This window comes from Stegodyphus dumicola, chromosome 2 (assembly GCF_044657685.1).
Source record: "Stegodyphus dumicola isolate Sdum_Otavi_A_Nest chromosome 2, ASM4465768v1".
Taxonomy (NCBI): domain Eukaryota; kingdom Metazoa; phylum Arthropoda; class Arachnida; order Araneae; family Eresidae; genus Stegodyphus; species Stegodyphus dumicola.
The window spans coordinates 195,818,041-195,890,129 of NC_140769.1; the positions used below are offsets into that span (position 1 = coordinate 195,818,041).

General features: G+C 32.9%; 1 protein-coding gene and 1 long non-coding RNA gene across 2 annotated transcripts; one reads left to right on the plus strand and one right to left on the minus strand.

Annotated features, from left to right (window-relative positions):
- Nucleotides 1–474: 474 nt before the first annotated feature.
- LOC146998781 (uncharacterized) lies at nt 475–2,597 on the minus strand. Its single transcript, XM_085810341.1, has one exon. It carries the CDS (start codon nt 2,467–2,469, stop codon nt 586–588), a length of 1,884 nt encoding a protein of 627 aa, XP_085666467.1. The 5' UTR covers nt 2,470–2,597; the 3' UTR covers nt 475–585.
- A 24,773-nt stretch (nt 2,598–27,370) lies between these two features.
- Nucleotides 27,371–36,230, plus strand: LOC146998782 (uncharacterized). Its single transcript, XR_015039700.1, has 2 exons — nt 27,371–27,543; nt 35,815–36,230. It is a non-coding gene; the product is annotated as an uncharacterized LOC146998782 (long non-coding RNA).
- Nucleotides 36,231–72,089: the final 35,859 nt, after the last annotated feature.

Consider the following 72,089-nt stretch of genomic DNA (forward strand, 5'->3'; position numbering starts at 1 on the left):
CAAAACAACAATCCCACCTTTTTCAATCAAGGTCGGAATAAGTAGTCTTTAAGGAGTCTTTAAGGTAGGATATATAAGCAAATATAGCTTCAAGTCAGCATTAGTTAAAAATGCAATTGAGATAAAACTAGCATAAACGTAGTTTTTTGCTTTTTAAAAAAAATAATTAGATTATGATTTATTTATATCAAATGACAATTCAAAAACCTGTCCACAGCATCAGCAGCACCCAGTGTACCTTTAAATCTAAAACTCTGCCACTAAATGGCTCTTTTATTACCAAGAATTTTCCCATCAATTAATACTGACAACTGTAATGTTTCAAACTGACTTCATCATAAAAAATAAAAAAAAAAAAGATTTCTTCGCTGTGTACACAAATCTTTACTACATTGATAAATAAAATGTTCATACTAATTTCACATCTCCTCAAAAGCCAGAAGGCTTTTCTTGTGATTAGATCAACGTATATTTTTTCGAATTATTCTGCTGTCCAAATGAATACTTCTACGCACGACAGATTTCCCTCTTCTGTTGATATGCATATCTTAATAATCCTTTATTAAAAATGAATTTATCCATACTTTATACACAAGTCTTCTCTCCTGAGTGAATACGTATATGAGTGTTTAAACTACTCTTCTGATTAAATGACTTCATACCTACTTCACACACAAAAGGTTTCTCTCCTGTGTGACTAAGCATATGCTTCTTTAAATCACCATTTTGTTTAAATGACTTCGTGCATACTTCACACACATTAGGTTTTTCAGTTGTGTGAATAAGTATATGGCTGCTTAGATGAGACTTCTGACTAAAGGACTTTTTACATACTTCGCATACATGAGGTTTCTCTCCCGTGTGACTAAGCATATGCCTGTTTATGTGACTCTTTTGTTTAAATGATTTCTTACATACCTCACACACATGAGGTTTCTTTCCTGTGTGAATAAGTATATGGCTGCTTAGATGAGACTTCTGACTAAAGGACTTTTTACATACTTCGCATACATGAGGTTTCTCTCCTGTGTGAATAAGCATATGCTTGTTTAATTCATCCTTTCGTTTAAATGACTTCTTACATACTTCACACACATTAGGTTTCTCTCCTGTGTGACTAAGCATATGGCTGCTTAGATAAGACTTCAGACTAAAGGACTTTTTACATACTTCACACACATGAGGCTTCTCTCCCGTGTGACTAAGCATATGCCTGTTTATGTGACTCTTTTGTTTAAATGATTTCTTACATACCTCACACACATGAGGTTTCTTTCCTGTGTGAATAAGTATATGGCTGCTTAGATGAGACTTCTGACTAAAGGACTTTTTACATACTTCGCATACATGAGGTTTCTCTCCTGTGTGAATAAGCATATGCTTGTTTAATTCATCCTTTCGTTTAAATGACTTCTTGCATACTTCACACATATGAGGTTTCTCTCCTGTGTGAATAAGCATATGGCTGCTTAAATATGACTTCTGACTAAAGGACTTCTTACATACTTCACATACATGAGGTTTCTCTCCTGTGTGAATAAGTGCATGAGTTTTTAAAGTAGACTTCCGACTAAATGACTTCATACATACTTCACACACATAAGGTTTCTCTCCTGTGTGACTAAGCATATGCTTCTTTAAATCACCATTTTGTTTAAATGACTTCGTGCATACTTCACACACATTAGGTTTTTCGGTTGTGTGAATATGTGAATGAGTGTTTAAATTACTCTTCAGACTAAAGGACTTTTTACATACTTCACACACATGAGGTTTCTCTCCCGTGTGACTAAGCATATGCCTGTTTATGTGACTCTTTTGTTTAAATGATTTCTTACATACCTCACACACATGAGGTTTTTCGGTTGTGTGAATATGTGCATGAGTGTTTAAATTACGCTTCAGACTAAAGGACTTTTTACATACTTTACACACATGAGGTTTCTCTCCTGTGTGACTAAGCATATGCTTGTTTAATTGATCCTTTCGTTTAAATGACTTCTTGCATACTTCACAAATATGAGGTTTCTCTCCTGTGTGAATAAGCATATGGCTGCTTAAATATGACTTCTGACTAAACGACTTCTTACATACTTCACACACATAAGGTTTCTCTCCTGTGTGAATAAGCATATGGGTGTTTAAAGTAGACATCTGACTAAATGACTTCATACATACTTGACACACATGAGGTGTCTCTCCTGTGTGAATAAGCATATGGGTGTTTAAAGTAGACTTCTGACTAAATGACTTCATACATACTTGACACACATGAGGTTTCTCTCCTGTGTGAATAAGCATATGGGTGTTTAAATTAGACTTCTGACTAAATGACTTCATACATACTTCACACACATGAGGTTTCTCTCCTGTGTGACTAAGCATATGCTTGTTTAAATCATCCTTTCGTTTAAATGACTTCTTACATACTTCACACATACGAGGTTTCTCTCCTGTGTGAATAAGCATATGGCTGCTTAGATGTGACTTCTATCATTAAAAAAACTATAACTGCGGTAATTATTCAAATAATAAAATCAGTTTCAACGAAAACAAACCCCATTACCACGTAAGACAACAATTACTATGCCCTAACTTCTTGAAACTGGAATATCTATTATTATTGCCAAGCACTAATTACTAAACTTTACTAGCAAAATCAAAGTGTGGCTTGCTCATGAGCCAGGAAAATTAAAATACAAAATAATAAACATTAAAATAAATAATGTATTATTAACATCCTCCCAATTTCTGATTACAAATTATAATCAAAAGTAGCGATTTTGCGTTTTGTTTATAATTATTTGTTACATTATTATTATATATGTTTGATTACAAACGTTGTATTTGATGATAAGTTTTAAAAATTTTGGTTTTGATAATAAATTATAATGGGACACCTGTCAAGATCGATGTGGAAAAACCAGTCGGGGTACTGTTTTCACTCGATAGCAAACGGGAAAGCGAGTCTGACCGTGACCTTCGAGAAACAAGGGGTGAACCCGCCGGGAACTGAAGAAATTTAACCAATCAGAGAGGACCGTTGCGCCAGGAACTTTTGGCATCATTTCTCTTTCGCCAAACGCAATTTTAGTGTAAAACTGGTATACCAGAATGTGCTTGTTAATGTTATGGTAACTTGTTCGTTTTTCTTTCGTAGTAGATAGATCATTTGTTTCGCTTATTATTTTGAGGAAGCTGATGTGATTTAATATTTAATTTACCGTAGAGGCGAGAAGTAATGTACAATATTTATTGGGATTAATTTAAATTTCAATTTCTAAAACAAATACAACTGTAAATTCTACTCAACTTGCTATCCCGATACCGAATAACTTTTCGATTTTCTAATACCCTTTTAAATAAAGTAATAATTGACAAACATTACTGTATTGTAAAATTTCTTGGCTGTTTGTGTTTTTGGAAATGTTTGGTGATATTTAGGTTTCTTATTATTTCATGTATTGTATGTACATAAAATTCGATAAAGAAAATATTTTAAGAATGTGTTTTATTTAAACAACCTGATCTTAGAAATCTCTCTTTTGTGTATTTTTCTGTAAGCAAAACTATATTAACAAAAGCGCTTACTGAAACATATAAAATGGAGTGATTATTCAGAGAATCTACATATTAAAAGGGTATGGGATAGCTCATAAAATTTCAGCTGACCCAGTAATTCCCAAAAGAAAAAAAAATAATAGATTATGCATTATTCTGTATCTAAATAATTCTGTTTCATTTCATTGTGTTATATAAAGATGTAATTTTTTACGTCTTGCAAAAATGCAGCATTAGCACATTCAAGTAAGTTTTATTCATGATAAATCTGTGGATAATTTTACACTATATGTGTTAGTATGTACATTATTTTCTTTTATTGTCAGGACTTTTCTGAATAATATGCCTTAATTTATCACCTTAAGTAGTCTTCAGAGTTTGTAATTATACATATTTGGAAATCACAGAATATTTAATCTGCAATTTTAATTTCATTTACTTATGATTGCTGTAAATGATTATGATTTCGGATGTCATATAGTAATCCCTAGCACAAATTCTAAACAAATTTTCTTGAAATCCCATGCATTTTCTTTTTCTGTATAAATAAAATATTCCAATAAAACCTACCACCATTGGATGACTCTAATTTTTTTTTTTTTTTTTGTAAGCAGCAAGAAATTTTATACTATAGCTTACACATCTATTGCCTATAATTTGCTATCATTTCTGATCGTGGAAATGTGGTAAATTTTCATAATTATGTAGTTTTTCAGTATAAATATAAATAAGAAAAACTAAATTTGTTGTTTTTTGATAAATAAATTTTTTTGTTCTCTTAAACCAGAACATGCATAAAAATATTTATGTTGATAAGAGATCGTACAATTCCCCCCCCCCGGAGTTCTATACGGATGGTAGAAAATGAGAATGTTTTCTTATTTGCTTAACTGATTTTTGCAAATCATGAAAACAGTATCTTTTTGAGCGAAGAAGACTTTCACGAAGTATATTACAAGAAAACGACTTCTGTTTCATGTGACACACAAGAAATATCCTAAAAAGCTAGCCTGTCTACCAGCGTTCAAACTGCCAGTGCACCTTAGTCTTATCCACTCGAATGAATACTAATCATGTGAATGAATACTAATCATGAAAGATGATAATAATTTTACTTGTAAGAATTTTATGTTCATTTTATAGAAGGTTTCTCAGTTTACTCTGCTGTAGAATCTTCGGATGAAGTTACCATTACATGATGTATCATCATTGTTTTTTCTTCATATCAAAACTGATTTAGAAACTGCACTTTTTTTTTTCATTTTTAATAATAATTTTTAATAATTAGCAGAATAACTATATAAAAAGTGTTTATAATTGTTATTTTCCAAGCAAATTTAATAGCTTAACATCATTCAATTTATTATACCATTGTTATATAAGAGTAAAAAATGGCTTATGTGCATTTAATTACATAATTAAATTGTTTTACAATGGTTTAAACTAATGTTATGTTTTCATAATATCTAATATATTAAACAGCAAGTCTATTTTGCTTGGTTTAATATTGGTTTCCTAGGGACCAATGCAATATTTAATGTGTTAAGAAATTACTGATGAAATGTTAAATGGATAAAAACAACGCATTTGTATATAGAAAACAAAAAATTGAAATATTCCAACTTCAAGTTATATTTTGTAACTATGCATATGATCCATGTGCAAAAAATATATTTGAATGCAGTACTAAAAAACTTAATATTTACAGATTTTAAGAATTTATAAAAATATTCATGTTATGCAACATAATCTGATGTTTTTGGCAATATATATTAAATTGTAATTTATCAACCTAAATAAAATTTTGATTAAATATTAGCTACCAAAATATTAACAAAGAGCTCGCGCTTTATTCCATAAAACAAAATACCAAATTATAATTAAATGTTTTAATTTTTACAAACACAGAAAACAAATAACTGTGCATGAAAAAAAAAAAAAAAAAAAAAAAAAAAAACGAAATAAAGAATATTGTAGAAATTATCTTAAATATTGAATAAATTTCATTACATGCAAAATTTATGCCAGAAATTGCCACACGCTATTTTGTTCTCTCACCTCAGTTGATCATTCGAAAAGTTTTAAGAAGGAAGCTCAGATTTTTCAAAAAGTTTTTACATTCTGCTAAATGTTTCCCCATTTACAATTGTCTTTAAATTTAAAATTTATTGCGAATGTTAAGGATCTTACTGTGGAAATACTATTCATCAAGCTTAAAGCCTGTTTAACTTCACCTATAAGCAATAATCTCCTTAATGACTGTAGCTTCCTTTACACAATTAGGAATTTCATTATGCAGTTTCCATGCTAAAGCCATTAATTTTTTAAACTATGGGTTGTATCAAAATAGAGTATTTTGAAAGTAGATTTATGCAAAATAAGTATGTTTCACAGAAGATTCATAAGTATGACAGAAATATAATTTCTAATCATATTATCAGTCTATAACTTTAAAAGACATACCTATAAATGTTTGGTTATATGATATCTACCCTCATACTGCTTCATAATCTAGCTGATCTATTTGTATAATATCTACAACACCATATAACAGTTTCACTGGTATGTCAGTCTCCACAGTCACAGTAATCTTATTTTGCAGATCAGGTATTATATTGGGTACAAATACTACATTTTTCATTTAATATTTTACAGAAAATGTCAGACCAGATAAGCTGTGCTAAATGTGTCCAAAAGCATATTTTATAAACCTAACTATCAGTATCCAACAGTCTTACCACTCACGGGCCTCTTTTTCGAATGATTATAAACTGCATATGTATAATACATTATAAAGAAAATCTTCACATTTTACATTCCTCATGTTATGCTACTGACATTTTTTCTAAAAATCTATTTGTTATGTGAATTAATCCTTCACACACGTAAAGTCTGTAAAAGTATTGCAACTAATCTTCTGTGAGAAAATACTATTGCAGAAATCAAATACTTTAATTGAACTGAGATTTACATATACAAATTGGAAGACTTTCCTAATATATTATTTAGTGTTGATATTGGCAGAGAATTCCAAATTTTATTAGATAAATAAAACAATTTAAAAATTATATATTAAGCTTTTCAAAAATACAGCATATTTGAGAATTTTACTATCAATTTATACAATATATTACATTTCTTGAAAAACAAACATCACACAAAAATGCAATACATTTTAGAAAACGTTCAAATTATAATTTGTTAGTATTTAGAAACTTTCTGAAAAAAAAAAGTATAAGCTTGTGGCTTTGTGAGCTAAATTTAGTACCCAGTATTGAAAGGAAAAAAAAAAAAAAGCAACATATCTTTTGCGCACGAAAACGTGAGAAAGCCTTTTTTTGTGTGTATTTTTTACTTGGTGATAAAAAAAAATGCTGTCTGTAATTTTCAGCGCTAAAAATGAAGCGGAAAGTTCTATACGGCAAATAATTTTTGTGATATACCACCTTAAAAAAGACACAGCTGATTCACTAACACACTGTTTTCGCTAGAAATTTTATTACACATTTCACATGAGAATCCACCGAATTTTCCACTCCGTTGCCTTTTATAAAAATAAAAGTTACAAATCTAAACAAAAAACATATCATCAAAAGATACGAAAAATAGAATATGAGGAGGAAATGAGTCCAAAGCAAACTCTTCAATTATTGGCATAAAAATTGGCGGCCAAAAGCAGTCTCCAACGGTGGCTTATTCTGATTGGTTGAATTTCTTCAGTTCCTGGCGGGTTTTAGCCGCCCGTGAGACTAAATTTCAACTTGGCAGGAAATTTTGATTGGTTGGCTTTGGTGACGTCATTTTGACGTATTTAAACTCCACCTCTCATGTGGTTTACAATCAAAAGTCATTATGCGCAATGTTTGGACATGACCAAAGATGGGTTCTTCTCAAGGAGGTTAGAATAGAAGGAGGGAAGGTTCAACTCAAACGGTGAAGCTTAGCGGCCATGTTACTGTTATCACTGTGACGTGTGCAAGGAAGTCTGTAATGGTAACATTTTTTTTTTCCTTTTCTTTTTGAAGCATGTCTGCTTATATTGCATATGGATGCACAGATAGATTTTCGAAAAATATTCCTGGGATTACTATTCACTCGTAAGTATTTTCTTTTCTTTTTTTTTTTTTATGTAATTTCATAAATATGTTAAAAAAATGTCACAATGTCATGTTGTTTTCTTTCCAGAAGTGACAAAAAAAGACTTCATAATAATCGAAACATGTTAAATACAATACATTTTAATGCTTTTGCTTACAGCTGGTATCTTCGTTCTTTAACATACAATGATATATGCTAGGATTATATGCTTGCTGTATAATTTGAACGCTTAGATAATTCGTTTTATAATTTTCACGAAAAGTAAGAAATCAATTGTTACTATTTTTATGAATTGTAAAGGTGTTAAATAAAGCAACGCTTTTCTTTATGTATTAATTATTATTCATTCTTAAGTTTTGTGAACTGTTACGAATATAATTTGTGCATTTGATCAAGATAAACTGTTCTGTTGTTAAAATGTTTTTGCATAAGCTTACAAATTTCTGGGCAGTATAGCGATAAACGTAAGTAAAATATTTACACAACTGAACATGTGAAAAGATATATCCAAAAATTTATATAGGTATATTTCTGTAATTCAGCTTAATTCAAGGTAATTTCTTTGAGATTCATAAATATGAAACGCGCATAAACTGAAATCATTGAATTCACATAAATCTGTTTTATTTTATTAATATTTATTTTCTTGTTGATATAAGGTTGTTGATTGTGAAAAGAATCTATCTAAAACTTTCATTTAAAAAAAAAAGCAACATGTTACCATTTTTTTAGATAATTATCTGCTATTAATTTCAGGTAAAAATGATTCTTTAATAAATTATAATAATATTGCGAATAAATCAGAAATATCACTTCTTAAAGAAACAATTGGAAAGTATACCAGAGAAGTTGCTAATAAAACCTAAACAAATTCTAGAAATTATGCAGAAACATAATTTGTAAAGGCTTTAATGTTATGCACATGCATTTAGATTTCGAAATATTTCTTAATGATTTTCTGTACTTAGTAAATTACAGATATCATCTTTATAACTTTAAAACAAAAAACTAACAATAGCGAAGCATTTCATTATACATTTAACATATTTTTACTGGAAAATTCATGCATAGAACAGCTTACAAACACGTACGTTTCACTACCGTATTGCAATGTTTTGAAGTAACAAACATGGACGCCGCTTGTTCCGTGGAGTTTCGTTCCCCGATAGTGGAGGAAACTGCGAACCCTCCCTCCTTCTATTCTAACCTCCTTGGTTTTTCTCTTGCTTTACCAAGATATCCATATAGCCAGGGCTTAAATTGCGTCGGAGCCCACCGGAGGCTGGCTCCGGTACTTCTTAGTTTTAGGAAAAATTCATAATTTTAGCCGGAGCCCTAAATAAGAAGGCTTTGGCACTTCTTTTATGTAACTGAACAATAATTTCAGTAGAAATCTGGTCTTGGAAACTTTATTTTTAATAATAAAATTATATTAAAAATTGCTTATTAAATTCTAATTTATCACTTTGCATTTTATTAAATTTTAATTATTTAATTACTTTAACCATTAATTTTTTTAATAATGAATTATTTAATTTTTTAATTGTTAATGATTTTATTAGTCATCTTATTCTCTTATTTATTCTTGTTCCTCTTTCCTGAAGGTCTTCTATAGGGCTCTGGTACTTCTAATTTTTGAAATTAAACCCTGCGTATAGCTGACCGTTTTGTTTTTCTAATATGCTTCCTTAGGGATTATGACAGCCATATACTGGTAAAAGGCCTTAGACCATTTACCAAAGCAAAGATCCGAAATGGTTTATATGGTAAATAAGAGAGTCGTAAGGAAGGTTATATTGTAAGAATTTCGTTTGGTATGAAAACTTGAGTTTTCATAAAGGAAATGGATAAAATGCAGATATTTTTTCCCCATGAGAGAAAAGTTCTAAAACTACTTCAACTGTTTTATTTTGTAAATGAAGATAAAATAGCACCTGATATGTGTATGTACTAAAGAGGACTTTAATTATTTAGTGAAATAAATAAAGACAAAATACAAAATTTGAAATTGTAGTTTAAAAATAGGTTTTTATTTGATTAAAGCACTCGAGAGATAACTGCCTACAGGAAAGAATGCCTTCCTGGAGAACTTTCTAAGGGAAACTGGCTCATATACACGTTACACATGAGGAAAAACACAAAAACGCCTATGCAGCCAGCCCAAATCATGTTTAGAATAATTAATTTGTTATTTATTATCATTTGCAATTATTAGTGGTAAATATGTATTGAAATCCATTTAGAGCAAGATCTGCAAAGAAATGAATGCGGAAAAATCTAAATTCTCAGAAGAGATATGAAATTATCTGATTATAATCAGTAGAATTTGCTTTGAGTTAATCCATATTATGTTACGTTATCAAGTGGCTAAAAGTATAAAACACTGGTAATTAATTCTCCTTTCCTTGATTTATAGTAGTTGAATGAAATGATCATAAGGTAATTTCATGACAAAGAAGCACTTAAAAGTCTATCATGCCTGAATCCTGCTTGAATGTTGAGTCATAAGGGTACAAGATCTCAAAATATATGTTAGAATGTGTCCGCGGTCAAAAAAGGGTTGGAGTAACTCCTATACATTTTGTGTTCATTAAATAATCTTGTACAAATGATTAGGTAAAGTTTTTTAAGTCTTTTGCCATTAGTTGATACATTAGCATACTAATATAGTCTAACTTCATGCTTATTTTTACCCTATGTATCAATGATTTCTTATTATATACAGATAATATTAAGTTTTGGTCATTATTCATACTGTCAATAAATCAATATGAAGAATACATTTGTGATTTAAATTGAAAACGATTAGTTCAGTGTTTACAGATTCATGTGATGTAATGAAAGTTTATAATAAAATTAAGAATATTCTGTGGTTTATTTTCTTAAATGAAACTTTGTTTTTCCTCTGGAAAAAAATCCAAATAGCTTTATGTAAGAATCATTAAAGAGATCTTCATCAATAACAATGTGTTAATTAATGGAAACTATATACTTGTGTCTATATCAATAATATTTTCCTTTGAAATCTCTGTTCAAGCCTTAGTAATCTCAAGGTGTGAGATTTATAATGTTGTAATATTCTGAAAAGTCACTTGACTTTAATATGTATGCAAGTTTCATGAAAAATTAAAAGCTGTATAATTTGCATCCATACATAAAAGCAAGAACTATGTATACATAAATTCTACAGTTTTACTGTGTGGAGCAAATCAACAAAAGCATTATCAAAGCATCACTATCAACAGTTTCATCACAAAACAACTACATTGCAGAGCATGTTTCCAAAGTATATCAATTTTTAAAGTACTGATTCTACTGAAAATGTGTTGTTTACAAGATAAATAAATAGCTCTTGCATGCTTCACCACTTTATAAAATTTTTAAAGATTTTATTTTTATTTCTGTTATTGGTTGTCATATATCTGCATACTTTTGCAGCCCAATGATTTATTTACTGTATGAAATTTATTAATCAATTCTCTTGGAATAATTTAAGTTTTCACTATTCATAAATTGTTATTGTAATCACTAGCGATTCAAAAATGCTCAATAACAAAATACAGTAGCATTTTCAAAATCACTAAGATTTACACTTATATGAATTTAAGAATTTTAAAGCACTTATTATATTTTTGTGGCATTTTTAATCATTTATTTAGAGAAATACCAGCACACTCTGATTTGTCAGCAGATACTGAATTATGATTTTCCTTTGTAATAATCAAGTGCGATTGTTATTCCTATTATGTTCTCTATCTGTATATGATGTTACTATCTATATTTAACTGAATCTGTAACTGCATATTTCATGCTGAAACTTTTAGTTCTTTTGCACATATTGTTGTGATACGTCCTAATAAACACATTATATGTCGATGTTTTGTAAAATGATGTTGCTAACTGTACTGTACGTGTACCATCAACTGGAGAACTTTACACTAACAATTTAGTAGTGAAATACTGCGACAGACTATGCAGATCAAAAACTGATTAATAAATTACTTGTGTAACTAGCAAGGATGAAGTAGTGACAAGATTAAGAGCATTTTAAATTTATATACTGTTTTTAATTCATCATATTTTAATTTATAAACTATTTAGAGATTATTTTATATACAATATATTTACACGATGAGATATCAATATGCATGATCAAAAGAATCATGAATTATAAGAGTTTCATTATTTCCAATGGCATCTATAGCAGCTTTCTTGTATGAAGTTGTTGCAATATTTTCAGTACTGCATGGACTTTTTCTTTTCTTTCTCGTAGAAAAGAAATTCTTTTGTTTCTCTGCTTTTTTATTTGTAGGTTCATAGTTCACCATTTTCAATTTCGGCTTTTCGTTCTTTTAATTTTGTAATCACTTTATTCAGTGTGTTTTCAATATCTCCAAAAGTTATATTATTTACTGTTGTTGATGTTACAAGTTTTGATATGATACTCAGTTGATCTATAATATGGTGCTTGGTTCCTGATTTTTTAAATTTTTGTGCTGATAGTTCAAGAAAGGGTTTTACATCATTTGATTCTTTAGTTTTAGCTGGCTGTTCTCTATTAGGTAATCTTGTCTTTAAAATTATTGTATGTATATGTTTACAGACACTTCCTTTAATCGTGGCATCTGTGCATGTGCATACAAATGCATCGTTACAAATTTTGCACCATTTACAAACAATGTTACAATTAATGCATTGTGTATGTATTTGAGTAACAGTATATTCAAGGGATACTACATTTAAAAATTTCAAAACTTCCTTTCGCTTTGAGGGGATAATTGAATTTGCTGCTTGCAGCCATGCCTTTTTAACGTGCCAGGTGCATAGAATCCTAAATTTGGCATCACACATTACTGATGTCCATGCAGTATAATATACTGGTGCATCATCACTCGTAAAGCGGTTTACAGACAGCAGTCCAACTTTGTCCCTAATACACTGAAAAAATTTTTGCATTGAACCTAAATTTACTCTATTGCTTAGGCAAAAAGCAGCAGGAAATCCTGAATTAAACTCGTCTATGACTAAAACTGTCGATAATTGAAAATCGTAAGCATTAGTCCCATGTGTGCTATCGATGCATATGCTATCGGATCCAAACTTTAAAAGCATATGCTTTTGAACATTTGTCATTAAGATGATGCAGAAGTCACTAATTTCCAAGTGCTGATCTGCTGCTTCTCCTTGGAATTTTACAAAAAGAACTGGATTATCATCTAAACATTTCATTTTTTCTATCCAGATCCTTAAACTGACAGCATCAGTTGGATGATATTGTTCATCATTACCAATACAGTAAGAATTAGAAATGTTATGTATGTCTTTTTTTGTCAATAAATGCTCCCTGCAAATGTCTTCTTTAATACTATTCCTTGTGGAATCTAATATTTTCTGTGGTGGAATGCCTTCATTTAGCTTACCTGAAAATATTGCATTTATATGATAATGTTGTATAATAATGTCTGTTTTATATTGAATTTCACAATCAAGTTCATAAAGAAACTTACCTGCAATCACTTCTCGCAAATCTTTTGTTAATGGCAAATGTTCTAGATCTACTGTGTGTTTGGAAATATAAAATCTTAATAATGCCATTACTGGTAACTTCAATAGTAGATGGACAGTGCCCCTCTATTTTGCAGGTACCTTGTGATTTTATAGCTCTTACACCTTTACTTTTAGAATTATAAAATCCAGATCGATTACAAAGGAAGTAACTCTTTTTCCCACCTTCTTTAAGAGTTATTGTACTTCTCAAAAAGTAAGAAATTTTTTCCCTTCGTTCTTCCTCACTTTTCCATTGTAAGAAATCTAAATTTGAAGGGTAAACATTAGCCTACATACAATATAAAAGCCCATTATAATTGTGAACTAGTGAATCTTTAAAACAAAATTACTAATTTAAAACTAACCAAAATCTTATTTTGGCACTGATTGTAAATAGATACTGGTCACTTTAGCAGAATTTTTTTTCTCTTCAAGAAGAGGGACCTGTGTCTAATTGCTCTCAAAACCGATAGTTTTATTTAAAATCTACACTGAAATAAAGTTGCCTAATTTTAAGTCAGGGGCGTAGCAAGAGGAGGGCATCTGTCCCCGGGCGCAGAATCCAAGGGGCGCCAAACTGATGTTACGACATTTTAGAATTAAATGTTTTCCATCCTTGGTAAGCAGTAGAGGGTGCGAAACCTTCAGTTGTCCCTGAGCGATGAAAACCCTAGCTACGACTCTGTTTTAATTTGTACATTGGCATATTTTTCTTCCTATTTGACAGTTACTAGTACTCGTGTTCCAGCTAAACAAGACTTAAAACATATTCCTCAAAGTTGTATAATAATGCAAGAAATTTATTCTTAAGAGACAAATTGTCATCAGACATTTTCCATAACATGAGTGTCATCTGGCCTATGTCTAAAGTAAAAAAACATTGTAGCCTGTTTCTTGATAACTGATACAATGTGTATAGGTTATTAAAATTTTAAGACATCGAATAAATTTCTTTAAGTAGTTTTAAAATAACATATAATAAATTTTAAGCCTCATTTACATATAATAAAATAAGTGTCTATCATTATGATACTAAACTTACGATTGAAGGTTGCCACTTTAATAAAGATTTTAACAATTTTTTATTAGGTCCACATTATTTTTGATATCTTCATCATACATATGCATTAAGAGATCCGTTTGTGTAATAACAGGATAGTCTTTTTTTAATGAAGCACTGAATTACATGTATAAATAATTATGTAGCAGTACATCTCTATATATGTTTTTATTATTTAGAAAATGTTTACTTCATATTTCAAATATTTGAGGAAGAGAAATATTACTTTGAAATATTTTTACTGAAGAATAATGGGGGTTTATCAGGCTAACAGAAAAAAGCAAGATGCTAAGGAAATTATTCTGTTATCAATTATACTCACAAAAATAGATGTATTTTATTCCCCAGCTTGATGAATGAATTTGCAAAAATAGTAATTTGTACTCAGTTTGGGGCTATTCAAATTAAAAACATTTATCGCAGAAAATGCAAATTTCTAATATCTTACCTTCATATGTATTAAATGTCATTTCAACGGAGTTAAGAGTGTATCCATGTTGATCTCTTGCGTGATTTCTTAACTCTTCAAACGTTCTACATGAAAAATTGCAGGCATTAATAGGACATTTCAAATTTCCTTCAGCCACAACAGGTACTTTATGTACTTCCGGAATGTGTTCATATAAAACCTTTTTCTGTTTGTACTTTTTGCAGCAGTACATACATTCAAATACTGCTATCTTTTCATATTCCATTGTTATAACAAAAAGTTATGTACTACAATAGAAAATAAAAAACTTATTTTGTCATCAGAAATATTAAAAAATGAATAAAAACTGGTAGCATATGATATTAAAATATTTAATGTTTGACACAAAAAAATGGTAGCATATGATATTAAAATATCTAATGTTTGACTGAAACTAACACGGCTTGCTATTCTGAAACATTTTTCATTTTCCTTTCTTCAACAAAGGAAATTTCCGCTAAATTTATCTGTTCTCAAAAGGCAATATATGAATAATAAATAGATTACAAAAAGTTTGTCTCAAAAATAAATCCTTTACAATAATTTGTAATCACGTGTTTAATTACAAGCAAACAATACCTAAATTACCAATTAAAATATTTTATCAAAAAATTCTTTTAGCTCGCCAAAAAATATCACTGCAGAGCTCAGAAAACAAGCAACCGAAAATGGCAGGTAATCCTGTGGGGTAAATCTAAAACACCCGCTTTTGACGTCACATGTGACATGTACCGTTGACCAATCAAATTTTCCTGCCGAGTTGAAATATAGTCGCTCCCAGAAACAAAGCCGTCCAGCCAAAACCGACTCTATTTTGGTAGAGGTAGTAGAGTCGGTGTTAGTCCAGCTCTCTCGTGACGTCACGATGAGGAGTGCATGGACCTTATAAGAAATAGACTAATCCAAACAGGTTTTCTCCCTCGTCTGAGGCGTTGCCAACTGTTACCTTGATCAGATCCGGAGGAGTAGGGACGACTTGCAGAAATTTAACATTGGTTGCCTATTGCAGCGTGTTTAATTGTCAAGAAAAAGCTCGTTGTAGCGCCTCATTCCACAAATTAGAATTTCTACATAGTTTTATTTTTGAAATTGAGATTGATTTTTAAAAATTTAGCATATTTATCAAGCATAATTAGCATTCCAAATAATTATAAAGCTATTGCATGCTTTCAGGACTGGATATTTTTTTAGCCATGCTGTAAGGAAATTTGTAACTACTTCTTTTAGAAAATAATATTTTAAATCTGAACTAATAGAAAATTTCAAACAAGCAATTTTTATGCTTTTTATTGGTGTAAATAAGTAAAAATTACTAAAATATTTAAAAACGAATTTTTGAAAGTTTTGTTTAAAATTCTAAATTGGGCTGCTTTTTTTAAAATTATAGATGAGTATCATAGCACAATTTCTATAAAGGAATTTTATTTCAATTATATTTCATAATACACCATAGTGATAAACACTTTTGAATCCTTAAAAATGTTTATACATTTAATTCTAATATTAAAATTGTATTAATCGTAATAATTAATATTGCTTGTATTTTCTAGTGATTATTTTTTAATTTATTTTTAGTTTTGCATAAGATTTTTTTATTGACTGTTAATTTACTTTATTAGCCTAAATCGGCGGTAGCCTAGAAAGGCTCTGTTTCGTAGCGGCTTTTTGCGCTGTTTTACTATAAAAGCCCGTGTCTGCTTGCAAATTGTAGTTACCAAATATTATCGCCCTGTATTATTAAATAATGAAGAATCTGCATGAATAAATGTAAGTTTTTCGCACTGTGACAAAAACGACAGTATCTAGAGGCATAATATTTTGAATAATGTTATCCTCCACCCGAACATGGGCATCTGGACGGCCGAATTTCGAATTTGTTTCAATCTATTTCATATTTTGTAAAACTTTAACGAATTTTCGATTAACAAACTCAACGAGTTCAGAGCGAGCACTGTACGGAAAATAACAGTTTTATCTCCAGTCGGAAATTCTAAAGCTATGATGTTTTCAAATGTATGTGGTTTACGGGCGAAGAACATGATATTCAATAAATATAGGTAACACACAATACTTTAAAAAAAGGTTCCTTTTGTCCGTAATATAAAATCTGAGTGCTTCTAGATTTTATTTTATCATTTTTTCTCCCTTCATTACGCTCAGGAAATTTTATGCTCCGAAATTTACGAGTTATTAAAATAACTAATCCACTTTAATGTTAATAGTTTAATGATCATATAATCAAATAAATATGATAATTTCGTAATGTTATTATAGTTTGGAAAATCACTGCCTGAAAATGTTCATTAAATTTTTTTAAAAAATTATCAGATCTCGTTTAATTTTACCTTATTTATTTCAAAGCATCACGTACTATCAATCTTATTTAATTTTACTTTATTTTTACGCAAAATTAAGTTCATAAATTTTGTGCGTAGAGTTTTTACCGTTTTACCAAATTAACGGTGTTTGTACAAGAATTACGCGTGAAAAAATGCGCGAAATGCAGTAAAAAGGGCTTTCATGAGATACTATATTAAATCTTATTTTAAAAAAACTGTGGCTTTCATAATCTCATCACTAAACAACGTATCACATTTAATAATTAAAAAAGAGTTATGTGATACAAACGCCATATGTTTCAGTGTTAAAGTAAACCAGATCGTCCCTACTCTTTCATGCCGACATGTCGGTGACGCGCTCCCCGCCCACTGGGTTAGTCTTTCTCTTATAAGGTCCATGGAGGAGTGCGAAGAAATCTCTCTCCTGCATTCGAAGCGAGTGAACCTACAGCGCGCTAATTTATCAGATAAGCTAATTTTATGTTACTCTGATGTAAAATAAATAGGAGATTTTTAAATAAATGATACTATCTTAACATTTATTATATATCATGCTTTAAGACTTCGGCTCAGGCAAACTCGATGAGTTATCGCAAAATGGGTGCCCGCGTGACAACGCTATCCCGGGATAATATGTGCGACTTTCGATTCAGTGAGACTTCGAACAATTGGCATGTAGATCCGAACACAATGAAAGTTCATACACGAACCGATGAAAGAGTCCAGAAGAAACGACCAGTGAACTGATAAGCCTTTTGACGAAGGTAAGTGGCAATGGCATGAAAAGAAATTCCCTATTGATAGTCCGAACAAGCGTCCGTGTGACCACTCATAATATCACAAATGGGTAATTCATAATAACACACGTAGATACAATATAAACCATAGATACTTAAATAATACATAGTAAAGAAAACATATATAAAATATAAAAATAGGAAATCTGTACATTATTTACAAGAATATAGAGCCAGGCAGCAGTACAAAACTATTCATAAGATCAGACAAAACAAAAAAGCAAAACTGAAGTAGGGGAGGGTGTTTACATAATTGGTTACCAGAAAGAGGGGTTAATTTAAATGTCTGAGAATCGCAAGCGGGCGCTTGCTATTAGCAGCAAGTGTATGATCATATTGGGGTGCAGTAATAGTATTGTTGTTTACCTTAGGAATATTTACATAAAATTTTTCAGCGAGAAGTGCAAAATAAGTTGGGATTGTTGGAATTTCCAACTCCTCATGGATTGCCGTGTTTCGAATGAACCATCGGCTTCTGGAGATTTGCCGAAGGGTGACATTCTGCAAAACTTGCAGTTTGTTAATATTAGTGTTGCTGGTATATCCCCAAACAGGGCAGGCATAAGAAAGTATGGGACGCAAAAGGGTCTTGTAAATGAGCAACTTATTATCAATAGAGAGAACGGAGTTCCGGCTAATTAAGGGGGTAAGTGTTCGTTTACGAGCACGGAACTTGGCAATAAGTTGTGTAATGTGTGGGGTCCATGTGAGCCGCCTATCTAAAGTGATGCCTAGGTATCGGGCTTGCCTAGTCCACTGAATAGGGGTATTATACATGAGGATGTCCTCCAAGTCGATATGTACTTTTTTTGTAAACCAGATCGCCTCCGACTTGTCTACGTTGATTTTAAATTTCCAGGCAGTAAGCCAGGACTCGAGTGTGTGGATGTGAGATTGAAGTGCTTGTATAACTGGACCAGTAGATGCATTTTTTGAGAGTATTGCCGTATCATCAGCATACATAGCCAGGGTGGTGTGTGGTGTTTGTGGGATATCGTTCGTGTAAATATTGTAGTAAATGGGCCCAAGGAGGCTCCCTTGTGGGACCCCAGCCCTGATAGCCCGTGTGGTTGAGTATGTGTTGTTAACACGAACGACAAAGTGTCTATCCTTAAGATAGGAGTAGGTGATGGCTGTGATGTAGTCTGGGAAACCCAGAGTGATGACCTCCAGCCAAACACGATCGAAGGCCTTAACTACATCAAGGAAGATGGCACCTGTGGTCTGCCGCTCCTGCAGTCCTTTGGAGATGTAGTCTGTCACCCGGTACAGCTGGTGGACAGAGGAATGATTCTTCCTGAAGCTATGTTGCTGAGGGATAATTAGATTTTTAATATCCATGTAGGCTTGGATTCTCGTCAGTATGATATGCTCTGCCACCTTGCTGAGCGAGGACAGAAGACTGATTGGTCTGTAGGAGGCTGGTTCAGTAGGAGTCTTCCCAGGCTTAAGGATTGGTACGATAATTGCAATCTTCCATGGCATTGGGTAGTGTCCAAGTCTTAGGATGGAATTGATGATAGAAGTAAGCTTCAGTATCATGAGTGTTCCCATGTTCTTGATCATTTTGTTAGAGATCTTGTCAATGCCAGGGCTTTTCTTGGTGATCAGTTTTTCAATGTAGCCATAGACCTCCGAGGGTCTGACGGGAGTGATGTTGTCCGTGCGTGGTTTTGAAAGGAATTCTGTGAGTGTGGTGTTAACAAGGTGTTCTGTTTGAGGGTGAGAAATGTTGTTTGTGCAGAATTGAGAAGCATAGTGATCAGCTAGTGACTCAGCTTTCCCAATATCTGTGAGGGCAATATTTTGTTGGCCGTTTAGGGGCGGAATGTTTGTGCAGCATCTCTTGAGTTTAGCAGTCGCCTTCCAGACAGAGCTAGGATCCGCTGAGAGGGACGTGAGATAATTGGTCCAGTCGCGTTGTGTATGGTTGTAGGTTCGAGTCCTGACCAGATGATTCAGTCTATTGAGAGTGGTTTTATCTGCCGGGAATCGATGCCTTTGCCAGATCTTTCTGGCAGCGTTTCTTTCTTGTATGAGTTTCTTGAGCTCCGGATCAGTTGCTTTGTGCCGGTGAGTAACTGGTATGCTGTTTGCATCCAAGGCAGTTGTCAAGTTTGAAGTAAAATCTTGGACTAAAGCATCTAACTCATCACCCGTGGTGGCTGTTGGAATGTGTAATGTGGTGTTGTTTAAGGCTTTGGCATATCCTGCCCAGTTAGTAATAAAGGCCTTTTTGTGTGGTGTGCTACAAACAGCAGTTCCCACCTGTATCATGACCGGATTATGGTCAGAGGATAACTCGGTGAGGGTCTGAATGGATCTGTGAAAACAACCTTTTAGAAGGAAGAAATCCAGAACATTCGCTGATCTGGCACTGTAGCGTGTTGGTGTGTCTGGAGCTGCAATGGTAACACCGGCCTTAGTGGCAAATCGGTGAAGTACAGAGCCTAGGTAGTTTGAACTACTGCAGTTCCATGCGCGGTGGTGTGCGTTGAAGTCTCCGCCTATGATAGTTTTCCTGTTAAGTTGGAATAACGCTTCAAAGTCCTGCGCAATATTTGCTTGTGATCTTTTGTTGCTGGGTATATAGGCAGAGATAACAGTGAGTGGATGTGAGGTGAGTGTAGTGACTATAATAGCTATGGCTTCAAGGCCTAAAAGCTGTGGCAGTGTTGTGTGATGATGGGTGATGGAGCGCTTGATGAGGATTAGAAGTTCACCTCCTGGGTGGCTGTTGGTCCTTTCCCGGTCGAGCCTGTAAACACAGTAGTTGGCGATCTGGACTTTCGTGTGTGGACTAAGCTTGTGTTTCTGTAGGAGTAAAATATCAGGACAGTGCTCATTTACAAAAATGCGTAATTCATCTAATTTATGGTACAATCCGTTTGCGTTCCATGTTACAATTATAAGGTCATTATTCATAATCACTCATTTTGTGCGAGCCCGTGAATTTCCTCAAGCATAATATGCAGGACCTGGATCTTATCCAGAATATGCTCACATTTCCTTAGTTCAGGCAGTTTACTTTTGTATACATTAATAATTTTACTTAAGTTACATCCAAAGATATTTTCGATTTCCTTCATTATGTTCATGAGTTCAAAAATATCATTTGAACCATGACTAAAATTTTTCTTATCATTGCTTATAAATTCAGAATTAGATTTAAGAGCATTTTCTTGCCTGGGACTTGGTTTGCTTACATAATTGGGTAAATCAGTCTTGTTAGGGTGTAACATTTTTGCCTGACCCACATCCGCAGAGACACTTGTGGCAGAGGCATTGCTGACTTTGTTATTATTTTTGATTGCCTGAGCGTAACTGACTCCTGGCCTAGTATTGTTTGTTTTATTAGTTTTTTTGTATGTAGGGAACCTGGGGCACCCTCTATACGAAGCCACGTGGGGCCCAAGGCAATTTACACAAACAGGATTTTCAATTTTTCCTGGCTTATCACAGTTTCCGGTTTTATGAAAACCCGCACATTTAACGCACCTAGGTGCAACATGGCAATTGTCTGAAGAGTGATGCCATTTCTGACAGTTATGGCATTGCGGGACCTGATTTTTGCTAATATATTTTTCAACAGCAATGTTAAAATACATCAGATGCTTAATTTTGTAAATATCATCCAAGTTTTTATCTGGAAAAATTTGTACCTGATATAGCGGCATGGGTGCCTTGGTGCGATACTTCGTTAATTGCACTACTTTGTTAATATTGAAGTTTAACTCACGCAGTGCCTCTGCAATAATGTTTACATCTGCGTCGATAGGGAGGCCTCTAATAAGGACCTTGACTGGTTTTTTGCTTTTTGGATTTACTACGTAATGCTCAATCTTATGAGCCAGAAAGAATTCACTTAGAGTCCGATGATCATCGGCAGTAGTAGGAAGTACTTTTAGAAATTCGCCAGTGACCCGGCCAAAGAACTTGCAGTCTGGTAGTTCTGTAGCTACCTCTTTCAGAAACTCATAATATTTGGTGCCGACTTTCGGCCTAACCATGATAGGAGGGGGGCTTGCAGGTCATACTGCGGGTGCGGGTTTCCTGTCTGAGGATTTACATCACCAGCTTGATTTACATAATTTACATTATCAACATTATTATCAGGAGAACCATTATTACATGCAACATCAGAATTTTTAACAACATTTTCAATACAAGAATTAACATGTTCGTCTACTAAATCATGACAAATTTCAGTATTGGGATTTTGCACCGATAAGTTAGCAAATTTGTTTTGCAAAGGCAGGATAGCCTGAGGCTGAGTGAGCCGAACTCCTTTTGCAGTTTTTGATGGTTTCTGAAAGCCATCGTTATCATTAATTTTGGCATGTTTAGCCGAATTTTTCCTTTTATTTTTAACAATTTTGGTGCCATTAGAATTACTTACATTTACATTACAGTCTACATCTAAAACAAGTTTGGCAGAGTCGTACAGATTATAACATAACCATGCACACTTACCTTGCAGGTCCACGGAGTATTCTTGATACAATTTCACATTTTGTTTGATTTCACTAATTATGTGATCAGCTAAAAACACTGGCGTATCCAAAAGCGCACAATCTCGTTGGATAGCAGCTTGTAATTTTTCTAGGCACACCCCGTAGAACTTGATAACTGCATCCGCGTGAGCCTGATCTAACTTTTTAACAACTTGCACGTTAATTGAAACACATTTCTTAATGATGTTAATATTTGTGGGATTTAGCCGATTAACATTTCGCAGAAATTCCAATGATTCCTTTTCAGATGATCCGTTATCCATCGAGTCCGTTTCAGTATCCATAGTATCGTTGTTTTCCATCACATCGGACCACGAGGTAGGCTTAGCTTCCTCGCCGGTAGCAACCGAAGTATCACGAAGAGGGGGAAAATTTTCCTCCGTGGGAGAAATATTCGCCGCACTATTCGCCGTTTCCATGGTGATTCAAGCGCCGAAACACTAAAGACAGCACAAAAAGACGCACCTTAGAAAAGCAAGAAGTAATCCGAGGAGAAGCGCACAGAAGCAGCAGTTTCTTCAGCCATCTCGCACACAGTTTTGCAGAGAAATGCTTTAAGACTTCAGATATTTGAGCTTAATCTTCTTAATACTTGATAAAAATTTTCACCTGGATGATCAAAAATTATTATTTATATTATTCTCATTTTTTTTTTTTTTTTTTTTTTTTTTTGCAACACTTCATATAAACTTTCCAACACTTCATAACGCGAAAATGTTAAGCTTTCGAACTGCAAACGAAACATTGCATATTATTTTTCATTCATATGTAAACATGAGAAATATGAATAAAAAAGAGCGTTTTACAAGAACCAACCTTTTTCTTACAGACTTTTTTAAATAATATTTAATTTTCTTCAGTAAGGCAATAAAATGAAAGAACTAGCATTTTAAATTATTACATTAATTTTATTACATTTAAGTAAATTTTAGTGTAGAAGATCTTTTATAATAAACTAAATATTAAGAAGGAATATTTCATCATTTATTTATCGATATAAATGTATTAAAACTTATTTTAAATGAAAATTTTTAATGTCAACATTGTTTTAAACTGTCAAATGGTGCTATTGTTATTATTAAAATAATTATTAAACTTGCAGTGATCCGGATTCTTACAGAATAAAAACCAAAGACCTATTTTTAATCTGTCACAGAAAATCATTTTACTTTAATTTTGCCGACTGTCTTTATTAAACACTTTTTTAATTGCGATATGAATTCTTACTATTCTGTATTACTCTTTAGCGAAACTTGATATGTTCACGTTAGAGTTTATGATCATAATAGTTAATTTCGTAGCTCTCTAGATCGAAATTTATGCCCGCAACTATGTGTGAGTTTTGATCTTTTGGATCACTTATGCGTATCGTTAAGGAATTGTAAAGGGGAAAAAATAATAATTCTCTGAAAATTTAATAGACAACATTTTGAAAGGAACACACTGCGGAATTATGTTTTAAATTTTAAAATATGCAAGGCAGTTAGCCGAGGTTCCCACATCTCGTTTCTGAAGCGAGCGCTATATTAGATCAGGAAAGTGCAATGATACTATAGGATACCGGACGTCCCTTGCAAAAGCTATTCATTCTCCCAGTATATTTAATCTTTTTTAATTATTTAGTCTATTGTATCCATTTAAAATATCATATATTCTATAGCTTTTCCAAAGTGTAGCATTTTGCTAATGTATGAAGTTTAATTTAAAAAACGTAACAGCAAAATTTTAGGGTAAAAAAATTCTAAGCTTTATAAGCAACGGGTGCAACAATATTGTTTTCAAGTTTTGTTTATATGTTTTTAAAAATATAATTTTAATTACAATTTTCACAATAATTTTGAAAAATGACCAAAAAAAGTATACAAAAAGGGTAATGTGGAAAACACAAATTTGAATTTTTAAATGAAAAACATCATTACTTTAAAATCTTTAAATGTATAATGACAAGAACATTAAAAATAAAACTGAAATAAATTAGATATTACATATCATTTAATACTATATGGTTAATATATAATCATAATGCACAGCGTTTCAGCAATATATGAAACAAAATTTACTATACATTAAATAGACCTGTAGTATTATGGACTTAATTAATTTATTGTTTACTTTTATATTTTACACTAGTTTTTCAGTAGAAATCATTTTAGCTCTGAAAACAAACTCATTAACCCTCAGCCTTTCGAGTGATTTTCTGCGAATCCCTTTAAAACTGTCGCTAGTTTTGGACAGAACTTCCCGTAAAATGTCGCGAAAATAACCTAAACCTCTGAAAATTGTCAAGCAGTTCTTTTGTTATTTCCCATCCCTCCCAGAATTTTACTTCAATGATTCCGCTGAGATTGATTACACTGGATATTGTTCGGTAGATGTGAGCTCTCAAGAGAATTGCAAAAGGCTAGACTCTCCGCGTCTTAAGGGTCAGGGTACAGCTGCGAAACTTAAAAGTGTCCTTCCCTTAAACAATCTTATCTCTACATATCTTCTCTACATATAATAAAAGAAAGAGTCTGTCTGTGTGTGTGCCTTTCGTTCGCGCTGCGCGTAAGCTAATAGAACCACGGCTACGAAATTTGCTACATAGGTACATCTATCTACACAAGAGCCAGTGCACTTCGAAGCGATTTTTTCGAAATTCGAATTCGAATTTTTTTAATTTCATGTTTTGTGACGAAATCGTGTCATTTTGAAACATAATGGGCTATAGGAAAGCGAGATTTTACCCTACACACTCCATTTTTACATCGTCATGAAACGTAGGCACTTAGCTATTTTACGAACTTAAAATAAATTTCGTGTTTCAATAAATCGATTAAATACGAATTTATTTAACAAAGGAAGCTTAACACTTTTCCAATGGGATTTTTTCTAAAAAAGTTTATTTTTAAAAATGTACAGTTTAATTTTCTTTGATTTTTGAGACACGTTAAACTTTCATCCTTGCGAATGCTTTTACAAAAAGAATTTTGGAAAAATGATAATATTTTGTATTTTTAAAAGATTTTTTAAATGAAGCTTCTGAGTACACTTCTCACATCTCACATCTTTAAAAATGTGATTTTGGCAACAATTTTCCTGTCTTACTGTTGTTGATAGATTTTTGATGAAATCGCATCATTTTGAATAGTTTCATTCTTTTAGAAATATGGGTTTGGCAACAATTTTTCATCGTATTTCTTATGTCACTGTTTTTAAGATAATTTAAGATAATTTGATAGTAAAAATAATAATGGCGAATTATTTATTCATTTTGGAACAATATTCGTGGCTTATACTGGTTTGATGAAATTCTGTTCAAATTCATTTCAAATATTCCAAATCTTTTTATGTACATTAATTTCAATGCGATTTTTATTAGAAAAAAATTCAATGAGTTTGATTTTCTTACATAATTGTAATAACATTGTTCAACGCAAAATAACTACAAGCAGAAAGGCAAAGGTGTGTTAAAATTTCTGTATTTTGCTATATAAATTATTAAAATAACCAACCTACAGCCTAACAACTGAATGTCCGAAATATAACCCGCAACTTTTCTAAAAGTAACAAATTTCAGTTAAAAAAAACCGCAGTAAATAAATAAAACGAAATACTATGAAGAAAAGAAGCAAGAAAATTTACTTTTTTATGTTTGCTTACTTTACTCGTATTTTTAGTCCAAAGGGGCAATTTGCCCTGAAGGACTTTTAATTTCGCTTTGGAATTTTTCATTGAAAACTATAAACGGCGTATCATATTTCAAATTGTTGCCACTAAATATTATCGCTCTGTATTATACTTAAAGAAATTAAGGGGTCTAGTCTGGACATCTGGAGATCGATATCGGAAAACCAGTCGGGATTCTCTTTCCGCTCGACAGTAAACGGTAGAGCGAGTCTGACCCCTTCTAATTCCGTTGGCGGAAAATGAAGTGGAAATTCCGTCCGGAAGTGACGTTTATTGCATAGCAACCAGTCTCTCTCACTTCTACATCGCTCGAGGCGCAGGCAAAGGAAGTAGTTTGTTGTGAAAAAAGGCTGTTTCGCACGTGCTTCACAGAAAATGGCAGCAGCGAAAAAAACAACTACCAACCAATTCGAATTAATGGTGTCATTTTTCGAAAAATATCCGCAGCTGTTAAGGGGAAAAATTGACAGCACATTGAATAAAGAGAATAGGAAAAAAAATGGGAAGACTTAATGGATATTTTAAATGCCGAAGGAACTGGCCCTTCCAAAACTGCAGATATGTGGAGGAAAGTAAGTATAATTTTATATATGATCTTTTGCAAAATGGAAATATTTGAAAAGTTTACATCTTTGTAAACTATTTGTTAACAGGAACTTTATGTTAAAAATATTTGTTTTTTGTCTTAAAAGGTTATTCAACAATGTCATAAATCAAATAATTGAGGTATAGCATCGTGTACCCGTGGTTAATATTCCTATTGAATTAGAATTTTTAGCAACTGATGATTATATCAATGATTTTATTTATTCATAAATTGTACCAATAACGTAACTACAGGTAAACTATGTATTTTAGATGTTATTAACTATTTTTTTTTTCTGAATGTTGTGTCAGAAATGTTAAAAAACATAATATATTTACATCTTTGCATAGATTTCCAGGTCTTTTCAGAGCCAAACTTTTATCTGTATTTACTTCTCCAGAAGAAAATCTTATTGAATTCTCTTACTGACAATAATTCTCATTCTGACAATAAATTAAAGACAAAATTCAACAATAAGGAACGAAGTCATTTTCTGATATTATTAAAAAAAGGAACAATCTGAACATGACTCCATATTTGTGCTAGCCAAATTCTCAGTTGTTTTCTATGATTCTAAGATTTTCAAAATGTGTTCTATGGAAAGGGGTTTATTCTCTCCACTAATTACAGTTCATTTAGTCAATGATATAATTGTTCAAAATATTTAGAACATTTGTATAAATTGTTTCTTAATATAAAATATAAGTCTTAATAATACTTATTTTCAAAGCTCTTTTTTATTTGTATAATATTTCTTAATAGTCAATATTGTCAGTCATCAATCTTCACAACTACTTTTATTTCAGGAAAATGTTTCTCCTGAAAATATATCAGAAGGAAACATTCCACTGTGTGATGTCGACTTCAACTCATCATATGAGGTTATAGCCAGTGCTTCAAATGGTGGGTCAACTTTTATAAAAATCATTTTAAGAATTAATGTTCTAACTAAAATGTTCATGGTTTCCTTTGTAAGGATCTTAAGTTTTACTAACGTTTATTTTATTTTAAATCTTTACTATCACTTCTTATTTTCTACTTCCGGCCAGAATTATAAGCGTGAAGGAGTTTATGCAAAGTTGTCTGGCGAACGCCAAGTATTTAAGTGTGGCCTTTTTGCCAAGCAGAAGAGAGGAAGCCGTGAGTTCGAAGCAGGCCGCTTACCTTAGAAGTTACGCAGTTGCTACTTTGCCTTCCAGGCCAGAGGTTTTAATCCTCTTGATAAATTAAACGTATTGTAGTGTTCACAGTCTCTGTGCTACATACGCTTCCTGTTATTATAAGGCCAATCTTATTCTAAAGTTAAATTAGAGTTTAGTTTTATTTTGATATCTTTTAAGTTAGACCCCGAGTGGAGGGTCATTGTATTCCGAAGTACGGAAGTCATTGTATATAAAGAAAAAAAATAAAGGGTTTTGTATACCCTTCGCCTGTATCCTGTCTACTTACTACAATTAGTGAACATAGCTTTAGTAAGCTCTCTGTTCTAGTCAGGTCATTGTATGTTTCCGAAGAAGGTTAGAAGAAACATTGAACCTGATAGTGGCGCCCGACGAAGAATAACCATGGCCGAGTTTCAAGAAGAACCTGTGCTGCCTGCAGAAACAGCTCAGAATCCAAAAATGCCAGCTGCCACCCTGGAAGGATTTGGGTACATTGTCCAGACCATGCGCGCTTCGATGAAACCAGAAGCAACGTTTAATGGAAACTCACAGGTAACCAGTTTTTTGGAAAAATTGGATGACCACTTCATGCTCTACCCCGTGCACGAGTTTCAAAAAGTTACCTTAGCTACCAGCGCTTTGAGGGGCCAAGCGCTTAACTGGTTCAAATGTATCGGCAGAAGTCTCTTGGGTCAAGCAGGAAGTCCCACCTATACCTACGAAAATTTCAAGACTGCCCTACTAAAAGCCTTCCCTGTTGTAAGGGATCGTGCGAAATTAGAAACAGAACTTTTCAGTATATATCAACAAAGAATGGAAAACCTCTCGAGTTTTATTTTAAGAAAAATTCACGTTTTCAAGCTCTTGTATGGAAACCGTCCGGATCCTGAAATAATTCAAGTGATTTTGCCGAGGTTACTACCCCAAGTGCAAGACTTTATTGAATTGAGAAATCCGACTACACTGGAAAAATTATTTGAGCTAGCAATCCAGTTTGAAAGTAGAAGAACGGCGGACGTCGAAAGAAGACGCCAATATCAACAGCGAAACCAATTTGGTACGCCAAGACTACAGCAAACTCAAGCACATGGCTACGGAGAAAAAGCGAATCAGTGGGCAAGGAAACCCGAGCATTCAAAAACAGCCGGCGAACGTCGACAGTTCAATAGCAACCCAGGAAAAAAGTTTCAAGGCCAGTGGAGAAAGAAGGAAAGCACCGAAAGAAAAAATAATTTAAACTAAAACGGATTTCTGCTGACGAGAGGGTGCGGAAATCCGAAGGCCACGAAAACCCCTCTTCCTACAAGTTAAATAGAGTAATGGTGAAAAATTTAACTCTTCCGAAGATTGAAGTCTTGGTAAATAATATCCCGGCCACCGCACTCCTGGATACCGGCGCGCAGTGTTCCTGTGTGGCAGAAGTCTTTTTTAGAAAGTATTTTCGCAAATACCGCATATATAATGCGGATAATACAACAGTATTAGCGGCGCAAGGAGAACAATGTAAGTGCGTAGGTAAAGTACCTTTGTACATCCGTATCAAGGACGAACAAGTAAAGGTGATGTTTTTTATAGTAAAGAATTTGCAAGCACACTTAATACTAGGAATAGACATTCTTTCAGACGCACAAGCTACACTGGATTTTAATGAAGCGTCTCTTAAGCTGACGATGAAACCAGTGCGTGTAGAAAAGATTGAACCGCCGAGGTTAAATCTTGACCACCTGCCTAATGACGAGCAAGATAGAATCCGACAAGTGGTAAGTGAATTTGCTTCCTTATTTAGTGATATTCCAGGATTTACCCAGGTTACTAACCATAGTATTGACACCGGAGATGCATTGCCGGTTCGTCAAAAACCATACCGGTATGATAAGAATAAGGAAAAAATTATAGAATGGCATATTACCGATATGCTACGTAAAAAGATCGTAACGCCTATCTCAAGTAGTTATGCTAGTCCGGTGGTTTTATGTAAGAAAAATAATGATTATCCTTTGGAGCATCCAAAAAGGTGGAGATTCGCTATTGATTACCGTAAATTAAATTCCATAACGAAATATCCGGTATATCTGTTACCGATTATAGAAGAAATTTTAAGGAACATAAAATCAACCAAATTTATGACAACTTTAGACTTAACGAATGGTTATTTTCAAATAGGGATCAGGCCTGAGGACGTGCCTAAGACTGCTTTTATAACCAAGTCTGGCACTTATGCATTTTTGCGAATGCCGTTTGGCCTTTCAGGCGCCCCAGCAACATTTCAGCGATGCATGGACATTGTGTTAAGACCTGTTCTCGGAAAGTCCACATTTATCTATTTAGACGATATCATTATTACTAGTGATAATCTAGACCAACATGTACAGGATTTAAGACAGGTGTTTTCTTTATTAAATGAGGCCGGTCTAGAAGTTAATGTCGAAAAATGCAAATTTGCAGCCCCTGAATTAAAATATTTAGGTTACAAAATATCGCAAAAAGGGATCGAGACAGATGAATCAAAAATAATCGCTGTACAAAAGTATCCGACTCCAAACACGGCAAAGAAGCTCTCTTCTTTTCTAGGACTTTGTTCATATTATAGGTCCTTTATAAAAGATTTTGCGGCTATCGCAGAGCCATTGCTAAAATTAAAAAGGAAAAAGGCAAGATTCTCGTGGACGGCCGAAGCCAATAGTGCTTTCGAAAAATTAAAACAAGCATTAACGCAAGCCCCTGTGTTGAAATTTCCTGAAAAGGATGAAAATTTAGAAATTTCAGCGGATGCTTCGGATTATGCGGTAGGAGCGGTACTTTCGCAAAATCAGCAGCCAGTGGCATTTTTTAGCCGAACTTTAAATCAAACACAAAGAAACTATTCCGCGACCGAGAGAGAGGCACTTGCAGTTCTGTTAGCAGTGCAAAAGTTCCGAGTCTATTTTGGAAAGGCGCCGATAACAGTATATTCTGATCATGCGGCGGTAACTAGATTGTACTCTGGGAAAAATTTATCCCCAAGGTTAATAAGATGGGCACTCAAGCTGCAAGAATATAATCTGGTAATCAAGCATACCCCCGGAAAGGAAAATATCGTAGCAGATGCCCTATCACGAATTAAATGAGACGAACAGGGTAATACCGTAAAAGTTGCAATGCTGACAGCGTGTACAATAAATTCCCGAGAAACTGTAATAACCGAACTGGGTAAGGATCCTGAGTTTGGAAGTATTTATGAGTATTTGAAGGATCCTGAAAATTTTAGCCACCAAGATATTGTGGCGATAAGAAATAGGGCGGCCCATTACGAACTAATAGATGGTCTATTATTTTATACAAAAACTACGAATTCCAACAACGAATTTCGACCTGTTATCCCAGCTAGTCTTAGATTAAATATCCTGCAAGAGCTCCATGACAGCCCTTTAGCTTCTCATGCTGGTATTCGAAAAACTACTCAACGCGTACGCGAGGCAGTCTACTTTCCCGAACTGCAAAAGTTAACAAGGGCGTATGTCCAGTCCTGCCCAACATGTCAAGCCGTTAATTATATTAATTTCCGCCCGGCCGGGTTTCTAAATAGTATTAAATCCGAATTTCCAAATGAAATAATCGGCATCGATTTATTGGGCCCTTTCCCAAAAAGTCAGTTAAACAAAAGTCGCTATCTCCTTGTTATAGTTGATCATTTTAGTAAATGGACCGAAATTGTTCCCTTAAAACGAGCCTCCGCGAAATTAGTTACCGATTCTATTTTAAATAAATATATTTTAAAATACGGGGCGCCCCTAAAAGTTATATCGGATAATGGTCCTCAATTTGTAAGTAATATATTTGAAGACATGTGCCAAAAACTGGGCATACGTCATTTAAAAATGGTCCCGTATCGGCCGCAATCAAATATAGCGGAACGGGTCAACAGAAATATAGTGAAAATTATCCGTAGTTATGTTAAAAATTTTCATAAAAGCTGGGATAACTATGTCAATGAATTTGCTTTCGCCCTTAGGACCGCAAAACATGATACAACGGGCAAAACTCCTGCTGAGTTATTTCTAGGCAGAAAGGTTATAACACCGTTAGATAAACTATTTTATGTGCAACAAAGAGCCCCAGAATTTAAAATGGGTGATATAGAAAAACTAATAAAAGAAGCAAAAAAGAATACGGAAGTAGCACAAAGAAAACAAAAATTGTATTATGACTTGAAACGACGGGGAGTAACTTATAAAGTAGGGGATGAAGTACTAAAAATTAAGCATTCACTTTCTTCAGCACCAGAAGATAAAACTGCCAAATTTTTTCCACGCTTTGAAGGACCATATGTTATAGAAAAAATAACTCACGCTGTTGTAGTGTTAAAGGCAAGAAATGGTGAAACCTGTTCCGCAAATATGGATCAAATCAAGCCCTACTTCGATCGAAATAAAATGCAAATCTTTTCAGATCTTTTGCAGGATCCGGTACGGCAGACACCGCAGGTACAAGTTCCAGAGGTGGGAAAACGACAAGTACAAGGGCAAGCCAATGAGAGACAGAAGCAAGTGAAAAGAAAATTGCCCCGCGGAAAAATTGAAGGTACTAAGAAAAAGAAGCCGTTCCACCGTCCAAAAAACAGAGTTCACGAACACCCCCAGAATGAAGAAGGGAGAAGGACGACGTATGTGGAAAAGACCGGGAGAAAGGACGGCAACTATAACCCGGCTGTGAAACGGAAGATTGACTCATCCGACAGAACTCTCCGCAGCAAAAGTCGCCGAACTGCGGAAGGGCCATCAGCGGCGGAGGAAAAAGTACAAGAAAAATTTGAACGGCCAACAACGAGGTCCAAGCAGGATCACGACAGAAGTTTCCCGGTTCCACCAAGACCAGCTGCCTTCAAACGGCCAAGACCACAAGCAGAGGACAGAAGGAAGATGTTCAAGGGTGGCCGTAGTGGTGAAAAACGGAAGCTTCCAGAGGAAAGCACTGAAGGGCGAGCCCGTACAAGAAGGAGGATCAACCAAGCTACGGTCTGCAGCACCTTTAAAGACTGGGCCCAGAAAAGGATGTCTGAATATTACAAAGATAAGTAAAATTTTATGTTACTTTACAAACTTAAGTTAATCTTTCATTCTTACTGCAAGTGGCAGATTTCAAGAAGTTTTACCTCATGCGAGGTCTACCTTTATCGCCAAAAGGGCGAGAAATGAGTTGTGACCGATTTTCTTATTATGTTTTTCAATTACTCGCGCGTAAAACTAAAGTTGATGTATAATAGCGTTGTATAAAGACTTAAATATTGTAAAAAGTTATTGTATAAATTTTATTTAAAACATTCTAACAAGAAAGAAGTTTTAGTCTGAAAGACTTTTTGAAATGTAGTATTATTTCAATGTAGAAAGAATTGGCACTTGCTTTGAAAAGAATAGAAGTTAACAATGTACTACTAATGTATGTTTTCAAATGTGTAAAATTAACGGCATCTTGATATGTTCTTGTATACATGTGAACTGTTATTTTGAATGTTTAGAAATACCGTGATATGGTAAAAGTGAAAGTAATGTTAAAAAATTTGTTATTCGTGTGACTGTAAAGATTAAATCATGGTGAATATGTGTTAAAGGTTGAATGATGTAGTTAGGCTCTCTGACGCTACACTTTAGAGTTAGCCACTTTCAGAATAGTACCTCAGGGTCTAGAGTTGAAATTAGGGTGTGTTAAGAGGTCTCGTATGTTGAATTTTAACACGTTAGTGTTTTGATTGTAGGAGGAAGTGTTGAACACATAGACAGAAACACATTCGTGTTTGGTGTTTTTACAACACATGTCAGAGAGCACGGGGAGAGATAATTAAAATAGTCATGAATGAAATAAGAATGTTAAGAAAAGTATATTCTATATGTTATTTGCAATGTCATTCTGTAACATTTCATTAAACTAGTTTTCCTTCCAGATCTCTGGAAGGGACCAGAATTGAATAAAGCTCCTGTTTAGATGCAGTACAGATGAAAAAGAAAAAAGATTGTTGTATATTCCGGGAGCTGCTATTGTAACAAATTTCTTTCTTTTAAAATTTTCTAGTTTCTAGCTAAGTTATGATTGTAAAAGGTTGGCCTCGCGTTAGTTTCTAGAGCTAAAAGTTTTCAACAAGGTCGTTTTAGACCTCAGTTTCAAACTAATTAACTCTGGCGGGAAGTATGTAAGGATCTTAAGTTTTACTAACGTTTATTTTATTTTAAATCTTTACTATCACTTCTTATTTTCTACTTCCGGCCAGAATTATAAGCGTGAAGGAGTTTATGCAAAGTTGTCTGGCGAACGCCAAGTATTTAAGTGTGGCCTTTTTGCCAAGCAGAAGAGAGGAAGCCGTGAGTTCGAAGCAGGCCGCTTACCTTAGAAGTTACGCAGTTGCTACTTTGCCTTCCAGGCCAGAGGTTTTAATCCTCTTGATAAATTAAACGTATTGTAGTGTTCACAGTCTCTGTGCTACATACGCTTCCTGTTATTATAAGGCCAATCTTATTCTAAAGTTAAATTAGAGTTTAGTTTTATTTTGATATCTTTTAAGTTAGACCCCGAGTGGAGGGTCATTGTATTCCGAAGTACGGAAGTCATTGTATATAAAGAAAAAAAATAAAGGGTTTTGTATACCCTTCGCCTGTATCCTGTCTACTTACTACAATTAGTGAACATAGCTTTAGTAAGCTCTCTGTTCTAGTCAGGTCATTGTATGTTTCCGAAGAAGGTTAGAAGAAACATTGAACCTGATACCTTTTTATAAAATGCAAACTGTTTTATTTTCAAATCATTATTTAAAACTTAACCATTAATCCTCTAAAGCAGTCCTTATCTATTGTCTATCAATCTTACTTTCAGAACAAAAATGTTAAAATATACATCATATAGCAACAAAATGTTGAAGTGTATAATAAAAAATCCACAATTATGATTACACTGTTTAAAAATGTCATGCAATCTAAAATATCAATTAGTTCAATATTTGAACATTACACTGGTATGCAAAATTTAACGATAAGATGGTTTTGCAAATGTAACATTACACAGAAGTGTTCCACGTTGACCCAGATCATGCGATGTGTACGTTGTGCAAATGATTCAAAATTGGTGAAATGTGGAGTGTACTAATTTTTTATTTTACAATCATAATCACATGCAAGCCATCTTTCCAAGTGATGTCTTACTCATGTAACCAAAAAAAAAAAAAAAAAAAAAAAAAAAAAAAAAATGAAAGCTTTCAGATTTTACATTACATCCAAAGGGGTGTTTTTTTTTTTTTTTTTTTTAACATTTTGTGTGCTACCTTTATTTATTAACTATCACGTTCTTTCCACTTAAACCATAAAATTCAGTTCAACAGCAATATTGCAAAATAATTTTTAAATGAGCATATCTTTAGAATTTCCGATACACAGTCTCGCGCGCTGGAGATATATTTTTTTTTCTTCCCCCCGTACAGTGTTGCTATTTCTCGCTTTGAAATCATTGAGTGCTTTAATCAAAAAATTTCTTACTGTTACAAAATAAGAAATCGTTAATAAAACAAATTCCAAATTAGGGCTTCTAGATGTCCATATACAGTGGAAGATTACATTATTGAAAATTTGATGTTTTTAGGTACCGTAGTTTTTTCTCAATGCGAGAATTTATCATAATTTGGATTAAAAAAACTGAGCGAGCCTTGCAGGTTTGCTATAATGACAATACGCGCCATGCAAGGTGCCAAAAAGAGAGAAAAGGCATGAAGTAATTTTAAAGCTAAACTGTTCTAATGACTGAACAATTCCCAAGATGGAGAAATATAGGACAAGTGAGCAAAACCATCCAAACAAAAATTCAAAAGGATGAAAATGCTCTCCAGAGGCTTGTGAAAGGATGCTGTGTGCTTGTCCTTAATTTTTGCACATCAACCTATTAAATATTGGAGATTATATTAAGGATTATTGTTTACTATAATTAAAATATAAAATATTTTTCAGATAATTTTTTATTTATTCTGACATGTCTGAATTTCAATTACTATTTTCAGATTCTAAAAGGAAACGAAAGCCTACGGCAGCACAGATAGCTGACAGGCTTCTTCAGAGTCACAACAGCACTGCACAACATCAGTTGCATATAGCTGAGTGCAAAGAAAAGGAAATCAAACTACTAGAATTGCAGCTAGAGCTGCATAAACAGAAGCTGGAGTTTTATGCAATAAAAGCAGCTCCAGCAGAAAGAAGAGCTGTTGCAATGGAGAGACTAGCTTTGGCAGCTGAGAGGCAAGCAATGGCTGCAGAAAAGCAGTGTGCGTGGACAGAAAATATTTTCCATTTAAAAAATAAAAAAGTTAAGACTGATAATCAAAAAATAAATTTTCAAATGAGAAAAGAAAATCTAAAATATCTGTAATGTGTATTTTTGTAATAAAATTGATTTAATAATAACTAAAAAAAAGATAAATATTTTGGATATGTATTATTTGTGCTTCTATAACTTCAAAATCTAAATCAAATACATATTATTCAATTAAAATATTTATTATCATTAGTTTTAAAAACGAGTTAAAATTAAATTATCTCTGATTTTAAGAGCAGCAGCTCTTAATGATGGTTCAAAAACTGTTGGTGGAATTGGTTCTTCTCTGCAATCATTTTCAATATCAGGTAATTTGTAATGCCTGCAAATATTATGCAACACTGCACAGGCATTTACAATTTTCCCAGCAGTTGTTGGTTCATAATTTAATTCTCTTGCATGCAGTAGACAGCGAAATCTTGATTTCAAAACCCCAATACATCTTTCAATGCAGTTTCTGGCTGTTGCATGCTTCTTGTTATATCTTTCATTAGCAGATCCTACAGTTGGGGAAGGCACAACCATGGTTCCAAAGGATAGCCTGCATCACCTGAAGTATTAAAATATATTTTTCACACTTGTGAAAAGTAATTTATTTTTAAGTACTTTGCAATTAAAGTCTTAAGTACTAAATACTTAATATATATTAACCAGAGAGATATATACCACATGAAAAACAATGAAACTTTACATAAATTACTGACACAAAAGTAAAAAATTACTTTCCTAAAAGCCAAGAGCCAGTTTCATGATGCCTGGAAAGTGCATGCCGAACTCCTGAAGATCGCCACACAAATGAATCATGTGAACTACCAGGAAATTTCGCATTGACGTTGATGATCATCAAATCAGAATCGCAAATCTGAAATAAAACGAGGTCACATGAAATCTTCATACTGCTTTAATATTATTTTTGACCACTAGACACAAGATGTCAGAAATATACCAATCAAATTATCGTCAATCTAAACTAGAGATGTGTGTGTCGTGTACCCAATGGCTACCAAAACAATCACACCAGGTGAAGGGCATCTATATTATGGTTTGGTTTGGTTTATTAGATTACGGCAAAGCACTCGAGGGCTATCTACCTTAAAGGAGGGATGCCTTCGTGGAGGACGTTTTAAGGGAAACTGGCTCATATACACCCGTGCAGCCAGCCCGTTCGCGGGATTTGAGCCTCGGACCGAACTACCAGTGTTTAGCGACGTTACCGCTCGGCCGCTGGTGGGCTTGGGCATCTGTGGTGACACTGAATGCAAGCAAGTGACGTGCAGTCTCCTTGAAGCCTCCAGACATGCAGATCAGAATACTGTATGCAGAACCGGGACACGCAGATGACACTGTGCCACTCCTGTATCCAGCTTTATTGTCCAATGCACCAAAGTAGTCATCTCTCTATATGCTGCATTATCAAGGGAAGTTGAAGAAATGATTGCCGTGCTGTTAGTCCACGCTGCTGCAAAGTCGACGCTCTGTATGAACGGATACTGGGCATGCTGCAAACATGCCCATTTCCTGACTAATGATTTGTGATATAGTTATATGGTTTTTCAGGGATGACCTCATAATATATCTGTCCTCTCGGGCGTTGACATGCTGCATGCTATTCAGTATGACACTCAGCAACCCATTGATTCCCTATTCACATGACTATGGTTGGATGTCGACCAGTGCGACGGGCGATTTCACGGAATGATAATCCACACTCTTGATAGAAAATGGAGTATTTTGCGGTTTCGCAGCTGAGTATGGTGGTTCGGTAAAAACTATCGAAACTAGTCCTGCTAAAATTCTGAAAATATAACGCTGATTTTAGTGTTTTGCAGCTGAGGATGGTGGTTTGGTAAAAACCATCGAAACTAGTCCTGCGAAAATTCTGAAAATACAACACTGATTTTTGTTGTTTGTCTTCTGAATTAATGTTCTACTGTATTTATTTATGAGGGTTGGAACTTTAATAGTGGCAACACAGCTGAAAAAAGGCTATGCAAAAACCAAAGAATATCACGTATACCACACGTGAACTACATACCTACCTTACCTCTCATCAAAAAGACTCGTCTTGTCTACGTAATGCGCATGCGGAGTGACGCGAAGAACGGATCCTTGTATTAGCTCGCGGTCTAAAGTAAGTGTTGTCAGGATGTTTTCAGAACAAGAACAACGATATTGGATAAAAATTGAATGTGCCAGAGGTCGTACAGCACGACAGGGTCATCAAGGGCTTCAAGAGGCTTGCAGGGAATCTGCATTGCCTTACAGAACCGTAGCATGATGGGTGAAAGCATTCAATGAAGGACGCCAAAACATGGCAGACGTGCTGCGGCCAGGTCATCCGAGTGTCAGCGATGCAGACGTGCAAGCTGTTGCCGCACTAATGGACAGTGATCGCCGCCAAACGATTCGTCAGCTGGCCGGACAAACGAGATTAGCGCATACGACTCCGCTGCACATTCTGATGGAACGCCATGAGAAAACATAATTTCCATGAGAAAAATTGCTTCACGATGGGTTCCACATCAATTGACGGAAATGCAGAAATGGCTACGATACGATCCTGCCCGAATCCACCTGGAGCGCTATGAGCGCGAAGGAGATGCTTTTTTACGCCGTATCATTACGCTGGATGAGACTTGGGCCCGATCGTACCAGCCAGAACTGAAACGCCAATCAAACGAATGGCGTCATCACGGGTCATCACGACGTTCGAAATTTCGTCAGAACCCCAGCAATGTGAAAGTTATGGTGATTCTCGTTTATGAATGTGATGGTGTCATCCTAACGCATACCGTTTCCCCACAGCAGACCGTCACTGCGCAGTATTACTGCTCATTTTTGGAGCACAATCTCCGACCAGCTTTGAGAAAAAAACGGCGACACTTTCTGCAGAACACTCTTCTCATTTTGCATGACAATGCTCGGCCGCATGCAGCTCAAGCTGTGACTGATTTGTTCAAGCAATGGGGCTGGGAAGTGGTTTACCATCCACCATACTTCCCAGATCTAAGCCCTTGTGACTATGACTTAATTCCTAAGATGAAGGAACCACTTCGTGGCACTCGCTTCCAAACTGTTCCTGAGACTCTTGCGGCAGTAGACCGGTCCATTCAAACTATCAACAAAACAGGCGCTGCTACAGGTATTCTGCGACTTCCACATCGTTGGAAACGGGTTGTACACAATGCTGGCGACTATATTGAAGGACTGTAAAACATGGTGACATGAATCACTTTTGTATTCCTTGTAAATAAATAGTTACCACTATTAAAGTTCCAACCCTCGTATTTTCAGTTAAATTTTTTTATGTAATCTTCAAGTGTTTGTTTCATATGTATGTTTTTTCATTTATGTTTATGTATATTATACATTATTATTGGAATTCAAATGGATCACTCAGTGGTCTACAGGTTGTCAAGATTAGAACAATTAATATCGTAAAGTTTGCATTAAAGTAAACAGTAAGTCAAAGTTATTAGTACTGAAATTGCAACCACAGAAAGCCCATGCATACACTGATACAGCCAAATCATTCCATTTCAACAAAACAATTGCAGTATTTATGGCTTTGACCACTCGTTTTAATTTTTGAGAGTGATAAGCATTTTGCCTGAATTTAATAGGTGAAATACTACATTATTATTTTATGCAAACAATGTAATATTTTGCATCATCACATACACTACTTGAGTAACAGAAAACACGCCCTGCATTTTCAGGGAGTAGGAAAAAAATCTCATTATTGAGATTTTTCAAATATTCAGACAGATGTTAGTTTTACTTACTTTCATCATCAGCACTGCCAGGACAGCCCAGAATTTTCTTTTCAAAGATCGCCTAGGCTCTTTCTTCCCTCAGAGTTCACGTCTCTGAAGAATAGGTTAAGACTTTTTTTTTTTTTTTTTTTTTTTTTTTGCATAATAAAATACTGCTGTATTTAAGGTACAATTTTCACTTTTCTGCAGTATGAAGGTAACTTGTTATGATGTGTAATTAGGTAAATCAATCATAATATGCAATAACATGTCTATGTAATTTTAATAGGATATAAAACCTCAACCAAACAGTTACACACACTATTTGACAAATTTATGTGTATGAATAAAATTTAGGGTGTGACTTGATGAAGCTGGTTAATAAAAATATATAACGCTTTGACTTGAGAATTAATTCTTGCACTTTCATGTGTAATTTTTCTTTCAGCATAATCCATAGAATATTAAGCACAATGAAGTACATAACACAATGAAGTTTAAGAATTTCAACACATTTTATATATTTATAACAGTACAGTTGTCAATAAGGAGATAAAAATAACCACGTTTTAATTGAACAAGTGGGAGAAGAACAAAATAGTGATAACTGGTACTTGCATTAAAAATGATGGAGTTCTAAATAGGAAGATATAGTATCACTTCATTATTACTCTTTTATAAAGTTTTGATTTTAATACTACTGAGAAAAACAGTTCACATTTATTACCTTGTTAGTATGTGTGCCAGCAGCATTATGTATGAATCATATGATAACAATTTTTGAATGATCCATTAAAGAGCGATTTACTAGTGAATAAAGTATAAGAAATTTTCAACAAAAGTAATGGAAAGGAAAATAATAATAATAAAAAAAAAAATGATATAACTGAAGTTAAATCACAAAATATATCCTCTTGCATATAAATGCACACACACATATATATTATGTAAAATGGAAGGAAAAGTTACATACCAACTGCACATTCAGTGAATGGAATGATTTTCTGTTTATATAAATGAACCCTTGGCATTCTTCCGTGTCTTTCGGTGCAATTATAGCTAGATGGGTGCCATCTACAGCACCGATGACACCAGGAAATCAAAACTTTTGATTAAATCCTAATTTAATTTTGTTTTGTTGGAAACTATTTATTGAAAATTTAATCCATTTGTTGAAAAGGCCAGAACAAATAGCATTTGTGACGTCTCGAATACACCGGCTGACAGATTTCTGGCTCAGCCCAATATATCGGTCATTACCTACGTATCTCTGGTAACTTCCTGACGCATAAAAGTTTAAGGCACACAAAACCTGTTTTAAATAAATATATAAATAAATAAATATATGCATAAAACTAATGTAAATATTTTAACATATGCAGTGAAAGAAACTGCAACACATTTTTCTCTTTATACCCTTTTTAAATCTAAATAAAAAAAATACACAAAACTGATATAATATCTAAAAGTAGAATCTGGTAATTAATTATAAAATCTGGTAACTAATAAATCAAGCATTCAAATATTTACAAGAATGTAATTTAACTAAAATTGTACAGGAATTTAACTTGAATTATATACAAGAGAATCTGAAAACTAGTGGAAATTGACATTCATATTGGTACAATTAAAATTACTTAAATAAATTTTTTTAACTCAAAGCAATTTAACATGAAAGTTGAATTTAGGATGTGCTTAATTTTGAATATATACTGTGTATTCTTTAATGTATTACATTTTTATACACTACAAATTGAAATAAAAGTGGAGAGAAACAAATTATAATTTAAAACATAAAATTTCAAAATTTATAAATTATTCATCAAAAGATAAAAATTAAGTACATTAATATAGACTAGTTTAAAAATTACATTTTAAGTATGCACTCCTACTCTGTATGTGAAACAGAAAAATACCAAATATTTTCACTAAAATTAAATTAAGGAATTGCTTTTTTTATAAATCAATAGAGAAATATGAAAACTAGCGAATTATTCCTTACCTTTAATTCAGGAGTTATTGCTGTCTTTGACGTCGATGTACCGGTAAAGCAGGGCTTTAATTCATTTATAAGGCCCATGCTATAGGTTTTGTAACTCGAAATAATGCAATGAAAGTGGAATCATCAGCATCAAAAGCATTATTTCTATCACGAAATACCCGAGTTCTTCGCAAATCTTGAGAAATCAACAAATCGGTTAAACACACTTCCAAAAAAGTATCCGTGAGCTCCGCCATCTTGAATTTAGCTCTAAAACGACAGTCAGAAAGTTAAACGGCAGCTAGGCAGCTGTCGGAAAAATTTCCGACGCGTCGATCTCTGTAATGATCGAGACGATGACACCAAACTCGCTCTCTGTCGAGTAGATCGCAAAAAACGACCCGTTCCTCCATCTCGACAGTGTCCAGACTAGGGCCCCAAGTTTGAATGACGTAATCCTCCTACGAATATGGGCATGTGGAAGACCAAATTTGAAATTTGGAATTTGTTTTATTATCTATTTCATATTTCGTGAAACTTTAACGAATTTTTGTGTAACAAACTCAAAGCCAACCAGCGGCCGAGCGGTAAAGTCGCTAAACACTGGTAGTTCGGTCCGAGGTTCGAATCCCGCGAACGGGCTGGCTGCATGGGCGTTTTCGTGGTTTTCCCCATGTGTAACGTGTATACGAGCCAGTTTCCCTTAGAAAGTCCTCCACGAAGGCATCCCTCCCCTTAGGCAGATAGCCCTCGAGGCTTTGCCATAATCACACACACACACATGTAACAAACTCAAAGATTTCAAAGCAAGCAATAGCAACACTCTACGGGGGTGGAAATAACCTTTTTATCTCTAGCGCGCGGAATTGTGTACCGGAAATTCTAAATATATACGCATTTTAAAATTAATTATCGACATTGCTATTGAACTGAATTTTATGGTGTAAGTGCAAAGAACATGATATTTAATAAATAAAGGTAGCACACAAAACGTTAAAGAAATGTCCTTTTGGACGTATTTTTTTAAAAAATTTTTATTGTTTTTTGAATATATGTTGGCGAATGACGCAGTAGTCGTGTATAATCTGAATATATAATAATTATTTGTGCTATTTTTTATTTGAAATGCATAAAATTCTCTAAAATAGTAGCATTCTTAGATTAAATATTGTCTAAGCAGGTGCAATGACATTTTAACTTCATTACCATATCAAATACAGTTTCTTTTTAATTTAAAAACTTCGGTCTGAAGCACCTTTTTGAATCATAGTATGAGTTTTAATAAAATTTGTAGTAGTCCGAATTTTTAAAAGTATTTAGAATTACTGAAATAAAAAAAAGCTAACTTTTTTAGAATTTCTTTATCAAAGTATTACATCTTAGGCCAGCAAGACTTGATTAGTAAAATCTGGGAAAGGATCTATGATTGTTTAGTAAGAAGTAAAAAAATAGTACTCTAGGTCTAAGCAGTAAAAAAAAGCTTGTCCCTCTATAGAAAACTGTCACGTATGTTAGAAAAGATTTTGCAAGACATTAATATTTTAGATCAAACATGATTTTTTTAAAATTTAGTCTCTTGTTTTGGAGATGGTGTTCAAGCATTTTACCATAATTTTATTTTCACATGTGCAGAATTTTTATATTTTTTTATTGATCGCTGTATTTTTAACTTCCATAGCATAAATTAAAGAAATACACATAGCAACTTCAGCCATAAACAGATGACTTAAGAGAAATTTGTTTTGACATATTATGTGAAAGACTAAATAAATATTAAATGCTTTTGCATTTATGTTACATGACAGTAATTAGAAAACAATAAGTGTAGATGCGCAAAAAACCTGTACTTATAAACCTTATGCATTTTTAAAGAAAGTACAAAATAGTTCAGAATAGCAGATGGCTTTCAGATCATTCAGTAATGTCATCGTAAGTATATTCTCTTCACGTTTCGGAAGAACTGCAGTAGTTCAGATTTGTCGTAAAAGACTAATTACACCCCTGGGGATTGGCGTACCATGGAGGTAGGAAAGGGAGGAGGGGCCATTCCGCGCTAGAAGTGAAGCACTGCTTTGAAGCTTGGGTCACCAGACGGGGTGTTTTTTGTTTACATTCAGAAGCTCGCTTGACAAAATTCTGATAGTATTTCGACACACGACAGTTCCATAGAAATCGAAAAAGGGACACTCTCGCATGAAAGAAACATTCATAGTGTGATGGATAATAGCAATTTGTATAGTTTACTGACATTTACGCAAAAATCACATCTTGGTTATTTTTCGATAACTAACAACAGCGATTTTGATTATGAATTTGTTTTATAAAATTCTAAGCTGTTGCACTACAAAAATATAGATTTTAAGAAAATTGCTAAAAGAGATCTGCCAAAATTTATTTTCTAGAAGATTTGAAAAGTTTGAAACTTGATAGCTAAATGTAAATATAAAATTATGTATGTTAAAATATTTGTAATTAGGCACATAGGTCAGATTAAGTTTTTATTAAATAGAGTAACGCATGCAAGGGCTATCTGCCTAAAGAGAGAGATGCCATCGTGGGGGAATTTTGAAGAAAAACTGACCTTTGAGTGGGTATTAAAAATAATACTTATAATTTTCATTCAAATTATATTCATATATATTTTTTATGTAAAACTTTCGGGTGTATGCTAAATTAGTGTAAATTACTTTACACGAAAAATATAGTGAATGCACAGAAATTAAAAATTTGCACATGCCGGAAATGATAAATAGGAAATATGTATGGGTATTTATGCATGTGCTTGCAAAAAGCATGTATCTGCCTTTGACAAAATACTTAAATATTCATTAAATTATTTATAAATGTATTTGAAATAAAGAATTTATTCACTTATAAACAACTGTGATAGTACTGTGAAGAAATCTAATGATTAAATGTATCTAATTTATAATCATTATAAATGTTATCTAAATATATAATAACCTTAATATTGAATTGTAAACATAAATTGAAATCCTGTTGACAAATACGTTATAAAACTATTTAAGCAAGAATTGTTCGTATTGGAAAGCAATCTGTTAAAAGGTATTGTAAAGCAGATGCTATGAGATGCGCACTTAAGAACGTAATAAAGAGTTTTGGAATATGTATTGTTGAAATGAAGGGTAAAAAAAAAATCTGATAAGTATAATTAAAAGAATTATACCCTTTACATTTTATAATAACTCAGTTACAAGTTTTAAATAATACTTAAAAAAAAAAAAAATTATTTTATTCCCTTTCAGAAATGTTCAGAGAAAGTCAAATACTATTTTCCTAATAATTCTCTAATTTAAAATGAACCGAATAGAGCATTAATTATAAATTGACTTACATTTTTCGATTTAAAAGAAGCCAAAAAATCATGTCATATTTAAGAAAGTATTTTAGGAAGAAGCTCTATAAATAGAAAAGAAATAATGCATAATTTTAATATTAATAATACAATAAACTTTGATCTTAATTTTTGTACCTTAACCGAATAAAATCGAACTACCTTAATTTTTTTTTCTAATGTAATTAACGAAAACTTGTGAAAATATTTCATTCAAATTAAACCATTCTGAGAAAACTGTCCTGTGAAAAGTATAGCATTTAATTCCGTTCAGAACGAAATGTTGTTTAAAAATATGTTGTTTTCACATACTTAGGACTCTGAAGTGTTGTAGAAAAAGAAAATATATACATTTATATGTATATTTGCGACGTAATTACAAAATATTTACACCCGAACGCGTCAAATCCCATAGAACTCAATGGTAAATGACCCAATGTTTTGGTCACCACGTAGGGATCGCCGGTGCTTCAGAGCAGGGTACGGAGAAACTTGTTTAGGGCGACTCCTTCTTACTTCCTACCTCCATGTGGCGTACTTAGGGAACGGAAAAACAAGCTTTGAAACATACTCATACAAAAGTCCTACCTTTCCTTCGACAGATAAATGACAGATGTGATATTTGAACACATGCTTTCAATCAGTTGTTTCCTTCTAACAAAGCGTCTTGCGCGGCTAGCAGGATCCTAGCAAAGTCTTGTAATATTCTCTCGTTTTAAATATGCTGTGTTCGAACTCAGACTCAAAGACAAGCATTTAAAGATTTTATTAATGCTTTCTTTTACATTCGGCGATTCAATATTTATTAAAAAAATAAACACATAAATAAACTTGCATAGCAGATCAAAATTATGTTGCTGTGGAAATGTTTCATCAACAGTTATTAGTAGTTATAACAGCATAACTAAATAAGCCCATTTCGAAATATGGATGATATTGTATTTATTATTTTTAATCTGAAACAATATCATGTTGTTATTACTAGATAAAATGGCTTAAAATAAGCTGACACATTATAAGAAAATTTTTTTAAATGAAAATTGAATTCACTTTCTTTCACATAATTTATGACGAGTTCTTCCAAAATATTTTAAAGCTTACTTTACTACATAACAGAAATGTTTCCACGTTCGTTGTTTTTATTTAGTTAGCAATTTTAATTGGGGCTGTTATATAAGAAGACTATTTATCGTTGTTGTTGTGTTAGAGTACTTATTTTATTATATAACGCAAATTTTGATCAATTGGTTAATTTTATAATGTATAGAGGAACTTCAAAAAGAACAAAAGTAATTTCCACCGTTATAATATGTCCTTAAATGGTTCCCAATAAAAACATAGTTAACTAAGTAGTATACTACATTATATTAATTAATTTACTAACCAAATGGCAAAAACATTTCAAATTCGAAATCCATCTTTTTACTAAGTACTTTTTGCAAAGTAACAAAAATTCTAATCCCTTTGCTGTTTAAATTAAAGATAAACAAAAAATGTTGTATTTTTTCCCCATGAAATGCTAATTTTATGTTATTTGTTAAAAACTGGGAAGTGCAAAATCAAAATCCTGGCGAAATACATATACTTATGAATGAACACAGCACACAAACATTTCTTCACCCTAAGCACGAACACAAATAATATTTTAAACAGCTTAAAATGAATCCAATTTCAAAGTATTTAATTTGTGATAGATAATGACAGCTGAAAACATTTTCCAATATTCCAAGATAAAATGAGGTTATTTCTCACATAGTTTCCCAAATAAACTCACAAAATAAAGAACGCTTTTTTAAATTTTTAATTTGCAATATGTTAGATGCTTTATTGAAGAATTTGCAATAATATCGTTCTGATTTTTATTTTATCCAAGATTGCCGTTATTTTTCCCTGATGAGCAACTTGCTAATTGTTAGTCCAATATAGAGTCCTCCTTCTGTTTTCTCATAAAATCGCCTTTGTAAATTTAGAGTTTAATTTAGCAAAACGTTTTCCACCTAAGTGGTAAAATGTCTTCGTAAAGGATTCCCTAAAGAAATCTGCGTTGTATTTATGTTGCATTTAGGGATATTTTCAAAAACACACGCTGATGATTGTTATTTTTAATAGGTGAACAAAAGAAATATTTTTTTAAGAAAGAATATAACTTAACTGCATCTTATTCCTAGATAGCGAAGCTTGATTACAAACTCAATTTTTAAAATACATTTAATTATCTTTATGCTTGCCTTGTCTGGTAATTGTAAATGCATAAATCACTTGTTTTTTAAAACTAAGTGATCCACTCTAAGTTGAATAATTACAAATAGCATAATGTGAACGATCAATGAAGCTAGAACCGCCAGTTTATTCTTATGTAATTAATAAAAATTCATTGTTTCAGCATCCTAGTATCTTTCTTCTTCCATACTAAAGCTCACATTTAAGCTTTAGAAAATAATCATATTTCTTTCAATTACCATCCCTCAGTGGAAACTGATGAATAATAGTTTTCATGCATAACAAAGGTGTTTTACTGGGTATTCGGATATAAAAAAAAAGTTCTCAAAAAATCTGAGTTGTTAATATATTTTTGGATAACATCCTGAGTGGAATTCATTAATAATAGTAAAGCCATGAAACAGGTAAACTCAAAACGTCCTTGGAAGGATCAAAATCATGATCGATTCAGTTATTTAAATAACGCAAAGCTGCGAGGGCTACCTGCCTATGAGGAAGGATGCCTTCGTGGAGGACATTCTGAGAGAAACTAACATATTATACAGGGGGAAAACTACAAGAACCAACCATGCAGCCGGTCAGTTCGCTTGTGATCGAACCCGAAACAGGTCGAACTGCCAGTATTCAGAGGTGTATCTTAACCACTGATGAGGCTTGGATCACAGTCATGAATCTTCAAACTTATTCATCTAGACGTGCTGTCAATTTACCTTACAAGGGCATAAAAAAAAAAAAAAAAAGATCTTTTCTTATATTCTCCTCCCTTAAGAACCGGGATTCGAACCATAGATCTTCCAATTTTACTAGCTGGATCTGCTACTACTTGCACCACCACAGGACGCAAGGTAAACCAGTAAGTCTTTATAAATGTACTAGCACGACAGCATTAATTATATGAATTGTTGGGCATTTTAACTTCGAAAATTAGATAGAATAGTATTTGAAAATGAATATTATGCTCAATTATTTTTAAGTTTTTTGTAAACTGATCGTTGCCTTTCCAATTCAAAAAAATTTCGAATCATATCTAGATGCTAGATATATCATTATAATATTTACTTGATTTGGCCACCCACTTAACTTACACGTTGACCATTTAAATAGAGCACTACCAATTGGCACATTCGCATCTCTTTTCTGTTTCGCATCTCTTTCTCGGAAACAAATCTACCTCTGTAGTAGATTAATGTATAGGTAGCAGATATTCTGTCACTGTCAGCCGAGCGGTAAAGTCGCTGAATAGTCGCAGAATACCGAGTTCTGACTTAAGTTCGATTCTAGGAGAACGGGCTGGCTGCATGGGCGTTTTCATAGCTTTCCGCATATATAACATATATAATACAAGCAGTTTTTTTAAAAAGTCCTGGGGCCCACCAGCGGCCGAGCGGTAAAGTCGCTGAACAACACTGGTAGTTCGGTCCGAGGTTCGAATCCCTCGAACGGGGTGGCTGCATGGCTGTTTTCGTGGTTTTCACCATGTGTAACGTGTATACGAGCCAGTTTCCATTAGAAAGTCCTCCACGAAGCCATCCCTCCCCTTAGGCAGATAGCCCTCGAGGCTTTGCCGTAATTAAATAACCTAACCTTTAAAAAGTCCTCCACGAAGAGACCCTCCTCTTAGGCAGACAGCTCTAGTATGCTTTGATGTAGTCAAATAAGCCAAAACATCCTGTTGGCGAAAAAGCAAGATTGAATTTATCGTGAATAATTTTTAATGCAAAAGTTATACTTGTTACTAAGGAAAGAATTTATTTTTGTGTAAAATTCAGATTGCCTGAATTTTAACAATTCTCAGAAACGAAACACAAATAACAAGAAACTAAAAAAATATTCATAATTAATTAGGATATATAAACGATGTAATCATTAAGCATATTTTTAGTAAGAAAGAATATTTTGTAATAAATAAATGAAAAATATATTTAATATTAAAGAATCCTCTATATATCTCTACAAAGTATAAAAATTACAAATATTTTTCAAGGTGCATGTGTATATGTACCTGATAAAAAGGTTTACATTGTTTATTATTCTAGCGATATTTTTAACCAGATGCAAATTTTCCGTGAGGCATTTTCCGGAGATTTTTTTCACCGATATACATTTTCAGGATACTTTCTTGGCATTCGTTTTACTCAAGTGGTTAGATTAAAGTGTTATTTTGTATGCTGTGAAACCTAACTAGAATTTATTTTCATTCTATAGTTGCTTCACATAAATTTTCGATTTCATGTAATATTCAGTTTCATAATGGCATTTTGAGATTTACTATACTTTTCAGTTTTTTTTTATTCAATGTCGTCTACAACTACTTTCAATAAAATACTGATATATAATAGGGAAATATAACATACACGCGCACATACATGCTCACAAACATACATCACCATATGTATACACAGTGTTTTGTATGTGTGTTTACATATATAGATATAGTTTACATACAAAACCGTTTTAATAATTCCTACGAAAAATGTGATAAATTTTCACGAAATAAACTGCTTGCGCTTTCTATAGTTTAACATAGATGAAGATTTTAAAGTCTGAATTTAAATAATGATATTGTGTTTATATGTACTGTAATTACTGATGAAAGGATGTTTCTGAATTTAAAGTCAGGATAGTTTAAATTACTAACAGACGGCAAATACACAACTTGAAATCAGAGCCTTTGGAAGAAGCAATAAATTTAGAATTTACGGCAGCTCCATTTAATATAATTTCCAATTAATCTCATAATTAACAAAAGGAACAAACTGAGAAAGATCAGAGTTATAGATAGCGGATGCTTTTTTGTCCTTGCACAAAGGTAATGTTCTCCCATACAAAGTAGAAAATGTACAAAGGTGGTAAGCTTTTAGTTCAGTACCCCCTGGAGGTATATTTAAGTTGAAGTCAACTTGGAGATTCCGCTATTAGGTGTTTTCTTTGAAAAGGGTAATATCTTTTTCAGCACATAACCAGAAATAAGAGTTTATGTTTTCATTACTTAATCTTCAGAGCTGTATAATTTGGAGCATCTGCTCGGAAAACTGTTAACTTATTTTTCATCATTCATGAAAAGAATACACACCTGCGTAAATGTCTTGGAGAAATAATATCGTTAACAATTTTGCTACAAAGAATTTTTTTTTGGTTTCTATTAACATCTCGATAATACACGTAGTATATAAATACTTGCATTGTAACTCTTATATAGTTAATTACAAGGAAATTGCATTGTAACTCGAAAATACATTTATTTTCTCAAGAAGCTCCTTTGACCAAGCTATTTACTTGTTTTCTACCCCCAAAGTGATTTTACTCTATAAAAGCCGAACTGCCTGATCTCATTCATCAGCCACTTCATCTAGTCTGCTGTTGTGTTATCTGCTGCTGCTATTTCGTGCTGTTTTGAAAAGAAGCATATATGGCTAGTGAATCTGAAGAAGAAAGTTTATTATCTAGCTCAGAAAGCGAGTTTTTATCTTCATCTGAAACTGAAAGTGATTCAGATGAAGAACAATTAAGCAAAGTGCGGGATTGGTGCAAGATAGACACTTCTAAAACTCTACCTGTTCCTCCTAAATTTCCATTCAGCGCTTTCCCAGGTTTAAAAATGACCATAAAGGATGCGAATGATCCTTTACAATTCCTCCTTCTCTTTATCGATGACAAAGTTGTAAACATTTTAGTTGAAGAAACTAATAGATATGCCTCCCAGTATTTGGCCGCAACTATATTAAGTCCACGAGCAAGAACACGCGCATGGACTGAAACAAATCCAAGTGAAATAAAAGTGTTTTTTGCATTGTTGTTATTGCAAGGAATTATGCAGAAGCCAGTGGAGAAATGGTTTTGGACTCAAAGACCAATAATAAGCACTCCATCTATAGGCAAAATAATGACAGAGAGGCGATACAGTCTCCTTATGAAGTTCTTACATTTTGAAAATAACGAAACTTTCGACAAAAGTGTACATCCTCAGACTAAACTGAAAAAAAATTATACCTTTTCTGAAAGGCTGCGACAAAAATTCAAAAACGTATATATCCCTGACAAGTATATAGCTATAGATGAATCTCTGCTGGGTTATAAAGGCCGCCTAGGTTGGAAACAATATATAGCGACTAAAAGAGCTAGATTCGGAATTAAAATATTCCAATTATGCGAATCGTCAAGTGGATATATTTGGTGGTGTGTGGTGTGGTGGTGTATTTAATTATGGCAAAGCTCACTAGGGCTATCTGCCTGGATATATTTGGAATTTCGTACTTTATACCGGTAAAGGTACTAAATTTGATCTGCGATACGAACAATTTGGAGTTGCAACGAAAAGCGCAATGACGCTGATACATGATTTACTAAACAAAGGCTATAGCTTAACGGTAGACAACTTTTATACTTCACTTGAACTTTCGGAATTACTTATCGCGGGAAAAACAGATATATGTGGCACTTTGCGTGCAAATAGGAAAGGTCTTCCTCAAGAACTGAAATCAGAAAGATTGAAGAAGGGCGAAATTATGGCCTTTCAGAAAGGCAAAATATGCGTTATGAAATGGCAAGACAAAAAACCCATTTCATTTTTAAGTACCTACCATGGTACAGATTTCGAAACTCTTTCGAAAAATGATAAACTCATACGAAAACCTACTCCTATAATTGACTACAATAAAAAAATGGGAGGAGTGGATAAAGCTGACCAGTGTCTAGCGTATTATCCAGTCATAAGAAACCAACAACGAAAGTATTATAAAAAGATTTTTCGGCATCTCTTAGATCAAGCCGTATGGAATGCTTTCGTCATTTATACGAAGTGTGAAGGCCTTAACAGGCATCTTGAATTTAGACTGAGACTGATAGAGAGATTAATTGAAGAGCATTTAACGCAGTTATCGCACCCAAATGACGCATCACAATATGGTAGCATCGTACGTTTAACTGGAAGACATTTTCCTTCTGTTATTCCTCATACTGGTGCTACTCGAAACAATCCTTCGCGTAGATGTGTTGTGTGCAATAAACAAAGAAATGATAAAGGAAAAAGAATTAGACGCGAAACCAGATACTGGTGCGAAGAATGTAATGTAGGACTATGTGTTCACCCATGTTTTAAAACATATCACACTGTTCAGGACTTCTAAATTATGGTATGTTTCTTCATTACTTTTACTTTTAAAGTGAGAACGCTATTATATTTTGAATTCATCTTATCATATTCATTACCATGACTCCGATATTTAGATGTGTATACGAGCCAGTTTCCCTTAGAAAGTCCTCCACGAAAGGCATCCCTCCTCTTAGGCAGATAGCCCTAGTGTGCTTTGCCATAATTAAATACACCACACACCAAATACACCGATATTTAGATAAAGAACTTTGTCTTTTTAGAAAATCTTAAAAAAAATTTTGGTTAGATGTATGCGAATTCAGTGAAAAGAAGAACTTTTAATTGGTGGTGAATCCCTGTCATTAAGTATCAAATCTGAGTGTAAAATATTTTAATTTTGAATGTATGTATTAATTATATCGTAAATCTAAAGATTATTGTAGAATATTGTCAAGCGTTAAATTTTCAAGTAAAAGCTAAGTACAGCAGTAAGAACTTATGCTTTTGCTAGTTAAAGAATAACTATTTATTTTCCCATTTTATTTTTAATTCACAATATATTTCATATCATTGTACTCATTGAATGTACTTAGTTTGCCTTAGATTTTGTTGAAGTGTATTTTTGTTCCCTGTATAATTTTTTACTTCATTTTAAATTTATTTTTAGTGTCATCATTAAAAATATTTCATTCTTTGTCTTTGATATTTACGTTATAAAAATATTAAATTAATTTTTTCATTATATTTTAGAAATGCTTTGCATTTTCATTTTAATTAAAAGTCATTTCACCGTATTTACAATTGTAAATACTAATCTAATGAAACATAAGAAAACTTTTCATTATATTAAGCAAAATCTGCCTATGTATGATACTTAATATTTTTAGTGACTCAAAGAGATATAATATTTGAATAATAACTGTATTGTGTCAGAGTTCTATTCCTGGTAAAGCGGAATGGCTACATTAAGTATTTCGCGGTATTTTTTACATTTAACACGTATTTAACGAATTGTAATCCGAAAATCTGCATGAAGGGAATTTTATACTAATTAGAAGCCAGAACTACTATATTTGACTGCTACTAAAATGCTTCAGAATTTTTTTTTTTTTTTTCATTTGTTGGAACTTAAAAGGAAAGGTAGTAGCCTAAGTAACAATTGTTTTGCACATTCGTAAACATGCTTTGAATTATGATTTTGAGGTTTTGTTAAATAACAAATATTAGCGTATTAATTCTTCGCTTCCATTTCCTTGAAAATACATTTCTAAATCAATGAAAAAAGGCAACTAAATTAATAAGCTGAGTTTTTTTAAAGCTTTAATGTTATTCTTTATTAACAAGTTTGATATCGTAACAAACCTTGAACTGAAGAGGAGGCTCATACAAATAGCAATTAGGGCTAGAAGCATTACTTATATATATGTTAGATGCAGAAAGTTGCTCAAATCTCGAGGTAAGCTAAAAGGATAAATTAATGAAGGATGCTGTAAAAATTTGAGGTAAGTTCCCAAATCAGTTGGGTTGGATTAGATCCATAAATTACGGAATAACACATTAAGATTATGAGAGGGACTTCTTTCAAAGAGGGCGTTCTAAAGAGAACTTACTTAGGTTACTTATGAGAAAATAATCATAACCTTTTCATATGGGCTCTAGATTTTATTTTTTTAAATACTGAAGCCATTTAGTCAACTATTCAGTCAACAAGGAATAGAAAAACGAATCGACATAAAAGTATATTAAAAAAGACATATATTTTCTAATTAGCCTTTGATTAATTCAGAGCGAAGTGTCAGATTTTGTTTAAGAAGGGGCTAACCAAGTTAAAGATTCAATCTTTGACATGTTTTTATGTGTAAAGTAGCATAGATATATACTAAATTTTTAAACATGTATTTACACAATCTTATATGTTGCAAAATATATTTTGTGAATATCCATAATCAGCATGTTAAATATAACATATTAAAATAAATTAGTATTTTAGATAATTAGATTACATTTATTGATTAGTAAGGAAGCGAAAAAATTTTCTAAATTATCGATATAGATAAAACCGAAAATTGAAACTAAATGAATCACGAATCCAAGGCATCAAGCAATACTCAGTGCTAGTGCATTTTTTAGAAACGAATTCTTTTTTCTTTAAAAACCAAGCCGTATATTCACAAATCCATCGATAGTTTCTTAAACATTTACGTATTAACGTTTGTAGCATTCTTCGTTGTGATTAAGTTCATTTGAATAAAATCAGGTATGACGTTTTAACTGTCTTTAGATCAGACCATAATTTATATCATTTCTGAAAACGTAAAAGGACTTGTGAACAGAAGAAATATTTCAGATGAACTAACAAGGATTTAATAGTTTTAAATCATTGTTGTTATTTTAACATAAATATTCACATACAAATAAATGACCCTTGAATTTTTTCTGTGTTAAGGTAAATATTTTTCTACGCTATGTAATTATTAGATTTGTCTCTGCTATATTAAAAACACTTTTTTGGAAACAAATGGGGGGCATTTTGTTACGATTTCCAATTTTTTTCTGTTTATTGGAGTTGCATGAATGAGTTGAATTTTAAAGGAGTAACCTTTAAAATGAGTTTATTGGAGTTGAATGAATGAGTTAAATTTTAAAGGAGTAACCTGATCTTTTAAAAAAGACATAATTGTCTGTAATGTAAAAGTTTTTAATTCGAAGGTAAAATAATGTACAAATGAGAGAAGTAGAATCGACGCTGTTTCCTTTTGTGCACTTTTCAGGAAAAAATATAAACAAAGGTGAGATGGACAGTGCAGTGTGCGTAGAAGTTGCAAATGAGTTACCAAAAATAGTTTAAATCAGCTTCCCAGGTTCTGTTATAAAAATTGTTAGGTTTTTCACATACGATTAGTATACTAAAATATGCTCACCTTCGAATTAATTTAATTAAATCAAAAGATTTGAAATTTCTCCTTTCACCACCAGGACAATGTCATCGTTAATCCATCCTTTTAGCATGTTGAACAATAGTGTGAAATTACAATATCTGCATCATCGAATTCTTCAATAAAAATAAGAAAATGAAAAAATCAGAGCCCTGAAATTCTTCTTAACCCCATTGCATAGCATGCACTACAAGTGAATTACATACCTAACATAATGTTGGTAAACGAAGAAAAAAGAAAGGTTTAGTTCAGTTATTATATTTGTTCAGTTATTATACTGTGTTCTTTAGTCCTGCGCTACGCTCAGCTGTAATATTTAATCATTGAAATAAACTGCTATACGATCTAATTCGACGAACCTTTTTATTTTGTTTCAAAAACAAGGCTTTGAAATGTATGAAACTACTGTTTTTCGTTACAACTCTACAAATCGGAAGCCAAATGCTTTGCTATCCTAATAATATGTTTCATATAAACTTTACAAATTAGTTCAAATACCTCTAATTTATTGTAGAAGAGATGTATTCTTGCACATCTGTTTATCAGCAAAGCCAAATCAGTTGCTAGAGGTCATGTGTGTTCAAAATTTCAGACGCTAGTGCCATAATTTCCATAATCTTTTAGTTTTCTGCATAAAAACCATACTTAATACTCAGTTCTTCAGGATTTAACCCTCCAGGCAGCAAGGCCGTATATATGCGTTCGAAAATAATGGCTCTCATAGCGGCAAGGCAGCATATATGCGTCCAAATATTTTGGTCCTCATGGCGGCAAGGCAGCATATATACGTAAACTTAAATTTTGGCACGAAACGGCAAAGCAGCATATATACGGCCTGTCTCAGAGTGCCCTCCCCTCTCTGCTCTTAATGTAAACTGACAGGTGATAATTTTTCTCTGCGGGAGGTAATTGAGGAGAGGAAACTATCTATTCGCTAGGGGCAAATGGGTTTTATCATTAGGTTTTGAATAACAGCTCGGAATAAATAGCTCATTCAAAACTTCCAGCTGTTCCAGCCGTTCTGTGCTTATACCAGCTATAGTAAACTTAAATGTTTATGTTCGTAAAGAGAATTTTCATTTTCCAACCTAATTATTCTCCAAATTTTAGATGCAGTTTGGCAAAATGTAATTGGATTCAAAATTAAAATTGCAAGAAACTGCAACAATATTTTGAAATATGTGATTTCAATTATATTGCAATTGTAATTAGCTTCGCAATTACAATTAGAAAGTAAGTACTTTTTAAATGCAACAATAATGCATGTAATTGCATTTTAATTCTTAAGTCTTACAATTACAATGCAATGATAATCACAAACATTATAATTATATAATCTAATTACAATTACAAATTTTATTGCATCTAATCACAACTACGGTAATATTAGCTAATTACAACGTAATTTTAACTGCAATTGCAGTAGGTAATTATAACTACGTAATTAGGAAAGTAATTGTCTCTGATAATTAGAATTACTTAACATAAGCGAAATTATGATCATGATTGTAATTCTAAGTGTAGTATGCAATTGTAATAAAATTATGCAATTACTAAGTAGTTATAGTTAAAAAGTAGCTGTTTTTTTAATTACAATTACAATTTACGTAATTTCATTTAAATTACAATTACTCTATATTTGTGAAATCCAATTTCATATTCAATGCAACTGCAATCATATACTACCTGCCATTGGAAAAAAAAATTACGAATTGGTCTTTTATTCAACATAACACATATTTTCCATAAATAGTTAAATGCATTATTCAGTTACAAGTACTTGCATGAACTATTTTCCATCATTGTTTCACGTAAGAACAAATAAAAGTACAATTTTTTTATGCACCTGTGATTGTCATATTATTTGGATTACGGTAAAGACTGCAAAGATGCTTCTGTGGAGGACTTTCTAAGGGAAACTGGCTCATGTTCACATCACCCGTTAATAAAAGCAGGAAAAGATCTTTATTTAATTGAATGCAACGAAACGTTTAAGAAGAATGATGTACTCATAGAGAACTTTCTAAAATAAAATGATTTGTATTCATGTTACACATAAGGAAATCCACGGAGTTATCTAAACATTTAGATTGTTTGCCAAAATGGGCATCCGATTTGAACTAGTAGTATTCAAAAGACGACTTATTACTCTGATGAGCGAAAAATCTAATTGCTTTTGAAGTTATAGTGTAATTCGAACAATCATTGTATTACAATTATTATTAATTTTTTACTTTATTTTTTTCCCCAATGGCAGATTGGGAACAGTTACAGTGCAACACAGTCCATTAGTCTATACAAGGGCAGAAGTTGTAGTCACTTTATTATGGAGGTATCTAATATGTGGGCCACTATCGCCTCCTATGAAAGGACGAACAGTTAAAGCCATGCCTTCTCCGGGATTCGAACCCAGGCCCTTCGGTATCGCAGTCAGGCTTCCCTAACCACTATACCATCTGGGCGGCACAATTACAATTATAACTGCATTAGTTGTAGTTTTAACTACAAAGTAACTACAATGAATTACCAGCTTTTCTCAGTCAATAACAGGAAGCTTAAACTTTAATATAATTTGTCGAATGGCAATATTCTAAGAAAGTGTAGTCTCCAGGATGGTCGAAGTTTAATTACAGTCTTACATTTCGCATACTCGCAGCACTTGCCCAAAGGCTGTTCCAAGATTATTTCTGTTCACCTCATCCATTAATTTTGGAGACAGAATCATGTCTAGAGACATTTTTTCTGAGGACAGTATTTTATATAATAGAAAAACAAAATAATAATAATGCGTCTCCCTCAAGGTGCAGGAAACAACGAGTACTGATAAATTTAATCGAAATTACAATTATAATTCTAGTTAATACAAATACAATGTTACTTTAAAGGTTAGAATTACATTATAGTTCTAATGGCAAAAATATCAAATGAGTGTTATTGATTAGTATACTTTTACTTATCACAATATTAAACTTTTAATACCGTTTTATTTTATTTAGCTTATCACAATATTGAGCTTTTTAATACCGTCGGTACTGAAAAAATGTTTTATTACTGTCATGAAATGTATATTCGATAATAGTTTCTCATTGATGTTTTTCTTACATATTTTTCTGCATAATTCATAAATGTTTGCAATGGAAATAATTCTGAGGCATGGAAATAATTCTGAGGCTTTTATATTACTTCTAAATTTTCATGAAATAAAGTTCCATTAAGGTTTACTTGAAGGAGACTCTCAGTGCAAGCACTCGAAAAGAAGTTATGCTACATTTACATATTATGAAATGGTTGAATGTACAGTATTTACTTGTAACAGCGGTGCTCAATATATCGCGTTTTCTGAAAGAATGCATATGTTGTCTAAAATCGAATTTAAATCACTATAATCAGAATAATTGGCTAAAGTATTAAATTGTAATTCTTACAGCATCAATCGAATCAGTGGATTTTATTGAAGATAAAAATGTGTTGATATTGACAAGCTATATTAGTTTTTGTACTATAATGAATGCTAGCTAGTAGCTATATGAATATAATGAATGCTACCTAGTAGCTACTCTAGCTAATATCTAGAGTAAAACTCAGGATATGGTAACATTAAATAAATAAATAAATTAAATTAAAAAAAAAAAAAAAAAAAAAAAAAAGAAGAAGAAGAAGAAAACGAAAGCGAAAAGGAACTGAATACATTCGGAAAGAGAAGGCTTACTATGGTGAAACATTAGAAACATGTAGACAAAGTGTTAATACTATATGTGAGAAAATACTAAGGACAAATTGAAATACATCATAGCTACGTTTGGTGCTTTCTATATTATTTGTATCAATATTAATATAAGTACCGAAAAATACTTAAAAAATAGGTGTTTTCGAAAATTTAAAGGAACAAAATTGCAGTCTGAAAATTTATAGCAGCGGAACTTTTGAAGTAATTTGATGCCTTCTGAAGGTCGCCATGAACATAACAATTTATAACTGTCAGCTTTTACAACTAGGAATCAGATAAACTCTATTGTTTGGTAAACCGGACTGTCTAGTAATGTTTTCGGTACTGTCTAGTTTCTGGGAATGGCGATGTATGCAAGCTTTTCCCTCTTTCTACCCTAAGAATAAACAGCTCATATGGAAATTCTGAAAAATATATAACCCTGTCATATATTTACTCATACTCTGATATTCACAATAGCGTTTCTTTATTTAGATAGCTTTGAGCATGCAAATTCAGTAAAAATCAGAAAACAAGTATCATACTTATAACAAAGCAGGTTATCTCAGTAAATGAAGGGAATTAAGTACCGGCGATGGCATGTCTGAATGCCACGAATTTTTCCCATGGTTTGAAGACTAAGTAATTTATTCCTTTCAGAAAATTTTCTCGGAAAGCAAATCATCACATACGGATAGAAGAATGTTTTAAGAACTACGGGATAAATTTATAATGGGAATGAAAGAAATCGGAAACTCTTTTCTAGTAATAATTTTACTCCTCGAAAGTTGGTTTCAGTATCACCTTTTTAAGGAAATGACACATGAAATGGATTTCAGAAACTGAATCTCGAAATCATCAATAACTATCCAATATTCTGCATTTGTAAATATTTATTTAATTTGCATTTCAACCAAATGTTGAAAACAAAGCGGAAAAAAATCTCCTTACAAAAGGGGAAAAAAAAAAAAAAAAAAAAAAAAAAGATTCCCATTTTTTTACAGTGATATTCCATTAAATTATATCAGAAAATCATATCACTGATGGATGCAATAAATACTAATTTCAGACATGTTGCCTTTTTATGTTGTTAACTCTCTTTTGCAACTGAACACTGGTAGTTTTGCCTAAGTTTGAATTCCGGCGAATGCGTTCGTTGCTTGGTATTTTGGTGAATTTTAGGTTGAATATATCAAACCAGTTTCCCTGAAAAAGTCATCTACAAACGTATCCTTTTCCTCAAGCAGGTGCCCATCGTATGCTGCCTGACGAATGTGCAAGAATTTTTCTTCTCTTACACAGCTTTCATAGTCATATATTACCCACCAGCGGCCGAGCGGTAAAGACGCTGAACACTGGTAGTTCGGTCCGAGGTTCGAATCCCGCGAACGGGCTGGCTGCATGGTCGTTTTCGTGGTTTTCCTCATGTGTAACGTGTATACGAGCCAGTTTCCCTTAGAAAGTCCTCCACGAAAGCATCTCTCCATTTAGGCAGATAACCCTCGTGTGCTTTGCCTTGAATAGCACCATACCAATAATACCATAATCAAATATTATATTACTGAACATTTTTAATTTTCAAAACTATAAGTTATGGAAAACTCAATGACATATTTATTTAGATAAATAAAAAGATAAAAATTAAATGCGTCATCGACATCATTTTGTTAGTAATATCATTATATAATCTATTGTACTTTTTTTTTTTTTTTTTTTTTTTTTTTTTTAGTGTACTGTGGAATTAAAGAAAATTTCTCAAAAGTATCATCATGTTTTCGTAAACTGATATATAGTGTTAAATTATATTAAATTTCAGTTTATTATAGCAGAAATCGTAAATAGCTGCATTATGTATAGCTCTTGCTTCACTGAGCTTTCAGAAGTTAATCTGCGTCCATCCGCATAATCGAGGAGCAGATCGATTTGTTTCTCAGTGCAATCGCTGTGGGATCTTAATTCTACTGACCGATGTTCTATAAATTTAAAATATTTTGCCCTGCCTAAATTCTGTAGCTCTCTACTTTCTAAAACTTTTGCCGTTGTCAAGTGCCAAATTCTTAGAATTTCGCCATCCCTAAATTTTCTTGTTCGATGCCTCTTTAAATTCTAAGAATTTTTCAGCCATTAATCTGCCTCCTGGCCAGACGTGTTTTTCGATGCCACATATGTCACTGAAAAAGTTGAAAAATCGGAATTTTAAAAGCAAACTTCCTACTTTTCATCAAATAAATTTTATCGATTAGCAGTGCTATGGAAGCATTAAAACATTTATGTAATAAATACACAAATACTTCAGAAACATTTTTTTCTCTCTACTGAAGAAAGGCCTGTCTCTGACTACCTGCGAATTTGATTAAGTTTTATCCAAAATCTATGTCAAAGCGTTTCTTTTTGGCCTAATATTAAATTTTACATTGGCATGTTCCTGTCCCTGCTTGATGTTGACAAGATTTATTCAAAACTTACTGTTCTTATTTTTTATTTTAAAACAAACAATTTAAATGGAAATCCTCAGCTTGCTTTTATTTATTTAAATAATAACATTTGATAATGTGAATTGAGATCAAGAAGTAATTTGAGTATTTGAACCCAAAAAAAAGTTAAACACCAATTTTGAAGCTTTTGTTTTGGTTTGCTTCATTTTTCCTTCAAAGCATGCGAGAGCTATCTGCCTAAAGGGATGAATGCCTCCGTGGAGGACATTCTAAGAAAAACTTACTCGCGCCCACATTATGCACAGAGAAAACCACAAAAATTCCACTTTGAAAGGTAAAAGTGTCTAATTTTTTAGAGCGAGATTTTCCTAACAATGAATTTTAGCAATTTAATACAAGTGCTATATTTAATTAAGAATTAAAACAATGTTCTTTTGTGATTAACATAAGGTAACTCTTTCTGTCAAAAATAATCATATGAAAATGCACCGAATTTCAGTACCATGTAATTTAGTTCGGAAACTGAGAGGTATCTGTGACTTCTTGTCTATATGTAGAAAATTTTGAATAAGGTTATTATAACTGAAATTTGTTTCAAAATATTCAATATTTCATAACTTCTATCAACCAATAAATGCGATAAAGGTAAACTCACCTTTTATAAATATGAAAGAAGATAAACGAAATAAATTTGTGGTAAAATGAATTACAAACATTATGTCGAAATGACTGACACTGAGCATGTGTTTGTTATTTTAATAGTAATTTAATTATCAATTACATGTAGCTTTCAATAGGAATTAGGTATTTTAAGCCTCTTATAAATTTTTTCTTAGCGTTAAAGCTCGATAACATGAATCAAAAGCAGAAAATTAGTTAAACTACACTGTCTCACTAGTCGTAAGATTATATTACTGAAATATGCATATAAAAACAAATTAACATTTTATAAACGTACATTAAAATACCGAAACGTAATAAAAATCAATAACATTTATACTTAAAAAGCAACAAAGCCGGGCTCATGTGAATCACTAGAAGAGGCGCCTAATTGGCTATACGAATTCGAAAATTACTTTAATTATTAGAGGAAATAGGCTTCGTCAAACTTAAATCAATAAAACAAACCAAAAAAATTGCAAGAAAACCTGGAAATTAATGCAATATGCATTTCAGTGTTATTTCTTATTTATCAAAAACGAATTTTTTAACGTTTTCATTTGAAAATTATAAATAATTGGCTACATTATTTCTCTGAATTTATAAAACTACGATTAAAAAATACTTTAAGAATTATGGTATAATTATGCTATAAGAGTTATGACATTTTGATTTAATACAATTACTTTTGCTTAATACAAGTGTAGCTATTTTTATATTTATATGGACGCGCATTGACTTTTCTGCCTCAGGTGAAAAATTATCTTGGCACGGCTCTGATAAGCAATTAAGATTAGAAATATGCACAAAATTAGTAACAAGGCAATACAAAACTTCCTTTTCTGTTTTGGATTTCCAGAAAACAATATCTTTTTTCGTCTAACCAAAGCATGGACACAAAATGTGTTCCTTCCTCCGTAAGGGCAAAAGCAGCCCATCTGCTTACTCGCCTCTAGGAGTAAGGACAGTAGGAAACGACTTGTTGATCGCCCTGCAAGAAGGGGGGAAGAAAATCGAACAAAGGCCGTTTTCAGGACAATTTTGGTTCACACTAAATGAAAAAAAAATTGTAAACATGGTTAATTTTTACTGCAGTTTTCGAGACGTAAATAGATTTGAATGCGAGCCGCCCGGTGGGTTAAAATAAAGATAAATGTATGCAATATAACTGATAGTAGAAGTCTTTTAATTTTCCCACTACTATCACTTTATCAGATTTTGTTTCGTGGGTAAGATTAAAAACACGATTTTACTACATAATATATATGAAGGTAACTGAAAAAAATAAATGGTAAATACTGAACCTATGTGTACGTGAAAGAAAGAGCAAAAAACAAAAACAATGTTGCTTTGAAAATGATTAAACTTTGTTGTCGCAGATGAAATTCGAAATAACACTCGAAATATTTCCTCTGCGTAAGCCTTAACTTTTAATATATATATGATTATTACAAAATCATAATTCTTTAGGGCCTTCCTTTAATCGATAAAAAATAAATGACAGTTTTAACATATTTTTATTTAATTTTTAAACATTTTTACATATTATTTACAATGAAAAATCAATGCGCAGGGAAAAAAAAAAAAAAAAAAAAAAAACTGAAAGGTTTCAGATTTTAAATTTACGTCCAAAAGGGCGTTTTTTTTTTTTTTTTTTTTTTTTTTTTTTTTTTTTTTTTTTTAACGTTTTGTGTTTACTTTTATTTATTTACCTTTGTTAACGTTTTGTGTTCACCTTTATTTATTAAATATTATGTTGTACGTACTCAAACTTTAAAATTCAGTTCAACAGCAATATCTCAAATTACATATCTTTAGAATTTCCGATAGAGAGCCTCGCGCTGGAGATATTTTTTTCCCCCGTACAGTGTTGCTATTGCTCGCTTTGAAATCGTTTCGTTTTTTTAATCAAAAATTCGTTGAAGGTTTACAAAATCTGAAATCGATAATAAAATAAATTTCAAATTCAAATTAGGGCTTCCACGTGCCCATATTCTATGGAAAATTATGTTATTAAAATTTCGGTGGCTCTAGGTACCGTTGTTTTATCACAATGCGATAAACATACGTACATTTATTGAGATTCTTCATTATTTAATTTCTTTAAATATAAGACATAGCGATAATACATGGTGGCAACGATTTCAAAAGTGATTCAGCCTCTTAGCAAAATGCCAAAACGAAATTAATAGTCCTTCAGAGCCAACCTGCACTTTTGGACTTAAAAAAAAAAAAAAAAAAAAAACGACCGAATGGATGTAAAATGCACAATTTAAGGGAAATTTCCTTGCGTGACAAGGTATTCCAGATTACCTCAGGTTAAAGGTAATAATTTTATCGGATTTTAAATAATGAGAAAAAGGAATTTAGATTCCCAGGTATATGATATACCGATGAGACAAATAATATGTACGTATGTCCGATCTGTAACAGAACTGCTATAGGCAAATATTAAGTTGCATTATACATAAATTTTTGCTTAATTTAATAACATATATAGTGAGACATCAGATAAATAAACAGCTAATGAGCAATATATCGAACAACTAAGCAGTGAAGAAAATCACGTCATATCATATGCTCCTTTTTTAGAAAGCGGCTGAAAAACCGGCAAAAATATTTTGTAATTATGTTATTACATTAAAATTGCATAATTGAAACGGCGATAACCGAAGAATCGAATTATCGCAGTTAATTTTATATACAGTTTTAATTTAGCTGTATTAAAATTTTTAATACTTATAAATTTCATTACATTATAAGGTATTTCTCCCGCCTTCGTGGTGTGGTGGTCTGCACGCTCAACGCGTAATTGAGAGGTCCGGGGTTCGATTCCCGGCAAAGGCGTTGCATATTTTTCATCACTCCTGCTTTCCAAAAATTACCTAATTTCTCTACAGTGGCGCCCGAACTAAAAGGGTGTTGGATGATGATTCTCCTCCCCCTGGATTTGGCGAACTAAAAACCCAGTCGCAAAATCCCATCTTCTTGGTATGCCTTCGTGGTGTGGTAGTCTGCACGCTCAGCGCATAATTGAAAAGTCCATGGTTCGCTTCCCGGCATTGCTTATTTTTCATTTTTTCTGCTTCCAAAATACCTAATGTCTCTACAACGTAAAAAATAACAAAAATTGTGTTTATGATTTCTCATTCATGAATAAGTTTTTTGATAAAATTATTCAAGCTAATTTGTTTTAAGTGCCTTCTGCACTCTGATTTATCCCAGTTTCGAAAGTGTGTCTAGAAGAAAAACATTGTTTGCATTTTATTCTCCTTCGAAAAATGTTTCAACACTTCAAATGTATTTACTGCCTTTTTTATGTCATACTTTCTCTGTGTATGTATATCGTACTTCCTCAGAACGATATATGTATAGAGAGGACTGTCGTACTTCCTCGGTCCTACTTTTACATCGCACTTTATCGGAAGCTCATTTGATTTAACTGTAAGCGATGAAAAATACTAAGCTTATCTGCCTAAAGAGCGTAATACTTTCGTGAAGGATTTTGTAAGGAAACCTACCTCACATTTGTACTCCCTATGGAGAAATCCACAAATGCAGCCAGGCATTTGCCATGATTCTGGCCCAGGTCGAAAACTCAAATTCTTTGGGCTTATCCAATCGGCCATCAGAAGGCCCAGTTTTATAGAAAATTACTTGAATCAAGTCATTGAGAATTTAATAATTTGTTGTTACATGGTATCTGCTAAATAACTTAAAGATGACATAGATATAAAATTTTAACATAGTACAGCGGTAATATCTCTGAACACTAGTACTTCGAGCCAGTGTCTAGTTCTGGCGAACAGACTGACTCCATGGAGGCTTTCATGGTTTTCCTTATGTGTTAACGTCAGTGCCAGCCAGTTTTCCTTAAGCAGTTCTCCACGAAAGCATGCCTTCATTAGGCAGATAATACTTACGAATACTTGTTTTGCCGCAATCAAATAAATAAAATTAACCTAAAACACTTATGTGTTTTTGCCACCTTTTAAAGGACGTTTTACACACAACATCCTCCTGTAACAGCAATGAGATAATTTTACTTGATCGCATATTTCATATTGATATATTTTACCCGTTCCAATATTCAAAAGGATACTTATAACACTATTTTGGCTGATTATAGAGTTAGAAATAGATTATAGAACAGATGGACATAGATGAGAGAAATCGATCTTTACACAGAGCTTGTATCATTGTTACATTGTGGTTGAACTGACTGCTTATATTATATACAGGTAGATAACATAAATTTAAGCATACCAAATTTATGAGTAAAAATATTACTTTAGAATGAATATTACACAAATATTTTTCAGAAAAACAATTTAAGGTGGAAATATTGTGCGATATGCATTCTAAAACAATATTTTCCTCCTTAAATTGTCTTTCTGAAAACCGTAACAGGTTTTATATGTAATATTTTATAAAAGGATTTAAAGAAAATTTAATCAGTTATTCTTTAAAATTTCAACTTTCCTTGAAAAGAAAATGTATTTAATGTGTTTCTCCTCAAGGTATGCTATTTAGATTATTTCTTGACTTCCTTGTAGAATATTTACAAACAAATAAAGCTGATACATTTGAGATCATTTGATATTCAAACCATATATTTATTTATTTTGAAACATCTTAAGAACTCTGATGCGGACACCACATTATTTCCTTGTACGACAAATAAATCAAACGCAATTTTTGCTAAACTTCATTTAAACCTATTTCGTTTGAAAATGAGATACGATCTTCCTATTCAAAATGCCCCTTTGGCACTGCCGAAAGCAATAAAAAAGGGAGGCGCACAATTAGATGTTATACAGATGCCCCATACAGAAACTTTCATCATTCTACGGTTAACCGTTTTTTTGAGTTATGCGATATACATGCATACATACGTACAGACATACGTCGCGCTAAAACTAGTCATAAGTCCCAAATATAAAATTTCAACATTTTATGTTAAGTTATGCGACATACGTACGTGTAAAAGTCATGATGGAACTATTCAAAATGGAAATTTCCTTTGAAATATAAAAATCGAAATATTTCGCGATTACAATACTTTATTTATTTCTTACAAGTCAAAACGGTGTCATAAATAACTAACTACTAATAAATTTATGATGCAATCTAAAGAATTATTTAAATCTAACACTTTAAACTGGAATAAACTTATAATATTTGAAAATTAAATATAAGCATAATACTAAAATAAGTTGCGAATAATTTGTATTCGAAAAATTGGAACACGAGAGAAAAAAATTCTCACAAATTCCCTTTGTATATTAAAAAGTATTTCCTCAGAAAATAAGGAGAAAAAAATGCAAGATTAATTTTTCACCATTATCGAAGCAATTCCTTAAAGAAACTGAAAATTTAAAGCATTTTACGTAGTTTCTCTTACTGATGTATTATGACTAACTTTCTGTATTCGGCACACATCTTGATTTAAGGTACGAGTAATATACAGCATATGTGTTAGTGTGCAATTTATAAAGTAGCCAAATAGGAGATAAAATACTATTTTAGCAACCAGTCTCGTGACGAAGATACCATAGGGACAAAAACTAATTTCACTCGCTAAATTCAACGGAGGGGAGAATTAGCTTAATTATATCCACATGGTAAGGGGGGGGCCCGCTTTTAAAGCAGTTTGAGTAAAAATGCTTGCTGCTTTTGCAACAGTCCTGGTAAAAAAACACGATTATTTTTACGTCGTTTGCTGAAAAAACCCGTAACTCTCGGGGGGGGGGGGTTAAAAACTAACTTCTAAATCTCTCTTTAAAGAACTACCAGTAGGATTCTTCCTCTTCTGTCCCTTCCCTCCGTGCTGTATTCGGTTAGTTATTGGGATGTATACCTGTGCAATCTTTAATGAAGCTCAAACACTTTTACCTGTACATGTCTGTACCTAAATGAAACTGGCTCGTTTTGATGTTATACTAGCGAAACACCAAAAAAAAAAAAAAAAAAAAAAAAAAAAAAAAAAAAAAAAAAAAAAAATAATTGATTTAAATGATGATGATTTAAATAATTTAGCTGGTATTTTAAGGATGAGGATTTATACTAACTGTTGATGATTTTTTATTTAAGTTATGGTGATTATATGTTATAGTGATGAAAAATGTGATTAAATGAATATGATGGTAATAAAACTTTAGGTGATAGTACTTTGTATTCAGGTGATTTTATTATTTGACGACTTCAATGATGATGGTGTATATGATATATAGTTTCGATTGATTAGTATGGAATGATGATGGGATTTGTGTGATGGTGGTTTATTTTATTCTGACGATGGTGATAGTGATACGATGGTTTAAAATGATGGTGTGTTTTGTGTGGTGAGGAATATTTAGATGATTTTGATGATGATATAGATTTGGGTAATGACGATTTTATAGCTGATATGATAGTGATTTATAGAATAGTTTAGAGAGTTTCGGCAGTGAAGACGATGGTTATTTATATTTAGATGCAGCGTCTAACAGTTTCTCCTACTTCAGACAAGATCTCAGTCTGCGTGCTTGTTTCCCTCGTTTTGGAAGCATCTTTGATAAGCTGGGTTGGCGCTTTTTGCTTTTTGTACATTTAGAAAATATTATCATATTTATTTTTATAACCATGGGTCCAAAGAAGAAGATGATGTCTATTGAATTAAAGCGTGAAATCATAGAAAACCATGAGCAAGGTGTGCGAGTAATTGACTTGGCGAGGATGTACGGGCGTAGCACATCAATGATATGTACTGTGCTTAAACAAAACGAGTTGATAAAGGGTATAACGCCATCTAAGGCCGATAAAATAATGTCTAAGCTCTGGACCTCTCTCCGTGGATAGATGGAGAAACTACTGATGGGGTGGGTGAGAGAGAAGCAGCTTCAAGGAGGAACCTTAACATAAAGCATCATATGTGAGAAGGCACGAGCAATTTACGGTTATTTGCTAAAGAAGATCCCACACACTTCTAAAAACGAGGAATCGGAAGACTTGTTTAAAGCCAGTCGGGCTGGCTTGACATCTTTAGGAAAAGGACCGGCATTCACTCCGTCGTCAGACATGGTAAGGCAGCAAGTTCCGATGTGAAGGCAGCTGAGGTTTACATCAAAATGTTTTCCGAACTGATACTAGCCAAAGGATACATCCCCCCAGCAAGTCTTTAACTGTGACGAGACAGTGCTTTTCTGGAAAAGGATGGCGAATAGAACTTACATAACGGCAGAGGAGAAGACGATGCCAGGTCACAAACCCATGAAGGATAGATTAACTCTAGCAATTTGCGCCAGTGAGATTGGCGACTGTAAAATCAAGCCTCTGCTAGTATACCATTCGGAAAATCCCAGAGTCTTTAAGTCATATAATATTTCAAAAGAAAATCTGCCAGTTACGTGGAGGACAAATCCGAAGGCGGGGGTCACCAGGAAATTCTTTGTGGAGTGGATAAACCTGGTGTTTGGCCCTTCTGTTAAAAAATACCCACAGAAAAACCTACCCATGCAAGCCCTTCTCTTCCTCCACAATGCCCCTGCTTGACCACTAAATCTCGAAGATGATTTACTCCAAGAGTTCAAGTTTATAAAAGTTCCCTACCTACCACCCAACACCACTCCTATCCTGCAGACCATGGATCAGCAGGTGATTTCTAATTTTAAGAAATTGTACACCAAGCACATTTTTTGGGGCTGCTTTGAGGTGACGGAGAACACAAACCTTACCCTTCGAGAGTTCTGGAAAGGCCACTTTAAGATCGTCATATGCCTAGGAATTATTGATCAGGCCTGGCTGGGTGTTACAACGAGGACCTTAACCTCTATATGGAAGAAGCTGTGGCCTGAGGCTGTAGCTGAAAGGGCCTTCGAAGGATTGGAACACAAAGTGGCATAGGTAGAGGAGCTTGTTTCTCTGGGAAAATCCATGAGTCTGGAGGTGGATGGGAGAGATGTGAACGAACTCGTCGAACAACAGTCTCAGGAGCTGATAACCGAGGCGTTACACGATCTGTATTTGCAGCAGCATACGGTGGGTTAACGAAAAATTAGTTTTGAAGAGGAGCCAGAGGTGGAGGAGGTTATCCTTACAAGAGATATAAAACAGGTCTTGTGAATGTGGGAGAAAGTTGTAGAGTTCGTGGATAAAAATCACCGCAAAAAAGTTGCAACTAGTCGTGCATCCTTGACACGGAGGAAGAAACAAACCTCCTTGGAAAGTTTTTTTAAACGATCTGCGGGTGGAAATAAGCAGATCATGACGAAAAAAGCGAAGGCCAGTGACAAAAATTAAGCTCTTCCGTAGGCACTTCACTTTTTTTTTAATTATGTTTTTATAGAATATGTATTTCTTATTTATAAATAATTGTTTCTTCTTGTTTTTGATTCTTATTTAAAAACACTTAACAAACAACTGAGGTCGTGTATTGGGATCTGGAACGGATTAATGGCATATGGTTTAATTTCAATGTGGAAAATTGCTTTGAGATACGAGCAATTTGACATACGAGCAAGGTTACGAAACGATTTAAACACGTATGTCGAGGTACCACTGTACGTAATTATATAATCGTTAGCAAGCAGATAGTAATAAATAATTTTAAAAGTCTGATGCTATCAATGTATAAATTATGTTGACTAGTATAATTAATTTAGAATTATACGCCTACATATAATAAGATGATGTATGTTACTACAGATACGTATTAATATATACATATATAAGTCTGTGCATATATACATGAAATCATAATTCTATTTAAACAAGTTAACAGTTAGAATTACTGAACAACCATGAAAGATTCCCCAAAAATGAAATATGGTGTAACAATGAACATTTAGTTTAGAAAATAGATTCTATTGTATATTGTTGTAAAAGCCATTGTAAGAGTGAAAATTCTTCATTCTGCCTTAATGCGATTTTTTGCGTTTAATGCGTTGTTTGGAGATTTTATGATCCCGAATTATATTGATGTGATATATTAATACTGCATTTGTAGATATACGTTTTCTGAGAAACGAGTCAAGGCGATTGATTTTTTGTAAAAATTTGGATTTATCCTTGTTTTATTGACGTGCACCAGCAGTGAATTGAGAATGGCTTGTGCTATCCTTCGATGGATGAAAAAGCGTTCGTAAGTAATGAATATTATGAAAGTTTCAGCATATTTAAATGAATAGTATTAAAAGTATATATTTACTAACATATATCAATAGTTTATGGTAAATTTTTCATTATAAATCTCATGATAGTTTCATTTCTCATTCTATTGTATTTCTATTGCGGTACATAAATTTTTTGGTTTACATATTATAGATTGCATCAGTTTTGCCGCGCAATTTATTCCTCGGTATGTTACTTGTAGTGTTATTAGAAATTCCATTATTTTTGTATTTTTTCTGCAATTTTTAGTATCTTATTAAGAAATTTATGTTTTATTTCAAGATGTATATGAAGTTGGTTATATCAAATGTTAAATAAACGTTGTTATTCAGGCAATAGCGTTAGCTTTATCCAGATAGATAAATGCATTTCTTAAATACTCAAGATATAAAGACACACTCGGATAGTAGATTCACTGACTTTACGTTTTTTAAGGGTTATATATATTCATTAAGGGCGTGTTCAAAACAACCATTGACGGGTAGTCTTGGCGTAATTCGGATTCATACCAAGCTTATCCATTTCTCAGGTCAATAATTTTCGTTATTTTTGCTAAACCATTTACGAAAATATAATTTTCCGAATGCTGAACTCTTATGCATGAAAAGACAGAAATTAAGATATTTGTTTTGCAATTTGCTGCAAAATTCTTATTATTTAAACACTGATGTATA

Coding starts and splice junctions, on each gene's coding strand:
- LOC146998781 (XM_085810341.1), bottom strand. CDS start 2,469: ATGCTTATTCACACAGGAGAGAAACCTCGTATGTGTGAAGTATGTAAG.